We start from the raw sequence: 72,089 nt of genomic DNA on the forward strand, positions 1-72,089 counted from the left end.
TCGGGTAGGTGTGGCTTTCAGACGTTGTTGCGGTTCACTATGTTGGGATCATCAGAATGATTTATTTATTGGTCTCCTTTGTGCTGTAGCCCATTAAACTGCGAGGAGATGTTCGGCTGAACGTAGAGGAGAAAAAGACCCGCTCGGCTCGTGAAGGTGATAGGCGGGACATCCGCCCCAGAGGCCCTGGGGGGCCGCGGGACAGGGTAGGAGGGTCAAGGGGACCGCCTGCTCGTGGAGGCATGGCTCAGAAACCCAGTTTTGGAGCCGGTCGAGGCACGGGACCCAGCGAGGGCCGCTACGCAGGACCACGTCAGTGAGGCAGCTCCCACGTCATTCACTGCTGATGCAAGTCACCCTGGATATAACACAGATGGCTTCCCTGTTCCCTGTCTCCATCCCTCACTCCAGGACCGGGAGTGCGATTGTTCTTCTTTATCTGGACTCTTCCTTTTATTTCTGAGATTGAACTTGAATTTGTTGTAGAAAAAAAAAAAACTACTTGAATTGGGGAAAGGAGAAACCTAGCATTTGGTTTTAGCGTTCTCTCCCTGTTTCTTAAAGGAACGTGTTTTTACTGCTTGGGCAATCCTGTGTATTGCTAGCACCCGCTTTCAGGTCAAGTGCAAGTATGGTTTTATTTGGATTTGTTGCCAAGTCAAATCATGGTTGTGTGTGAGTGACTATCTAGCATGTAAAGAATCCTGTTTGCCTTCTACTGTTGCACTTCATCAAGAATGACAACATATTTTAACAACTCCACTGTTGAGAGAACAAAATAAACTCTATGTACTATTTTGAAGCATGGGTGTGTCTTGTCTGGGGGAAGGAGTATGGACAGGGTTTCCTATAGCTGATGGAAAATGTGGAAACACAAGAATTGGACTTCCGGGCTTGGAGCTACAAATTGTGTTCTTGTAGACAATGGAAGATGCTTTCTGATCATTTTAAATCAATTAAATTAAGAAAATGAATACCAGACTTACAGTTTTATTAGAGAACGACAGATCAAATAAAAGAACTGTAGAGTTGTTAGAATCCCCTTAAAATAGATTGTAAAGTGTGTGGGTTTTTTTTTTTTTTTTTTTATTAATTTAAACCATTTTAAAGGCAACCAGTATGGAAAATGTTAATCAGTGGGTGAGGTATTTCAAATGTAGAAGAATTTTCAATTCTGGCAGGTTCAAATCTGATTTTTATCTTTCTGATTTAAGTAAAATTGACAAGATCTTTAATAATTATTGAACATTACTAGACAGGAATTCTAAAAACTAAACAGAAATGCTGAATTTTTTTAATTTTTTAAGGGCAATTAAAGTATTCTTTCCCACCCCCTTCATATCCAGACAATGTTTTTTATAAACTGCAGGATTTAATGAAAAAAATCATGGAAATTAAAGGTGCCTTTTTAATATTTCAGTATGAAAGTTTTACACAATTAGGGAAACCAATTTAATATTGAAATCGGGTTACCAACGTGGTTTAATTGAATGTCAGAAAGAATCCTTGCACTCATTGGCTTATGTTTCTAAAGAAATGAATAAATTGCTGATTCATTATCTTAAACAATGGGAGAATCAAGAACCTGTACAGTTGAAGGAGAAGAAAAGGTCTAGCCAGAAGACTGGAAGACATAAAAATTTCAATGGAAGATTTGATGGAGAAAGTAAGATGTGATGCCAAAGTGGCTTATTTTGGACCGGTATGGGAATTAATTGTAAAAACTGCTCTTTAAACCTTAATTTTAATTTACAGAGCTGGGTAGATTTTACAAATTAAAGTCTATTGGTTGATTACAGATTACGTGATGAGACCACTGGTTAGTGTGGAAGCGTATGGGTAGCATAATTGATTTTGAAATGCAAAATGGCAATGCAATGTAAAATTGCAATGTTCTTCCGTCTTTAATTAAATTTACTTTTGTTAATAATGCTAGTTTCCCAAACTGGTTTAAATATAAGAATTGCAGTGGATTTTAATTTAAATCTAACAAACAATTTTACTAATAATTTTTTTTTTACTGCATGCCAAAGTGACCGCTGATTAAATCAGAGAACTTGAAAATGTTAAATACATATTAACGTATTTTTAACAAGCATGGCCTCTTTTTTACATGAACAAACTTTATTAACATGCATCAGAGCTATACATCGCCGGTATTTAGTCATTCGCATAATTATTCGTTTCATACGCGGTCTAATTGCTTGAGAGGTTAAGAATTAGGGAGAATTAAAAAAATAGGATTAGTTTACTGCCATTATGTAAATAAAATCAGTAAATCCATATTTTGAAATGTAATATACTGTAATTACAAGCGCTTAATTTGGGAATCTGACTACGTAATCCAGACAGAATATTTAATTGGTTACTATCCGGCACAAGTTTTGATGTAATTTACATAAAACAAGTGCTATGCTGGTTGACGTTGAAAGGCACTTAAATGCTATCTTAAGTTACTGAATGCATCTTTAATTGATCAAAATTTATGAGATAAATAGTGTGTGTGTGTATATATATATATTATATATACACATAATGTGTGTGTGCGTGTGTATGAGAATATATGCTAATCTAATTTCTAAAGGCTCCTCATAGCATCGGCTCAATCTTTCTTCCATTACTGCCGGGTAGTGCTGGTCATAACAGAAAAGTCAATTTTGCACCTATAGACATCCATCACCCAGCCACCAAAATGATGAGATTTTGCAATATTGTGCTGCCACTCTCAACAAATATCAATATGTTATATTGCCCCGGCAGTGTTCTTTACAGATACCTTATCCCGAGGCCCACGCCGGCCAATCACACTCCTATTTTCTCAGTGCGATTGCATTACTGAGATTACCGGGGCCTAATTATGAATTCATGTGCTTGCGTCACACCAAAATTCGCCAGTGTGGCACCTACTAAACTGGATTAAGAGAGAGTATGATTAGCGGTGATGTAGGGTGTGTTGACCAGCAGGTGGCCAGGCATTAGTATTCATGAGAGGGAAAGTGCAGCTTCTCTACGCCCCCCCCCATGACCCACACAAGCTCAAGATGTCCTCCTACAGCTGGCCGGACCCACTAAACATACGGCCCCCCAGCTGGGCCCTCAGAAAGCCTTGGGCCCCGCAGCACAACACACACACGGCAAGCTATTTTTGGGTTAGTTCACCTATAATAAAAAACTCACCCTCTTTGTTTACTCACCCTCATGTTGGTCCAAATTGCTTGGCTTAAAACGACGTTTCGAAGAATTGTGTTGGTTGCTTTCGTCCTTTTCTCCTTTGCAATTAGAAAATTAAGTTTATACACTTATACAACACTGCACAGGAAACGTTTGCGTGAGGAGGAGACAGAAACGAGCATTTCTATCCCGTTCCAGGCCCTTCCGGCTGTTTGGGCTTTCCGCCGTTTAAGTTAATAGTTCATTTCATTTCAAAAATGCAACTTTCTGAAAACGTACCCGCCTTCAGGGCGACGCAGGATTATCCGAGACGAGGATGTGTTTGTTTCCTCCTCAGAGCGGATTTGGAGAAATTTAGCGTCACGTCACGCGGTTTGAATTTTAGCGCGGGAATTATTAACGGTAACTTCTCAACCGCTTATAACGTGGTGAAATCTCACGGATGATAGTCGACGGAATGTATCGACCGCGCGTGGTTTAAATCCTGATTCATTTAACAAATTAAACCCTCATTTGACTTTAAACCACTTATAAGCGAGACGCGCGAGACGGTAATCGCGCGCTCACGCCGAACGCGCGCGCTGTGACAGATCGGAGTCGCGTTTTGGACCTTATTAAACCACAATTGTCAAAATCTCTGTCTTGATTCAGGTAAACACATTTGGTTTATATAAACGCAGCCCATGCACGTGATATTACGTAACTGTAAACCGCTGAAAAACAAAACTCGTGCGTAATACAGATCGCGCGAGGTCTTAAAGAGACAGCATCCTAAACAAACCTATTGCTGTCGCTGACATTTATACAGTGAAGTGCCTGCGCAGTGACTATCAACTGATATCATACAGTTGCATAGGTTATTCAATTTCGGTAATAATTCTGTATCTTAATTTTAGCCTAATTGAATAACTTGAAACACCATTAATTTCATTTGTATATTATTGTATGCATTTGAGCTGTTGCTTGTAATTAATATGATATATTAGTTCTCATTTAAACTGTTTACTTGCCTTTTTTAATTAAAAAAATAATAATTTTCAACAAAGCTAGCCCATAGCACTATGTAGAGTTTGCACACGTACGTTTTTTAAATCTTCCTAACAATGTAAATATGAATATAATTCACATTGTTGATGTTTTTTATATGCCGTTTGGTGTCTCGTTATGACGGTACCCATTCACTGCAGAGGTACATTTTCAGCAAATTTTCATTAAGTCCTTCATTCAATTAAACTCCGACATTCACTGTCTTACAAAACGGTCGTGCTGGGTACTTTATTATATTTGCACGGAAATATTCTTATATATCCACATTCTTCACGCAAACGTGGATCAACACGATGGCAGGTAAATGACAACAGATTTCGTTCCATTTTTGAGTGACCTACGCCGTTCAAAACACTTCCCCTCCACAGTTTTTATTTTGTTGCGAAGTTGTTAATAAAAGAAAACGCTCGAAATACCCAGCTCAGACGGAAAATATTCATTTCTCTTATATTGAGGGGAAAAAAACATTCTGTCAAAGCCTTCATGTTTGGCTGGCTCCAGGCCCCACGGCGGTTTTCAGTGTCAGCTGTAATGTAATTCCAGTCCCACTGTAAAGCGCGAGCCGGGCAGTCAGGAGGGCCGGGTGGTCTGGAGATGGGGGAGGAGACTCCTCCAAACTACTCAAGCGAGGGGAAAAATTGACTGAGCCTTTGTGGTTCATAATCCACTTGCATAATTTAAAAGCCTAAGCGAGGATGGCCATAAGGCCGAGTATGGATGTATTCAAATGCGGCCATACGGGGCCTTTGGGAAATTTGTGCAAAGTGTACTTTCCAGTGCCTGAATCTGCTTAATTGAGTTTCCTCTAGAAACTGGTTGGGGTGTATAGAGCGCCAAACAAACAAATGCTTTAAAATAAGAATATTAAAACAATTTCAACATTCAGCATGACTTTGAAAGAGGGAGAATTGTAGCTAAACAAGAGTTTTTCATGCTCAACAATATTACCAAGACATTGCATCCTCTCAATATCATATATATATATATATATATATATATATATATATATATATATATATATATATATATATATATGCAGTCAGTTACTGAAACTCAAGACATAGATCACATGATATATTTCAAATATTGTCCAGTTTTTGTACTTAAATCGACATTTTATGGGCTTGACATTTCATCCCAAATCTGAAATGCTTTACCTGACTTCAAAATGTTAGACAAGAAAACACAACTTCATTATTTATTAGGAGAAAAACAAGATTGTATCTTATTAGCGTCAAGACACACTGATGCCCGTCACAAAAAGCGCGTGTGAATTAGAGTATCTCTCAAAATGTGGGAAGTCTATATTTATTATGTATATATAAATACACACATGCATTTTCTCTATATAAAATATATTTATAGAAAATATACATTTTATATTAATGTATATAATGATATAAATATTATTCATAGAAATACAGAGATGTAAATATTCTCAAAATGTATACCCTGTGTGCATTTATATATACACAAGAAATAACATTATTTAAGCAAATATCTATTTTGGATGCTATTAATCACTTGATAGCACTATATGTATTTTTTTATGACTTTGACATGAACCATAGCTTCTTGCATGTTATATATGACAAAAAAAAAGGTCAGTATGATATACATATGAGTAACAGTAAAAGAAATTCACCACACTTTTTCGTCATTACAGCAATGCTGTCATTTTAAAAACGCTTTCCCCACAAAAGCATAAAAAAAATATCTATATTCATCACAGAAGAGGTGTATTCAGGTCACTGTTGGCATGGAAAGTTTTTCTAGGAATAAATGCAATTCAAGAAACACACACACACACACACACACACAACACGTCGTTTACCCACAGGTCATGATGATTCACACCAACATCACAATCCTCACAAACCCGTCGGATGTTTTAGTTCAGAAAACCTTTAATAGTAGAATTAGATTTTAGCATTATGACATATTTCAATAAATATTGTGTTATATACAGATATAGCAGAAATGGTACATTCCTTTTTTCTTCAAATTGCTCACATTTCTGTACAAGCCAAAAATATCTGCCATTTAATTTTCTATTCATGCAAAATTCCACGTTTTAGTACTGGAACATAAAAATAAGGATTTGCTGTTGTTTTCACTGCTCGGAAGTGCGCTCGGGTTATGGCGAGAAGCGAATGGAGAGACGCACTTTGTGCCAATACACAGCAGAAGCAAACGAACCCCGAAATTAAGGCCATACCAACTTGTGCAAAAATAACAATTCACCCACAGTTTTGCGTACAAGTTACATATGATCGCCGCGTCCATCGAGATCAGCATTTCCTGGGCAGCTGCTGTAAAAATCATTAAATCAAACGAACAAAGTGAATGAAAAAAAAAAAAAGAAATCGTGCCTCAAATTAAGATTCCAAAACCGTCAGGACATTAAATTGATATTTCCATGATTTTGAAGCCGAAAGAACAAATTGTATTTGCGTACAGCACATATTTCGCATCACATTGTCCTTGCGTGTTCCCGAGCCGGGGGTTATTATTTGTATATTGCATTTAGCATGTGGAGCGTGTGAGGGCCCCGGGGACAGTCCGGCGACGTCGTGGGCAGCCTCAATAAAGAAATCGGTCGTTAACAGCAACACGAAGCTGAACGCTGTTTCTACAAATGCTCTCTAAATGCGTTTGCGACTACATATTCGAGCGGGGAATGAGCACATCGAGTGTATGAAGCGACTTTATCACTTTCCACGCTGTACACCGCGATGTATATATATATATATATCATACATCGTGCGCCTCCATCAGTCTCACAGAAGAACGGCCAGCCCGTTTGAAACAACAATGATTGATATGGTTCGCAGTGTTACAGACCCGCTCCCCTCGGCACGAATCGTCACGTCTGAACATTCAAATGATGTGTGAAATGCGTTCTTTGCTACATTGTGCTGCCCGTGGAGGTAAGCGTGCGGGGATGGCGTTTCACGTTAAGATGTCGCTCCTCCTCGGATCTCTGTAGAACCCGGCTTCCGCTTAAGCGAGGTCTAACAGGCCGCGCGATCCAGTGTCTCCGTCGGCGAGGTGCGAAGCGGTTTTCATGGCAAGCCAAGCGTTTGAGGGAGAAGATTTGACATTAATGATCAAAAATAGCCCTTCGAATTCACCACGGTGCCTTTAAACTATTAAACCAATAAACTGTTTATTTTCAAAAATAACTTTTTTTAAATATATAGTTTTTAAATGCCAAAAAACGAACTGATAAACGACTGTTAAATAAATAAAACGTGCCATTGATGATATAGCAATAATTAACTTTTTACCCATATGATACGCGCAAAATGGAGCGAAATGGAAGTTCGTCATTTTCCGGTAATATTTTGCCGTCGAGAAACGTCTAACTAGCTGCAGGGTTTTCTTGAACGCGCGCGTGAAAAACAGAACGCTTTACAAACGTTACAGGCCTTACAAAGTCGGTCAGTGTCACATCAAACGGGATGAAATGAGGACGAAAAAAACAAAAGGAAGTCAAATTTGAAAAACCTGAAAGGCAATGACAACAGAGTAACAAAACTGCTCTTTGGTTTTAAACAAACAAAGTGTCACACGCACGCACACACACACACACACACACACACAAAGTATGTTGCGCATGGCAAAATCTTGCATATCCTGCACAGAGCATCTATCACACAGCTTGACACGTGCTCACTTTATATAATGGTGTTTCTCTTCAGTTCGGCAGTCAAACAAAACATTACAAAAGTGAAAAATGACATCTATATCATCTGCGCCACAAAATAAAGAAATAAATAAAATCCTAGCCATGCATAGACAGCAAATGAGCATGACTGGAAGAGAAAATTGTTCATGTATGAAATAGCATTTTTTTTTTGGGTGGGGGCCTTCAGAATAAAATGGCCGTATTCAACACGATGAACACTGAAAATAATTGCATATCCGATTATTGCATAGAGAAGCCAGATGAAGATGCATCCTAAATATCATAAACTAAACCTTTGTGCACTGTTTATTCTGTTGCACAATGCAGTGTTTATACATATAGACTGAAAAATCACCGTAATATACATTTGGTTGGAAATATAGATCTATTATCATGGCACTGGCTGTACGGCTAAACCACGTTTAGAAAAATAACACTGTATGAGTTATGAAAGATCCCTTTGCCTTTCTTTCTGCCCGTTTCTGACATATTCTCGATCGATGAAAATGCCAAAACCAGTGAATGCAAATAGTTAAATATATTTAATCATTACTATTTTTTTTTCATTTTAGCGTTAGTTCATTTATCTTATATATATCCAAGGACGAACACGTGACTGAAAAGAAACTGTAGACTGAATTTTTTTTTTTTTGGTCAACCTAAAGATGGAAGACGTTTGGCACGTGAGCAGAACGTAATCTGACGTCTCAAACAAAACAAACCTGAAAATGAGCACAGATAGAGGAACACATTGATCATAGCTTGAATAAATATATATGTTTTTTCACTGGCACTCATCAAGATCCATTAATAATCGATATCAGAATGAAACATCGTGAGACCCCCAAGACACGTGTACCAAAGCAAACCTCGGTCTCTGGGACCTGCGACATTTTCATTGTGTATTCATGGAAGCCCCAGACTGCCTCGAGACGCCCAGAAATGTTTCATTTTCGATGACTGAAGTATTATCATTTAAATATACGATATATTACAGCGGTAGTGTTTTTCCGTATTCTCGCAATGCAGTACGTCTTCAAGTTGCAAAAAAAGGTTTTACAAGTTTTCCTCTTGGATTCCCAGTCGTCAGTTCAGAAGTTCTTAAGTTGAATATTTACTTTTAGTCATTTCCATTTTTTTAGTAAATATATTGCCACATTCATATATCATGCATTTTACTGCATTGCTATTGCACAGGTCCGGATTATTCAGGAGGACAGGAGAGAGAGAGAGAGACCAAAAAAAAAAAAAAAAAAAAAAAAAAAAAAGGAATAAATACCTCTGCCAGGGACTCGTCATCACCGTAAGCGAGTGAGAGCGCTGCAGTGAGAGGAAGGCGGGCATGGTGGGACGTGAGGGGAGGGGGTGGGTTCGGGGGCGGCTGGATACGCATCTCTTTACTGCTTGTGAATATCCTCGCTGCGGATGATCTTGTAAATGATCCAGTAGAAAATGTTAAAAATGAGGAAGACCAGCGGAAAGGCCACGCGCGACACCGTGTCGATCCGTTTGGCGCGGCTGATGAAGAGCTTGCGCATCTCCTCCACGCTCTTCTCAGGGGGGTTGGCGGAGGTGGGTGCGTTGTTGTTGTTGCCCTTGATGGCCATGCCGTCTTTGGCCTGGAGGCACGCCGGACCCATGCCGTAGGCGGCGAAGCTGAACCGGCCGTCTCCCGCCTCGTCCTCCTGTCGATCGGTCGACAAACCCATTAGTCAAACACTAACCCTTAATGGGTTAATTCACCCCAAAACGACAATTCCGCCATGGACGTGAATTATGAATTCCATTCACTTAACTGTAGCGAGTCACAAAAATACATACAGTGGCCTTAAAGGGATACCATTCACCCTCATGTCATCCCAGATATACGTGGCTTTATTTCCTCAGATAAACGCAAATTAACATTTTTAGAAAAACAAATGGATGAAACCCTCACCTTTAAAGCCTCAAAGCTCTAAAGTTAAAAGTAGCTCTCCGGTTGAGGCCAGGTTTGGGCTTCAGTTTAAAGCTTGTTCAGACCTCTAGCTCCAACACACAGGCCTGGAAGTCTCTCACGAGTCTGAAGACCTTGATAACTTTAGCTCATGCGTGTTTATTTGCGATTGGCTCTAAACTCTGCAGGACAGTGGCCCTTTCACAAATACTGCTTTCATACGTGCCGTCTTCGAGGCATCGCACTGCAAAAAAATAATCTGCCAGTGGGGTAAGCAAAATAATCTTATTTCAAGCAGAAAACAAGATTATGCTGCTTACCCCATTGGCAGATTATTTAGCTTGTTTTGAGCAAAAACTTGCTTAATTTTGACTACAATTTTTACTTGGCTAGAAAATCCTTTTTGATTTAAGGACTGTTTAGATATTTTGGCTGAAAACGAGACAAAAAAAAAAAACCTAAGCTAGAAAAGCGTTTTTTTTGCAGTGCAACTTTTGGGTTACTTTCCCTGGCAAAAATCTGCATTTGTGTCCATCTGAAGAAAGAAACTGAAGAAAGAGAATTCCTTATCCCTTTAAAACCTCCAGTCCTCTTGGGTGGATTGCATGTTTTTTATGAGTATTAAATATTGACATGTGTCAGCTAGGGTGTATTCAGAGGCCACAATACCTCCCGCAAGTTAATGGGCTGACCTTGCCCTGCTCTCCACCTCCACACGCTCTTATTTGAGATTCAGCAGATGGACTCCGTCGTACGCGTTAATGAAAACAGAACCAAAATAACCACCCCGGTTAATTACATTTCAGCGTGCATAGATATTTCACAGTGATTGCGTCCATTTAAACACAAAGCGCGGATGCGAAATAGGATCATTATGTCCGTAATGCATGTTTTCAATTTGCAGGTGCAAACATCTAGCGCTGGGGAGCCATCCCGCCGTTTACTTTTACTGAAAGATCAGCCATTTTCTAGGCAGGACTCCATTTTTAGACACTTTGTCCTCCTTCTGTCCTTGTCTTTCAGCCATCCCATTTATAACTGTTAATGTGTGCCGGGGTAAACGGAAGATCGGGATGTGTGTGTGTGTGTGTGTGTGTGTGTGTGAGTGTGAGAGGTGATGTTATTCCACTGCCCCTTTGTTTTTGTATACGGCGCTATCTTTGATGCCGGGGTGCTACGACCTTTCTCTGTCCTTCAGTTGCACCGGCTCACCATTTGTAAGTATTACGGATGCTCGGCTTTATTTCTGCTGCCATATGATTAATGTGGTGGCTCCGAGACGTGACGTGGAGCTGTAAAGAGGAGCCGGGCTGCAGCACCGCTGCGTCCTGCGTCACTTTCCCTCCCGGCCCGGCCCCTGCCAGATTCATTACCCTCCCTTCCTAATTAAAACTCCGCCATTACTGCATTAGGCGTGCCAGCCGCGTTCCCAGTCCGACTGTTAAGAGGGGAGGGAAAAAAACAATAAGCAGAACGCTCGCCCGCATCCTGGAGGCTTACAGGAGTGTTGTATATTACGGCCGTGCGTCAGGATGCAGCTCACGCCGGCGTTTGCAAATCAGGGGTGTGGCTATATACAAGACCTCTCGGCTCCTTCATCAATCAAAGCCCGTAGATGTGACTGATGTTTAGATGTCTTTCACTGGGATGTTGTGATAAACCACAGAACCCGAAATAGCTGTATTATATATATATATTCGAAATATTCAGCATCAGATATCCTGGACAGTGATGATTTTATATAAAGCATACATTGAAGTGAAAGTCACCTCTGAGAGCGTGATGATGTACTGCATTTATCTGTGTAGGACATTTCAATGCATTGCATTTACATATGTCTGTTGTTTTATCACCTATAGGCGAGTTGAAATGAATATTTTACGAGCTGCGCGCGAAACAGATCCAGGCATTATGCTGATGTGCCCAATGGTTACGAGCCTTGAATGATGCGTATACAAAAATGCGATTTTTCTCCAATAAACATCTGTGCCCTCGTAAACGCCGGGAATCTGAACGAGAAGCCGACAAATAGCACTCGCTCGGTGTACATCATGCGAGCGTATTACGCCTTTCAGGTTTCTTTAATGGCCAGAATCATTTTCGAGCTTGTTTTTGGAACAGTCGCCGACATTAGCTGCATCGGTCCAAGCAGGTCTGAAAATCTCGATTGGCGTCGCCCTGTGCACTGACCTCCAGAGTATAATGAGAACTGCTGGCTCAAGAGCGACATTTCAGGCCAAGCATTGATTCTAAATATGCTTACTAAATGAACGCTTCCCTTTCGTATTAACAGAGCTATGCGTTTAGCCTCATCACAAAGCATCTGCCCTCCTCTTAAAAAAAAAAAAATGCTTGCCCGTGCAAAAGTTACTGCCCAATCAGAGGCTGCTACAGAAATGGCTCCCAAAAAAATCCCAAATCGATGGATTTTATCGAATAGGTTGTTGGTTAAATGGACGAAATGAGAGGTTAACGCAAGCTCGAAATATTGTAATGTTTTATTCTACCACGTGAAATACATCAATGATATCCCACACTATTTTTTTTTACGTGTCTTGAATAAGATGGTTGATTAAACGGGACCGCAGAGGTTGTAGGAGACTTTAAACGTCGCTTTTAGGCTCTTCTGAGTGCTTGCTTTCTGACAAGTCAAAAGATGTCGCCCCAAAAAGTGCTATTTTTGTCTCTATAAATGATTCAGGTCTCTTCTTCAGTGTAACTATGTGATTTTTTTCAACCCGTTTTAGAAAAGTAATCCTCTCCTTGAACAGCCCACATGATTCGAGATGTCACTCATGTCTGCAGCACAATCGGTGCAGGACATGCTAGGCTGAATTTTAATACCGTTGCAAGGCCAAACATCAGTATTACTATACATAAACATGAAATATTGATTAATTATATTCATTATTGCATTTGTAGACTGTGGAGAGAGAACAAAAGCACAGCTACTGTTTTTAGTAGCAAACGGTGTCAGATAGTTACCATTTACATCTATTCTGGATTACGTATTCAGATTTAAAAAATGTAGCACTTGTTACATTTAAAAAAATGATCATAATTAGATGACCTTTATTATGGATTACAATACATCATTACAAATTATTCACAAAATGGAATTTAAATTTAAATTCTACTTCGTGTCATATTTAGCTTTGAATATTCACAAATTAGAAAGGCTACGTAATTGTAATATAAATTAATTTTTTGCGATCCGTGCTCCTGAATTTGGGAACGAAAGCACCTCCGAGTCAACTGTACCTTGTGCACAGCAAAAAAAATGCTTTTAAAGCCAAGATTTTTTGTCTAGTTTCTAGACAAAATATCTAAAAATCTTAAATCAAGAAGGATTTTCAAGACGAGCGAAATGATATGCTAAGCAAAATAAATAAATGAATTTATTTAGTCAAAATTAAGCAAGCTTTTACTTCAAAACAAGCTAAATAATCTGTCAATCGGGAAAGAAAAATAATCTTCTTTTATGTTTTTAAATACGATTATTTTGCTTACCCCACTGACAGATTATTTGGCTTGTTCTAAGCAAAAAGTCACTTAATTTTGACTTGTTTTTCCTGATCTTAATTTAAGACTTTTTAGATGAGACAAACACTGCCCCGATCGCACTGACATGCAGGTAAAGTAATAAACTATTTCCATCACCTCATAAACCCCTACAGCTCTTTCATTTAGCCCGGTTTGGGAAACCCTGGAGTAATGCAATGTTACAAACCACGAAGTACTCGAATATATAAAATATTCGAAAGTAGCCGATATTAATCTTAAAAGATTAAATTCCACAATCTTCATCACACGATTTGCGATCAGTAACGGCCAACAATTTATAAGCACAGTAATCTACCCAACGCCGTTAGCAAACAGATACGAGCTATCGGTTCTACAAAAAGCATTCTTCAAAAAAGCCCAACTTCGAATTTTCTGACCAACGGGAATCAAGCGTTCCAGAGAATGGCGTAATAATCCACGACAAAAGACTGCAGAACTTTGCAGCACACTACAGTCCAGTGCCAAGTCCACTCAACACCTCTGGCTCTGTTAAACGCTCCAGCGCACTGAGGCTGCACCAAACCCAATAACACAAGACAAATCAGCCTCACTCCGCACCTTTAACATCCCAGCTCAAGATGGCCAGCCAGACGAGTGACAGATAAGCTCGTTCTTATTTGCGTAGCCGATCTCCTCCCGTATGAACAGCAGCTGCAGCGCTCAGAGTTCCCTATGAGTGATCCACCCTGCATCGCAATCAGCCCTAACGAGGTGATTACTCTCCATCAATAGGCTGCGCACTAATACGCTCTTGTCATTGTTAGGCAAAGCTAAGACATCTGCAGTCCAGAGGTCGCATTGCTTCGTCCGGTTATTAACACAGCCCTGCCAGGCCATGCGGTCCGGTGCAGTCTGCTGCTAAACCCACGCCGTGAAGCAATAAACCGGACAAGTTCCAGCAAATAATCCAACTATTAGTCAAACAGTATACGAATGCGAGCTAAATTACAGTCTGTTTATGCAAATGAACTTGTAATATTAAACGCTGGGAATGCTTTTTCATTTCAACTTGAAAGGTTCTGTCTATGCAATAATAATAAATTATATTAGCATATTATTGGCTTTGTTCACTCACTGATGCCTTTTGCGCTTAAAACGGTGTATATTCGTAACAGCACAAACGACTTCTATTTCTGTCATTTCTTTATGTGCTACTATGATATTATGCTGAATTATTTATTCTTGATCTAGCATCTTCGCTCTGATTGGCCGAGGTGAAAGCTGATTAGATGACTTCTGGGAGTAAGAGCACCCAGGGTTTATTTTCCAGTCACACTAATGCTCTGTACAATTATATAGACTTCTCTTCTGTACAGGAGATAGGGAGGTGAATGAGTAGGTGAAAAAAGTCATAATTTCGAACTCACATAAAGCATTAGGGTGACCTTCTAGTCTTAGAAAGTGCACATCCAAAAACATAACAAAAAAAAAAAATCCCAAAACTTTTTCAGTGATTTGTTGATTTGTTTTTACATAAGGATTTAAAAATGATATATATTATAAGCCATGAATCAACAAAATAGCTACAAAGTGAAACAGTAATCATGCAAAAAGACAATAAGGAAAGGAACTGCAGTCCCATGAATCACTGTGAACACTGCAAAAAATGCTTTTCAAGACTAGATTTTTTGTCTCGTTTCCAGCCAAAATATCCAAAAATTCAAGCAAAATAATCTGCCAATTGGGTAAGAAAAATCATCTTGTTTTCTGTTTGAAATAAGGTTATTTTGCTCACCCCATTGGCAGCGAAATTTTGATTCACTTAATTTTGACTTGTTTTTTCATAAAACAAGAAATTTTTTTCCTGTCTAGAAAAATGTCTTTATTTAAAACAATGGATGAATATAAAAATATATTTTTAAATTGATTTTGAGACGTTGGTTATGTATAAAGAAACAATATATTTCACATTTATTGCAAAATATGCATGAACACAAATATTTTTGAAAGCCAAAAGTGGGCAGGCGTTTCTTTTTTTTTTGGACCTGATTCGCTTGTTCTGCTATTTTCCGTTTAGTGAAAGTACCACAAATAATCTTTTTTTTTCTCTACCAGAAATTCAACGGTCGAACAGATCGAACATGCCATTGATTGCCAACCTCGTAACTCACAACAGACCCGTCTTTAATGGTTTACAAGTTATCGTTAAAATCAATTCCGCTATAGAGAAAATGAATGGGATTTTATTACATCCAGAATCCAACCTAGGGACACTTTGCTATCCCACGGGGCCTTGGGAGAGGATTTTGCGAATGCATACGGATACAAGCCTTCATACAATACAGAACACATTTTTATATAATTTGCAAAACCCTTTACAATTTTTTTTTTAAATCACGTTTTTTATTGCGCTTTCCAATTAATATCAATCAAACTGCAGTTGGGTTATCATGATTGAGTAATATTATTAATGTATATGGTTTGTTTTTTTTGATGAAACGTACAATAAAGCAATTTCTTTTAACGCAGCGCTTAATGTACTCTTCTAAGGTTCAGGTATGTTCCGCTCAGCTTCCTCTGGGGTCGGTCCCTTCACTGCTGAGCAGACATCTCTGTGCTGTCCAGCAGGGGGAATCCTCTTTCTGCACCGGACCCCCGGCACACGCAGGAGGAGGAGGTCGATAAACTCCTGTGGTAACGCCGGGAGTTGTTTTATTGTGTAGTGCAGGGAGGTGACAGCTCCGGGCTGCAGTGCAGAGAGCAGGCACTGACTGATAGCCCCAGTGAGGCAGAATGAAGGGCTGAACCCCAGCCGTGGATCACAGCGGCCGGGGAGTTTCATTAACCAGGGGGGTGATAATGATAATGCAGCAAACCTACTGCTGCGCCGCGCCTGCTCAAATGAGAACACCACATAACGCTCGCTAATATTTAAGCGCACAGTCGCGGTCATGTGAGCTTTGCGAGAGCCTCCTGAAAGCATTCCCTTTAGCGGCTATCCAAAGCCACGACGTCAAAAACACAAAAATGGAGAAAAAGAAAAAGAAATGGATGCTTTTAATCAGCAAGGACGCATTAATCAAAAACACAGTAAAGACTTAACGCTGCTACAAAAAAATTTAACAAATGCTGTTCTTTCGAGCTTACTTTTTTCTCCTAAGAAATATTTTGAAGCACCACAACTGTTTACAGCATTAACCATTTTTTTTGAGCATTCATTCAGTTATCAGAATGATTTCTGAAGGATCATGTGACTCTGAAGATGTGTAATGTTGATAAAAAATCTGTAATATATTACATTTTATTTACAATTTTTTTTAAATGGTAATAATTGCACAATTTCACAGTTTGTTCTGTATTTTTCTTAAACCATCAATAAGTCATTTTGACCCCAAACCTTTTATTACTAGTGTATGCAATTTAGAAATGATATTTTTCTGAATGATCTCAATACACAAAGACGATTTTTGTCCCCAGAATGGTATAGTTATCTATAAGCGGTAGCCATCCAATCACTAGCCGCTTGGTTTGGGCATCTATTGGAACAGTTGGATTTGCAGTTTGCACCATTTGCCCTTGGCGATGGTGGAAGGACTGCTATCAGCGAGGGCTGTGTAGACTGTCTCTGTGGATTTACCTGTATGGGGCTAAGAGAACCAGAGACTAATCTCACTGCACCTATTACAAGCAGCCCAGAGGCAAACTGAGGATTACAACAGTGGGATTCGGGATTTATTCGGAGCTTTCTCAGCCACTTGAAAGATTTCACCATGCCAACTCACATTACTCTATGAATGGAAGGAGCATTGATGTTTCATCTTTAACTCCCATTACTGGTTTTCGGTCTTCGCATGCTCAAGTCAGGAGAGAAGATCAAACCAGGTCCTCCAAATATGATGATCCAGTATTGGAAGAGCGCTTCATTAAAACATAATGGCTATACGGTACCATTCAAAAGCTTGGGGTCAGTAAGATTCTGTTTTAAATAAATAAAAATCAAGGACGCATAAATCGATCAAGTGATAGTAAATGCATTTAACGTTACAAATAATCCTGAAGTTTTTTTCAGCATTAATAAAAAATTATTCCTGATGGATCATTTCACACTGATAAGTGGAGTTAACATTGAAAGTCAGATTTGCAAACAGTAATGATATTGACCGCAGACTTTTAAAATACACCAATAAAAGAAAACATTTGCTTTAAAATGTAATCATATTTTACAATATTACCATGTTTATTGGATTTTTTTCTTTCAAGAAACATACTCAAATCTTATAAGCGGTATATATATATATATATATATATATATATATATATATTTTTTTTTGTTGTGCATAATACCCTCCAATATGTGAAAAATATTAAGCATGAGTTAAGCAAGGAAAAGATAATGTTTTTCTAAAAATAATAGTACTTTATATTATTTTGATGCAAATTATTAAACAAAACATTTATTATCATACTTATATCACATTTATTAAATGTTTTAAAAATGTAATGAATATGTTAGAAAAAATGATCTGTCTTTTTTTTTTCAAACTTTTCCGCACACCCCTTTAGCATCCCTCCTGAGGATACTAGTTTGGCTAATATACTAGTAAATCTACGCTGTGATTATTTTAATCTGCAATAATGCACTGTAGAAGGCCGAGTTTTGAAAGCCCTGAATGTGGCACCATGCTATTTTTCGTCAGACTCTGCTCTTCGAAGACCTGATGAAATATTTACCGTATCTCCGAATGCAACCATGAAAAACACTGAAGGTTTGAATCCCCAACACAGTGAATATTCATCACAGTGGGTCAGGGTTTATAGATCCAGTGTGTTTGGACTGTAGGGCTCACCTTAAGATGCCTTCTCCTCCTCTGGAAGCGCAGCAGCTCCTTGTGTTGGCGTGCGATGAAGTTGACGGCCGCATACTCCAGCAGAGCAGAGAAGACAAAGAGAAGGCACACTGCCATCCAAATGTCAATGGCTTTCACATACGAGACCTGCAGCGATACGAAACCAACAGGATTGGCAACGAAAAACGAAGAGCAACTCTGAGTCACCGCCTGGCTGAAAGTTCACTCACTGAGTCACTCGCTTAGCTCAAGTGCTCAAAACTTTCCAGTCGAGAAAATCGCAAAATATGCCCATTATAAGGAAGAATACCTTTCATCTGAAATCCAGAGAGCTAAAAGGACTATTCTACCCAGTCTGAAATAGGGGATCAAAGTGTTAATGAATAAAATATGTCAATTTTAAGAATTTAGGCTCGGCGGCACAGCACCCGAGTCTTTATGCAGGGTTTTTTTTTTTTTGTGTGAGTGTGATCAGCGTCAGAAAGAAAGTGGCCCGATTGAAGCGCGCGCTGAGAGCTGCTGCTTTGGCCTGGAAAAGAGCTCGGCAGCCGGCCCGAACGCTTGGCTGAGACTCACTTTATTTGACAAGCCAGTGACCAAAGTGGTCGTGGAGTTTAGGTGGCATTACAGAGCGCGCGGTTCACAAAGCTTTGTTGAAATGACGGGGAGCGCTGGGCCGAGACAGCGCTGATGAAATACTCCACTCTGATCTTCACTGCTAATCTCAGATGCTCTCGCTGAAACGTTTCTCATGCCTTAATTGAAACCTTTGGAATTATTCTCATCAATAACGCCTACTATCAAAACCTAATAGTATTTTGAGTCTTAGCCAAAAGACTATAGGGGAGGTACAGAAATCTAATGACACGGGTTAAGTGTTGACATTAAAACATGCGTGATCATTATTGCAGCGTAGGGTGGGCAATCTGCCCAAAATATCATATCGCAGCCTTAATACACAAAATCTGAATCACGAGCCGTTTGTTAATTTGCTGACAGTCGCTGCTGGCTCTAATGTCTCTGTAGTGGTTAAAATTAGTTTTTGGTTATATCTAAAAGGCAAAATTTTGGATTAATGAATCTATTATTACTTCCAGCTCATATTGTTTTGGCTGATCGCAGAGTTATGGTTTATTAATTATTTGTTTATTAATCATAGGAACATGACTTTGTTACATATACGTCTTTGTCTTTATTTTATTTACATATGTCTCTTTTACAATGTCTATTTTTGTTCATTAAAACTGATATTTAACAAAATATTTATTTTATTACAATGAAGACGCACACATTATCTAAACCACATAATAGCCTTATGTTTTTAAAAATGAAAGCGAAAAGAGGGTTGTTTTTTATATTTTGAAGAAAACTAAAAGGCATTGGTGTTTGATATAATTTCATTTTATTGTAATGCAAATGAACCACATTTTTGTGGCTATTAATATTTTAAATGTAACAGAAAAGATGCAATGCTGTTTGATATAATATAAAATTTTTGGCGCAATTAATATGTTTAAACGGAAAACAGGGGTAGTGGTGTTCGATATCATATTTTGTTGTATAGTAATTGTGTAGATAGCTGGAGTAAGGCAAGCCGACTTATATTATCAAGTACGCTGCTCTTCCATTTGCAAAATGACCAGACTTTTGTCCTCCAAGGAGTTTGTACTCCTGAGTCAAACTTGCAAAGTCTGAACAACCAAGGACGCAAGTCCGAACTTGGTTTTGAGAAACGGCCACAATCGTCCCAATTTTGAGATCCAGATAGGTTGGAACAAGTCTATGGATGTATCTGTTTGCTCAGAACACAGTATTGCGTTAAACAATAAGTGGTCAAAATGGTAATTAAAACCAAAATATTTCAAAAACCCTGGTAGTAAATAGGGACACATAAGATTAGATAGGGGTTTTCAACATACAAATATCCAAAAATATTCCAAGAGGAACTACATTGACGTTCTATGTCATCCACCATCCAACAACTCTGTATGTGCTGCATACATGGGTTGCATTGGTCTGAAAAACAGCAGAAGTGCTTACTGAAAATAATTATCTAGGTGCAGCTTTTGGAGGAGCAGAAATATAGCAGTTTCTCCCGTAATGGCTGTACACAAATCAGTGCTGCGATCATAAACGCTGTTAAACCATAAATAAAGCGTAAGCATAAATGTGCTTAAAATAACAGTCACGTTTTAAATGAAAGGAACGGGATGCATTAAATTGTTTTATCAAAATTGAAACTGAACCTAAAATCTGATTCATAGCACAGCCCTAATGCTAGCTTGTGTTAAATTGATTTTCAGATGAGTCACCATGTGTAAAAGACACATGACAGAAGAAGAATTATTTAAATTGGGCGGTCACAGTCATTTTGAGAGGCAGTCATTGCTGTATTTTTAACATTACTGAAGGATATAAAAGATCACGATTTTCACAAGTTGCTTGAAAATTGCATCTTAAAGATTGGATTGATCACAGTGAAAAAATCGTCAGCTTGCCCACCCTACTGCAACAAGAAGCATGCCTGACTCAAAAAAATACCTTGCTAAATATATTTATTTTATTCAAGATATTATGTGAGGCACGGCGACCCATTTGAACCTGAACAGTGTGTGCCAAATCACAATGCTTGTAAACGATCAAACTACAGCACTGTCCGGTCTCGTCCATAACGGTAGGATCTGAAACTACGACAGGCTGAAGAAGTGCGTTTAAGATCACAAAGAGAGATTTGGAAATGATGGACACAGTTTCTATTCTGTTAGAAAGTAATTAATTCTCTACAGCCACGACACTCACAGCACCCTTTCGAAATTGCGTCATGAAATACGTTGTATATAAATAAATAAATGGCCAATAATAGCAGGTCATTGAAAAATCATTAACGCAAACAGCTATCAGTGCAAAGCATTAATGAATGAACAATCAGCTGTACAGCCATATGCTGGCCATCCCAGAGCCGCAGGCTAAATAGGTATAAAATGGACTTGATTATTCTTCGAGAATGGCAAGGATTTTGTATTTTTCAGAAGCATGGTTTTGACCTTTGGTACATCTTGTACGAAACATTATTTACAACGAATTCAATCGTACAGTGGGAATTTAGCAGTAGCCTTGTAAAAAAAAAACATTATATTTTTATAAATTATAAAATAAATGTCTCTCAAAACCAAGTTCACCTTGATGTCATGTTTTGGCTTAAAACGCCAGTTTTAACACCAGTTTTTGGCTTAAAACGCCAGTTTTAACACCAGTTTTTGGCTTAAAACGCCAGTTTTAACACCAGTTTTTGGCTTAAAACGCTTAAAATGCCAGTTTTTTTAAAACTAGATTTTCTAGATTTCTTTTTATTATTATTATTACTACAAAATATAAGAATATTACTATTATAATTTCACTTTAAAAGAAAAATATTAATATTTAAGAAATATTAGCTATTTAAAAAGTAATAATAATAATAATAATCAACTAAAATTTGCAAAAACCAGACGCCGCAGTGCATATATTTATTCAACTGGCCTCTGTGATAATGATAATCATGCTAAGCCATGTTCGGTTTTATTTCAATGAACAGTGCAGCCCTACTTATTTATCTAGCTCAGTGTGGGAAGATACAATGATGCTCGTGACACTTCCACTTCGTTGTACGTGTTAACAAATCCGCTGCAAATCAAGAACATCTAGCGTCTTAAAACCGAGGTTCTAGCACGGTCAGGATGATGTTCACATAGACAGCGACCGAGTCTCGTACAGCGTGACGTACTGCAGTGATGCAATCAATAATATGCCTCTGAACTGAGTGATTTTGTTGAGACGGGCGTGACAGAGACGCAACTGACCTTAGGAAGAGAAGCTCTAGATCCTGAGCTCTGGGTGGTCATGGTCAGCACAGTAGTAATGCCCAAGCCCACGCGGGCAGGGGCAGCATCCATGTTGATCCAGAAGGACACCCAAGACAAAATCACAATCAGGAGACTGGGGATGTACATCTGGATCAGATAATAGCCCATCTGTCTCTCCAGGTGGAATCGAGCCTCTATGCAGGTGAACTTCCCTGAAACACAAATAGCACACAGCTTTCTTTGTAAACCCATGTTTCATTTGATTCTCTAGTGATTTCTCGTTGCAGGTTTAAAACAGGCTTTAAATAGGACTGGGAAGAGAGAACTGATTCTGGGTTAAGAGATGATTCCCAAATACCAGAATAAAGCTAAAATACAGATACTGAATCTAAAAAGCTAATCAGAGAGTAGTACAGTCCAATTACAGAACAAATTAATCTCACGAGTCGGTACATTTTAGAGAATTTTAGAAAATGCATACTTTGCAACAAGTCTGATTCCTAAACCAATGACTCTTGCGAATCAATTATTTTGTAAATCAAATATATCCAGCTTACAGACTTGGCTCAGTGTAGTTATCGACCGGTTCTCCCACGTGGCGAGTAGTTAAAGATACATGTTATGTGCTTGTCAATAGTACTTCATAAAAATAAATTAAATGTTTTTACATTTTGGATTGGTATTGCTCGCCTAGAATTTACGCCACGTTGCCATCTCAATCAATCAATAAATCAATATCTGAAAAAAGTCTTTAAAAGCCTGTGTAAACACATTTCGTATTACTACAATTATCTAATTACTCGGCAATAGAATTGCATTTCTTTCTTAAAAACACACAAAAGGGAACGATTAAAAACCGGGGGAAAAATTGGAAACAAAAATACATTTTTTTATATTGCCTATTTAGAATTTATGCCACCTCACCTCAAAAATAAACCAATAAATATATAATCAGTAGAAAGTGTATGCAAATAAATTTCGGAAGAACTGTTATGAAGAAATGTATTTATTATTGCAATTATCTAATCATGCAGCAATAGAACTGATATTTCATTAAGGAACTGCTAACCAAGAATCGGAAGTGAGACCAGTATTGTCAAATCTCATTAGTAGACTTAAAGTGACTATCTATTAAGGATCCAGAACTGCTATGAGGAAAAGGAACTGTAACCCGAATTGTCAAATCCCGTGATGCTTCCATGTTCCCACGCTATAACTAGACAGCTGAGCTGAAAATGTCAGGGCCAAGGTTCATTTAACTTCCAGCATTTACTCAGCTGAACTGGGATTGTCAAGTTTTTGCTTCAGTTATTGAGCTGATGCAGCATAAACCTCTAGATTATTCCCTCGCCCTCGGGAATATTTTCGTATTGACCACATTGTTGCATTTATGAATATAAATAAAAGACAAAGAAATATGGTAGTCTAAAAAGCAAACGGAGCTATTGACTCAAACCGAAGACGGAACACAGAGAGCAAACGCTTTCTTTGGACCGAGGCCTTTGTTGATCGTAAAGAGCCAAGTGAGAAACGGGAGAGATGCAACTGACCGGCTCTAAAATTAAAAGCACATCAGTATCTGTTTCTCCCAAGGGACTTGGAGGATGCAATCGGATGAGGAAGACAAATTGAGAGGAGGCTGGACTGCGGAGCTTAGGTCTGCTCTGCAAATCAAAATAGATTGCCACTAATAAATCTGAGAAAAACGACACTTTAATTTCCGGTTAATGCTTGACTGGGGAGCAGCAGAGCGCATGCACAGCGCAGGCCGACTGTCCAGAGCTCGATAGGAAGACAGAGAGAGAGAGAGAGATGGAGAGAGAGAGAGAGAGAGAGAGAGAGAGAGAGAGATGGAGACAGTGAGGGATGGTCAGAGCATAAGGGCATCTTCAGGGTCTTCCGTCGACTTTGATGAGCACAAACACCAAGGTGATAGGTGAAGTGCAAAGCAAGCAAACATAAGAAATATGACCTGTTCCTGCATATGAGATGCTCCTCAGACAGGAGTGAGAGAGAGAGAGAGTGAGAGAGAGGAAGTTGCGCAAATATTGAGCCTTATTAAAGTAATGAATTCTGACTGGTATTACTTTTGGATTACCGTATGGTCACATACACAAATTCGGGCAGGAGTAAAGTTATGCAAAATGAAAACGATGAGTCTGCATGAGAAGAAACTTATAGTACAGAAACAAATAGTTTTTAAACGTGATTTTTTAAGCTTTATTGTTTATTAGGAAGAACCTCAAATGATTTTAAATAATTGGTTTTTAAATTTAATTTTTTTTTAAGTTAACTTCAGGGTAACGCTTTACAATAAGGTCCTAATAATAAACTAACATTAAATGCATAAATATTTTTTATGTATTAGTATTTTAATAATGTATTAGCTGTTAATGGTTTAAAGTAGTTTTAATTGATAGTTCATGTTAACTAATTTAGTTACCTATCATCAACATTTATCATTGTAATGTCTATTAAAAATAGTCAATTTATTAAAAATGATAAAAAAAAATCATTAGGAAGTGCCTATTCAAATAAGTTCATCTAGATGCAGGTCTATGAAAGGATAAATCATATTTAAATTTATTCCATACATATTTTTTAAAAATTAAATACACATACCAACCAAAAATAGGGAGATATAACATAAATTAACATATATTTTCTTCTATTATGAAATAACTTTCATAAATTATTTAATATCTATGGTCATCTGTAATTGCTTACCTTACACAGCGTAATAATTTAATTAAAAATGTAATTAATTTGTTCTTATGTAAATCCAATTTAAAAGTAGTAATGTATATTTTAAGATTTATTCTGCTTGTGTTTCATGATCATGAATCATGAATTTGTGGGATATTAAATTATTATTATTTTTTTAATTTGTACATATTCAATTGACATGAAAGTAAATTATAATCTGCATTTTACTAAATGCAACATCAATCTGATAATTCTTAATATAATTGTAAAACGATACAGTAACCTTTACAAGTTTGGTGGCTTCTTAAGCCTGTTTATTATGATTTCAGATAAATGTGACCTACTTTTATTCTGAAAAACATCCTAATGTTAAAGTAAAAATCAAAGAAAGTATATCTAATAAAACTTTGCCGAACAAAGCCAAAACACAAACTCTCATTATCTCAATGATAATAATTCAAGAAAAGAGGCAGGCAATCTGCTCCGACTGTCCCTGCTGTTTTGGCTTGCTTCTATTTTCGATCTGAACTAGTCTGGCCTTCAGCAATTTTCCAGTTTATCTGGAGTGTAACAAATCCTGACTGTCAACGCTGGCTGAACAGATGGTATTTAACCCAATCGAAAGTTCACAAAGAAGATTCAAAGCAGAGCTGCGGTCCGCAACCTTTCATTGAACCCGTTTGGGTACCGAGCGCTTCGTAACAAAGCATCCAACAACAGCGATTAGCGTTCGTGTCCGGCCACATTTAGCGTTCGTGTCGGCTCTGAACAAACCCTGGAGCTTCACATGCAGATGAAAGGCTCTCACCTGTGTTGTAGTGCTTGGTGCAGTAGCGCAGATCCTTCTCTTCCTTTAATATAAACTGAGGTAAAGTCAGCCCGTCTGCCACCTGCACGGCTCCCTTCTCGTCCCACTCGAATATAAGGTCGTTCATCGTGTAGCCAACTAGTGGAGGAACAAAATAATAATAGATAAGAGAAAACAAGAGCTTCTTTATTTGTGCTTCTCAAAATGGATTTCGACTTTAAATCCTTTGTTACCCCACTGACTTAAAATCTTTAGGTTTAGTCAACTAAAATATACAGGGTGTTACTTAAATTAACATTAAGTAACTTCAAATTTTTAGTTTAGTCAACTTGAAATATTAAGTCAGCGGGGTAACTTTTTTACAGTGTACAAATTAGTAGACTGTATTCTATAGTAATCTATTACTGATTACAGATTACATTATGGGTTAGTAGTTCATCTGGGTTAGCCATTTTAAGCACTGTGTTCTGACTACATTTTTGATTACTCATGTAACTTGTTATAAATGTATCACTAAGCCTAGCATATAGATATTAATAAACAAAGAGAAAGACAATATGTTCTATTTTTTGGTATAAAATAGTGTTCTCAATGATTAATCGCAAATTTTAAAATAAAATAAAATAAATAAATATATATATATATATATATATATATATATATATATATATATATATATATATATACACACACACACATATACATTTATAAATTATATTATATATAAATATATACATATACAATTATACATACATTTATATATGCATTTATATATACATAATACACATATATTATATAAACAAAAACGTACTTTGAATGAGATTAATCGAGATTAATAATTTGACAGCACTAGTTTAAACATCACAAAATGTAATAAACATTAGTGAATTGACTTTGAAAGTTAATAATTGAAAATAAATAAAAATCATTTTAAAAATGTGGACACTAAAAACCATTAATATTTTAATTGTTTACATGCATGTTAATATGACCATTAAACGACATCAAGAACTGTCGATTTATTTAATAATTTAATAATTATTCAATTATTTCAGTATATGACTTTCTATTTCAAGTAAATATTTCATTTTTTAAGGGGCTGACAAAAACATTTGGGAACCCCTGCATTATATGAACAAACACGACATGCCCAAGTTCTATACAAAGGTCTAACTAAAACCAGTGTTTAGTAACTTAGACTTGTTTCTTGTAACTTGTTACAAACATGGCCTAACTGCCTAAGTGGTGCTTTTCCTCTCCAATTTACGATTTATCTACATAACATCTGTAAATGCAGTCAAAACTAAATGAGATGACAGCAAAAGATTTTTAAAACCGAGCAAACAGGAATTGCGTAGAATCCATAAATGAGCAATAATTTAAATGTAATATACTCTAATTATAAGTAGTTTGTTTCTGGGATCCTGATTACCTAATCAATGAATTATCACCCAGCACTAATAAAAAAATCAATATCTTACTGAGAAATGTGGAAATAAAATGCACAGACCATAACTGAGGCTAGAGCGTTGGCTTGACGCGCAGAAAACTGATTTGAAAGGGAGAAATTTTTAACTCAAATATTACATAACCCCCTCCATTACCAATTCTTAAAAGCCTGCCACATCCGTCATGTCACTCCTGGTAATCATCATTTTCAAAAAGCCTCAATCAAACAAAGTTTCCCCTGCAGAAACACGCTATAATTTGGCAAATCTGAGAATCAATAGTAAATAACGGAGAAGTGTAATGGCAGGAAGGGCCAGCGCTGGCTTGCGCTCCAAGCGTCTCTCTGCTGACTGCTGAATCTACTTGAAGGCGGCCTTAAATCACTACGCTCTTCATCTGCTGGTGCCAGCCGGTACAACATCCATCTCTGCACCGCTGAATAAATCCTCTCCATCTGGCTGAAAGGATCAGGGCATACTTACAGCTCTCCAGCTGCATTATACAGGTCTGCACATCCATAGGGAAATTCTTCAGGTCCATGGGGCAGGCCAGAACCAGTGTTATTCTGAGAACAACGACAGACGCCACAACAGATCAAATTAGACAGCTCTTACTTCACTGGTCAAACCATGCAAATTGAAAACACAATTTTACCATTAACCATTAACTAAGCTTCTTTTTTTGAATTTTAGTAATTGCATTTGTAATTTGTATTAACACCAGTGCTGTCAAACGATTAATTGCATCCAAAATAAATGTTTTTGTCTACATTGTATATGCACGTGTACTGTGCATATTTATTACGCACATATAAATACACACACACGCAGTATATATTTTGAAATGATTTGCATATGCATATATTTATATTCATAACTTATAAATAAACGTAATAAATATATTTACATTTTAGTTAAATATATACATGCATGCGTGTATATTTCTATAAACATAATACATATGTACAATACACACATGTATATTACATAAACAAAAACTTATTTTGGACGAGATTAATCGCGATGAACCGTTTGACAGGACTAAGTAACATTATTAATTGTTTTAGTGCATTAAATGCTTTCCTCGCCAGCCAACAAAAGCATTTTTGATCATTTTCCCAAACTGTTAATAGCCTCCAGATTATTTGTTGTACTGTATTAATAAAAATGTAAAAAAATCTGCTTTCAAATGAACAAATGAACCTGTTTTATTCATTTATGTGTATGGGAGGGAACTCTTCGCAAGCAGTCCGAACTCGCAACGAAGCGTGCATAATCTAATTCTGAAATATCGACCCATTTAAAAATGATTAAAAACACGCACTAAGCGTTTTTTGTCATGGGAAACATTTGTTGAGTTCACAGTTTAAAACGTTTGCATTTCCTTTCATTTATTGTCAAGATCTGAGTTATCCGTTGTTGCTTTCAGTATGACTATAAAGGAACGTTTCACTATTTTAACATTAAACAAGCCCATAATCAGAACCTGAGATTATTACGATCAGAGTGTGTGTGTTGTTGTTCCTGTCGTGATATTGAAATCGTTTCTAAAACAGAATCAGCGATCGCCCGTCACGGCTAGTTAGGACAAAAACTCTGATCGACAAGGAAAGAATACCATTTACCGCTACATCTGGTTAGGATGATTTTCGATTTTATTAGATTTGATCTTTACTTCAAACGACGCCAGCATTTTTAATGGTTTTAGTTTTGATTAACAATATCAACCCTGCACCGATAATAGCAATCCAGTCATCGTCTGCTCACCGGTTGTTTTTCTCTGATAATTTCCACCTCCGCTGCAGCTCTCAAATCAAATATGGCGGAAGCCGTTTTGGTTTTATGAGACACCTGGTTATGAGACACTGGAGAACCAATAATGTTTGGTGTTATTGATGTCCGACCTGGAACATAGATGCCAAATTTGATTTGAGAGCTGCAGAGGAGGAGAGGATTATTAGTGAATAACTTAAACATCGTTCTGTTCTAAAAATAAAAGTTATACAGATTTCTGCTGAGCCTTTTGTCAGCTCGCGGTTATTATCGTGAAAATAACGGGGCTCGGGCAACGCCAAGATGTGCAAATATTTTTTATATTTAGGTGGCTGTACCTTTAAGAAATGCAACCAAACTGTATTAAATCTACGCTTATTAACTCTGTCTCCAACGATTCAAAATCTAGATAACGAAACTCTGATTTGAAACTCACTCAAGGCTGTAATCGCTAGCGCTGGATAGTGGTTATTTACCTGCAGTGTTCAATTTAGCTGTGTGCTGTGGCTGGTGCAATTTAGAGGGAGTTCACAGCTAAGACCAAACTGATCTGAAAGGTTCATTTGATAGTGTCAAGTTAAGAGATGAGGCTTCCCAATCCACACGGCTATCATCCCCAGTCCTCTTTAATGATACAACGATAAGGCATAATGTGAATTTAGAAATTGGAAACATGCTTAGAAGCATAGTCGTACATTTTAAGCCATTTTATTTTTAATATACGCTGCACAATTAAGCGAACATGCTTAATATTCAGTTTCAAGATACATAAGTTTGGGGTTAGTGACCAAGTCCCACTTTAAATTTAGTAGTCATAACTATTACGTGCTATTACATAAAAAAAAATTGTTTATATTGTATTGCAAAACACTTTTGCTGCTATTGATGTGTATACAGGTCAGGTTAAGGACAGGTTTTGTGGTATGGATTGGTTTAAGGGTGGGTTAAGGTGTAAGGGATGTGTAATTATATATTAATTACGCATGTAACTACACTGAGGTATGTTTAAAATATAAGTGTAATGTAAAAACATGTATTAACACGTGCATTGTAATAAATTATTAATTTAAAATGTAAGTAAACAGTCAAGGCCACTTAATATATAGTGTGACTTTGCTTTATTTGAACAAAAATACAGTAAAAAGTTGTGAAATAATATTGCAAATAACTGTTTTTTTGTTTAAATGTATAAATGTACTTTTTTATGTGGCACAAAGCTGAATTTTCAGCATAATTACTCCAGTCTTCAGTGTCACGTGGTCTTTCAGAAATCATTTTAAAATGCCGATTTGCTGCTTGAAGCATTTTTCTCATTATGCAACCTGCTTATTAATTCAATGAATGAACGCATCCTTGCTGAAACTATTTCTTTCAAAATAGTAGCATATAATGTACTTCCATGCTAACAGTCTGTTCCATTAAAAGAGACACGTTTTATAGTTTTATATAGTTCTTAACTACAATATTTGTTAGCTTTTGAATGCTGTCTTTTACATTTTTGAGGATTTTAATGATTTTTTTAAATTTTATTATTTATTTATTTTTCGCTGGAAATTCTATAATATGTGTTTAATGGGAGGCTCCGCTGCGACAACTTACACCATATAGTCTGACAACATGACCCTCTACTAAGCCATGTTATCCAAAAGGTCAACGTGTGTTTAATGAACTGTATGTCATTTTTCCAAAGGGCACACAGAAATAAACCCACCCTGAGAAACACAGACAGCAGTAAACACTGCTGTGACAACAAGCCCCGGTCTCCCTTACAAGTGTGCGAGCACGCCGTATAATGCATTATTGACAGAATTAGATTACATATTGTCCTCTCACCTTATACTGTACAAAACGTTCCCGTTTTTGGAGATCCTCAAAAGCTTGTTGTCGGTAGTAACCTCGTGGAAATTGGCTCCCTTTTCATTGGCAAAGAACAGATCGGGTTTCCAAATGGAGTCCAACATAGATGGATCAAGGTCAAGGGAGTCATCGGGATACTCGCTGTAGGCCAGCCGGGGGTCATTCCACTGCTGTCTCAGGAAAATGTTCACTCTGTAATCCTGTTGGGCGCACAAAGACAGCCATGTCAACAGATCAGAGGTGAGAATGCGAGACCGGCACATTTTATCAGCTTTTTTTTGGCGTCTAATCTCAATTCGGGTAAATTGAGTGTCATCTCGGTATATATTTTGCCTGAGATAATTGTTATCCTTGCCGGCAGACTGGTGATATGTCCAGTGCGTGAAAGCAGACGACGTAAAGCAGTGGCATTTGGCCCCAACACACCGCCATAATTGTCAATTCTTCTCCAAAACAGGCATGAGGCTATATCATTTCAGGGAGACCATTAAACTGTCTGGGCACTAATGTACCTTGGGATGATCGGCACGGCACAGAATATAGTGGATGACCTTTGCAATGGCAATCAGCTTCAACATGCAAGGACATTTCAGGGCAATTATCCTAATGTAAGGTGACCGGTTCATCCCAAGGATTGCGAAATATTTTGATGGAGGAGAATCATCTGTCTCAGGTTATTAGATTTGCCTCTCGGAGAGCGCAGCCACCATAGCACGGGGAAAAGAACAAGTCCCATCGATTTTACTTTGTCAATATTTCTCCTTTATGATAAACAGCCCACGGACGCGAAATGAACCCTGCAAAAACAACAGAGCGATACTTCATTACGGGTGGCATTATCTCAGGCGTTATGTAAACTCATCTGTTCTCCTCAGCAAATGCATATAACAGGTATATATAGTGTTACGAATATACGGCCACAAAACCAGTCATAAGTGTCCGTTTTTAAGATAGAGGACAATATTTGGCCAAGAGAGATCGATTAGAAACATATTGAGAAAACGGTCTTTAAAGTCCTTAGCGTTGCATGCTACTAATTGAAAATTAAGTTTTGATATGTTTACAATATTGCTCTTTACTTAATGATTACCTAATGATTTTTAGCATAAAAGAAAGATTAATAAGTGTAACCCATGCAATGTATTTTTGGCTACTGCTACAAATATACCCCAGTCCGGGGTCACATATGTCTGTAGCAAAAGGACTAAAATCTTTTGCTCTGCTGCGGTTAACCGACATCCTTTACTACAACCGAACAGTCAAACGTACAGCTAGTTTCCGACAGAATGATTTTGCAAACAAGCAAGGAGTGGGCGAACATTCATCAGCTTTTTTTTTCCCTGATTTGATTTCTCTAGGCTAAGGAGAGTGATTTATGGCAACAACCCACTCATAATGCGATTCAAGCCCAAGGCCAGATCCTATCCTGACGGTGACATATTAGAAAAAGTTTGCGCGACTCTCAACTCCGCTAACAAATGACGGACGTTGAAATTCACGCGCTCCAGCTTCCTCAAGAAAACGAAAGAGCCGGAGAGCTAATTAAATAGCCGCTCGCCTCTCCCGTGGGCCCCTATGCCTTACAAAAAGGGTAAACAATTAGGACAGTGAAAGGCCGGGGGGAACGGCGGTCTCGGTAGTGGCCGGAGTCGGCCGGATCATTACTGGATGAAACATTGTTCTCGGCTGCCCTATAAGCACTAAAGATTTATCGATACGGCTGGCGTTACCTGCTCCTGCCCCGCCACCTCGCCGCCGCTTGCTCAGTGTGAACACGAGCATGAGCAACTCGGATCAATTCCGCTGGTTATGGAGGAAAGAGAGAGTGGAAAGCGCTGCATTTGTTCTGCTTGAGGGGCTTCTGCAAGCCGCTGAAGTTTCGGAGCTGCTCAGCTGGTGCCAAACAGGAAATCTTGGCATTACTTTATTTTGTGCTCATAGAGGCTCGAGAAAAAGTATGACCTTCACCGGATCAATGTATGGGGCGGAAAATAAACCTCATCTAGAAATGCACGGATATTGAAAGCACTTTAAAAATAACATGGCCCGAGATGTACTTATGGGCACATAATCAATATGAAATCAATGGGTTCACCTTTTCAGTTCACCGTCTTTCACCAAGAATGATATTTTTATTAGCCTCCACAGTATCAGAAGATAGCGGTCTGTTTGTTAGAAGCTTGTGCTGCTGTTTTGTCGTCTACTGCTTTAAATGCTCGAGCTCAGTTAAAAAAAAAACTATTCCAACAATATCATTCCTCTGCATCTTTATCATTCCAGTCACCCTAGTAAAAAACCTTATATGCAACAATTTATATATATATATATATATAATACATTAATACAAAGCATACTTTCACTGATTCCATTGACATATCACTTAAGACTAATATGACAGGTTTTTTTAATTGGAGTTTAATTGCGCAATGCACATTTGTTAATATTATGCCTAAAATGTGTTTTAATGTCACTATTGATGACAACTGTATGTGATCTTTGAATAATATCAGTCAAGACATTTAAAGAGTACTTGCAATAGTTCCACTTTAGCACAATTATATATACTTATATATCTTATTTGCACTACTTTTGCATAAAAGTGCATAAAATTTAGCAGGCTTTAAGTATACACATTTTTATATAGCAAAAGAACAATTTCAGAGGTTTTTTAATAAGCACATAAACACGTAAATGAATTTGTAGCATACTTAGCATGAAATGTATGTCAAATGTATATTTATTTAAGTATATTTATTTTCACTAGGGACGCCATGGAAAGGAATTAGCCGTTCAATTGAAATAAATAGAAGAGATGAAAAAAATGTAGGCATACATAAATGTATATACATTTTTTAGTTCAACTTCTCATTCACAATTATTTGCACTGACAAAGAAAAAAAATGCACAATTGAAAAATATTTCTCATCGATTTGAAGCCCATTTTTCATGTGCATCGCTTTAATTCATATACTCACCATTGTTGTTTCAGCAATGGATCCAAAACTGTTAATAAAAATGTTGCATGTTACGTTCACAGGTGGACCTGTGGGAAAAGAAAAAAAGAAAAGCAACAAAAAAAAAAAACGACAGCAAGTAAGTTAACAGATACTGATAAAATTAAGCAAGGTATCCTTTCAATTTTACTCTTACCAAAACATAATCTTTATTAAGAAAAAACTACCAACGCTAAGCAAAACTTACCTTCTGTCTGCTAAATAAGCACATCGTCGCTGACAAAGCATGTAAATACGATTTTAAGATATGCATCGTCTTACAAAACAAAGATACTGTAAACACATGGAGTAAAATTATTATTAAAGGATGTTGAGGTGAGTCTTCTTTAAAGACGAGGACCGGTGGTTTTATTATCAGGACGAAACAAACCCTCAAAAGGCAAGCCATTTCCGTTTTAGAAATATCACGTGTAAATCTCTTATGCTTGTGCACAAACGAAAAACCTGCAGTCATAGAGATGCTGAACAGAAACCACGCTTCTGCTGGTAAAAGAACCAAGCGATCCATCACGTATGGCTCTGTAAACACAGAAAGGGGGATATTCTGAGTGACACGGCGCTCATGGCCTCGTAAAGACCCTGTCAGGCTTCTCCAGACTTCTGATTTAGTTAGATACAGAGCTGCAGAACAGCATGGAGAAACCCTGAACCCCATTTCTCTGCCTGCTGACGAGCCACACGCAGCATCCCAAGGTGCTGAACGAGTACATTACTGCAAAGAAACATATTGCAATCTGCAAAGTCTAGCAAAATTTATTAGTCGTTCTATAAAGGCTGCAATTTCCTCCTGAAGTGTAATCCTAGAAAACTATTACCTGGAAATAAATCCGCCTTACACGTACGGTTTGATACAACGTATAGAGTTGTGCAATGTTTTAAATCGAGGAACAGTCCTTAGTCAGGGTGGCGGCATACTGAATGAATGAAAATGAGGCTGTGTAGTGATTTCGATGGATTGTATGGGTGTTTGTAGATTGTTGCTAATGAAACGTCGTGCTGAAGAACAACTTTATAAAACAGCTTGGAAAACTAGTTGTGAAAGCTACACGATCTAAGACAGCGCGTGAAATTGTGAAGACTGTAATCCGACCCTTCACAGCATCATTTGTCTGAGTTAAATTCAACATGGCGCATAGCCTGAACAACAGTTCTATATCCTTTACAAAAATTAGCCATGGTTTTATTATAGTCAGATTGAGTACCAAGTGCATGGCCACAGTTTTACTACAGAAACCATTACTGTGTAATGTTTACAACAGCTTCATTGCTTACTAACCTTCCAAAGGAGCACCCTATCCATAATCAAACCGATTTGTAACAATCCAAGTAGCTAACAACACAATCGTCTAACAAATTAATGCAATAATCCACTTATTTATTTTTCAGTACTGAATGAAATAAAGCAATGTTTATACATACTGCTTTGTCAGCCAACTTGCATTTACTTTTTCACTCATTGTAGTGCGTTAACGTTGAAGGTAACATGAGATGGTAAGGGTAGGGTCTGTGATTTTGGAGAGGCTGCAATAGCAAGCTATCTTTGGGAGCGTAATCACTCTCCGAACCACGTCTCCTCCAAACTATCATCCACACGACGAGAGACGACGTCAGCGCTGATAGATAACCTCACGTCACACTCACGTCAGAGAAAACATTACAGTACAAAGCACGTAATATTACAATAATAATGCCTTCTATTCTCAGAGCGTGCTGATGACGTACTGTACGCACAGAGGTATGCAAACACATACCTCTATGGGATATGATTGGGCAAAGATTTTACGGTCCCAGACACATACGTATATACATATATATATGCACACACACATACATTAAAACCATTTAAATTAGTGATTGCTATCAAGATCTCCTACCCTGCTTTCATACCAGAATTCAACTACCTATGTTTCTTGAGGGGAAAGTTCACTCAAAAATGAAAACTCTGTCATTAATTCCTCACCCTCGTGTTGTTTCATACCCTTGAGACCTCGCTCATCTTCGGAGCACAAATGAAGATATTTCTGATTAAATCTGAGAACGTTTAGACAAGGGCTGCGTGATGAATCGAAATGAAGCCAAAATCGTGATTAAACGATTTCAGTGAAGCACATCCGAAGGCCAGAGGGAGCTCTTGCGCAGAAACTCCAAATGCGTCGCTGCAGCCGAATAAACAGAAGATTTAACAGCTTTCACTGATAAACACAACTAAAGGAAATATATGGTTTATCTGAGTTCCTATAATAATTACCTTCTTAATAAAGTATCTATAACGAAATGCTTTATTATCGCTGCTTAGAATATTATGAAATATGTTGCGTGCCTTATTCTGCGGACGAAGCCAGATCATCTCACAGCATTTGTTTCAAACTACGTCTCTGTGTAGTAAATGCTGCTCCATCTAAAAGCATGTGATGGAGATTTACTACTAATCACACAACCGGTTTTACTGGTAAAATCTGCAGACAATAGCGTTCGATTAATCGCGCTGGCCTATCCCAAACCATAGATGGCAACACAACTGCAATGGTCCCAGGTCCAGAAACGTAGCAAGGACATTTGAAAAATAGTCTACGTGACATGAGTGGTTCAACAGTAATTTTACAATGCTATGAAAATGCTTTTTGTGTGCAAAGAAAACAAAAATAATGACTCTATGATTCTCTACAGTGGTGGCATACTGCTAGACGGATGGAGGAGAAGAATTGTTGAATAAAGTAATTTTTTTCTTTGTGCACAATTTCTAGGGGCTTCATAAAATTACGATTTACTGATGTCCTGGCAACATTGCAGTTGTGTTGCTGTCTATGAGAGGGCCAAACATTTCTGAATAATTCCAATCTTTAATTATTGTTCTGAAGATGAACGAAGGTCATGACATGAGGGCAAGTAAGTTTTAGGGTGAACTAAACCTTCAAAATAATATAAAAAATGCTTTAGGAGAACACTTTTAGGGTTTCCCCCGAAGACCATTTCAGTAACCAGTTCTTAAAAGAGCTTTTTTAATTATGAAGATCCAGGAAAAGATTCTATGGGTGTTAAAAGGTTCTTCACGGAACCATAGATTCAGAAAAAAACATTATTTTTAAGAGAGCGCCTATTGAACCAGCCTTCGCAGGAAACTAACTAGGTTTGGAACTGGCTCAAATTGTAGCACATTATCGGGAAGTTCCTTTTTGAGCCTCTATGCAGTGTCAGGCCCCATAGTTTCTTGCTCTTGGCTTATTTCTTCCACTGGGTATTACACCGGCTGTAATCATTTGTCTGTTCTTGGCTTTCCTTGCCGTATGTGACGCAGCGCAGAGGAAATCTAATGTCCTCACCCCCACTGCAGTTCATTTGTGAGCCCAGCCTCCAATAAGGAGAGAAGAGAGAGAAAGACAGAGCTCATTAACTGTCAGGAAAGGGTGAGTCATCGCCAAGAATGATTTGCTTTGCCATGTTTTTGCCAAACAATCTGCGCCCCGCTCTCCTAAGAGCCGCTCGCTGCAGAGGGAAGCAACCGCCAGCGAAGGGACGTTTGGGTTATTTATACATTTTTTTACTCAGCTGTCTTTCCCAGCGAATCAGACCTTAATTTCTGAGCCGTGCCTCCACCCTCATCTCGTAGAGGTGACGGTAGTTTAGAAGCCTCACACGTTTCACTGCGCTTCTCTTTATTACACAGACACAAACAGGACGCGCGAGCCGCAAAGCTCAGCCTCGTCTTTCGCAGACTAGCCTTTTCGTTACCGTATTGACGCTGAACAATTAAGTATTCACGAAGAAAAGAGAGACATTCAGTAAGTCATTACTGTGATGAATTTTGTGCATAAACAGAACGATCGTTAATCAAAAGTCCCTCGGGCGAGTATAACCTCTTTAGAACACCCATAAATTACACAAAAAAACAGAGAGCCGAGAGACCAATTACTTCTTCATAAACCAACAACCACAACTCACTTTTACAGTTACCGGTTTATAGTCATTCATTAACAAGGTCCATGTCTGAACTGATCAATAGCAGAGTCCATCTCTCTACCTAGCGGCGAGTGGAGAACGATACGGCCTCAAATGCCATTAGTCTGTTTTACGCCGGTCAGCTGGTGGGAAAATGGCGTACGAGATGTTGTACCCCGAGGACACTCTCGATGCAAGAGCAAAACAGATTTATTACAAACAACGGGCACTTAAGATGCCTCCCAGGTAAGTGGACCACCACAAATGAAAGTGTCTGATATAAATAAAGAAAGCTTAATGATATTGCTCATGTTAAAAATCGAGCTGGTCTCAGCAGAAATACAATGGCAGCGAGGCATTAAATATTTATATGGCTTCGGCAGTACCTATAAGGTCTTGGCAAGTCAGCTCGGGATCGGAGTGAGATCTACTGGTAACAAAGGGACAGCAAAAAGCCCTGACGGCTTTTCCATGTTAGCACACCATTTTCATCACGCCTCACTGAATCAACGTCGGGGCAAATGTCAAGGGCTTCCTCTTACTCCTCATGCGCTGACATACAGGCTGATGCTGAGTAAATCTATTGGCATGGGGCAATTTTCAATTTGCGCTGCTCTAGTTACACTGACGTGTTAAAAAAAGGTGTTAAGCTTCAGTGAAGGAGCGGAGCTTCTTTAGAAAGAGTGAAACGGGGGGAAAACAAATACATCATGTAGCTGCGTAATCCAAAATCCATTTCTGTTGAGATTGTTGTTTGACGTGATGGTGGTATCGGAGGTTTATATCTCCAAGTGTAAAGAGATTTACCTACAACAAAAATAACACACGCAAAACATTTATAAGATATAGAATGTATTAGAGGATATTTACAGTGAGCGGAAACTAAAATAGAGGATGTTACAATAATAGAATATATGACAAAATTGACAGAATTAATAGAATACTACAAAACTATAGAATATTAAACAATTCATGGAATACACAACAGAAAAAAAAATAGAACAATAGAACAATATACAACAATATAGAATAGAATAATATACTGGACTGCTATTAAAAAGGAATAGAAAAAAATACATAAAAAACATAATATAGCATAATAAAACAGAATACTACACTTTAATAGTGTAATAATATACTATTACACTATTATAAATAAAACAACATAGCACAAAATATTAGAAAACCAAATACTATTTTAGAATACTACAAAAAAACTGAACTACACTAGACTAATATTAACTGAAAAACAAATATTAAAAAAACTGTACTTGTACGAAATGTGCTAGAAAAGACATTAAATGAAGAAAACAACAATTAATAGCCTGGCTCATGAATATACAGAGCATCTATATGGATCCCGGCCTGAAACATCATTCTCTATTCCATGCGTTTTCTACTTAAAACAACCCATTCCAACAAAACCAAATCCAGATTGAGCAGGAGTCACAGCCATCCATCACTCCAGGTTCGGTTCAGCTAGAGGCGACCCTAACCATTAAGGGGATTGTATTAAAATTCATAAGAGCCGGACAGCGGCAGCTCAGACGGGGGAGAGATGCCCGTGCAGTGACAGCTAGTTTCAGAGAGAGTGTCTGAGTTAGCATTGTCACATGCCTATAAGTAATGACACACTGCTAAATTACCAGGATCTCTTCCTGCCCCCGAGGCTAGCATCACTGATAGGGGAAACATGACAGCCTTGGAGGAGGGAGTCTAGAGAGAGACATAAATCAATAGGATGGCTGAGGCTCCGAGTCCAGAATGGAGAATGAGTCGACTACAGTTTGATTACACTGGATTACCTGCTAGCTGTGGCCGCGGAAAGTTGAAGATAAAATGGTCAATATCGCAGTAAAATTGATTCACACCGAGGTTAACCGATGGTTCTAACGATATGAGAGACTGTGTCAATGGTTTCATTATACAGAGCGGCTATGCGTATGAAATAATAAGATTAGAGATAACAAGAAAATTTGATTAATGCGGCAAGTCTCTATTAAACCGACCAAAATCTCGTCTGGGCCGGCGGTGGCACTGAACTTCTTCATCCAATTCAGATTTCATCGGTCATTCTATTGAAACGCTCTTGGGGTTATTTACATATTTCAGATATGTGGTAATCTTTCTGTATAGATTTATTATATAGCTCTCATCATGTAGTAGTCGCACTACAGTCCTGCCAGCGTTACGAATAACTGTCCAGAAGTACTAATTTGAGCACATTTTTTTTTTACAAAAGCACCAACAAGGCCGTATTAAAACCGTCTAGCTCACAAAATGCTACATATGTCTGTTTTTATGAACAGAGGTAATAATAAAACGTACGCCGCTGGAAATATATTTTGCTTTTAAATACAGTTAAATCTTTTTAGCAAGTCTGTTTGAACTATTTATTTTAATAAACCTGGTAAATAAACGGTTTAATGCGATCATCATTCATTTTCCTGGCATTTTATATTCTATTTGTAGCTAAATATTTTCTGTAAGCGTTTTAGTTTATGTGTGTATTGTTTATATGATCAGCTTTATAGTCTGATACAGTTTAACTATTTCCGTTCGCATCTTCTTCCAAAAGAGCGGCTCGATTTTAACATTAAACTGATTATCTTATTAAAACCATCTTGTTATTAGCTAAAAATAGCTGCATGGTTATTATGAAAAAAGACCAAACAAACCGTACGGATATTCATACTGCCTGCGCGAATGACTTCGAAATAAAATGTGTGCAATAAAAACAAACAGAACCATTGCATCCCGACAAATTAAAAATCATATTCAAAGACGTTTACAGCCCGCTGCTTCGAGCAGCAGAGTTTACATGGTCATGCCTAATTATGTTTAAGGTACAAACAAAAGAACATGACTAATAACTAACATTATGAACGTGGCTCTTAGCGCTCCGTTAATATGCATACAATACACATTAAACACTGCAGACACGTTTTACAGCACACCGACAGCTAGAAGTAATCTCAGCTGGGATGAACGATGATTAAACATTGTGCGATAAATGCAATATAATACTGTAATAATATGATTTGTGGGTACTGCTAGTATGATCATTCATTTGAGAACACAGGAGAGCCGTGACAAATATCCAGAAGACTTCACATTAGTCTACATAAAGGGAGGGGGCCGTGTATATAATGCCTTTAATAAAGCTAAATAACAGGGATGTAATAAGAATCCAGCAGCAGCGTGCGGCCCACAGGACTAAAACTGCATCTGTGCAGCTTCGATACTCACAAAAACAACATTACATGCAGTGGTTTGGAATCAAATGTGATTTTTATTTTTTTAAATGCAATATCTGAAAGCGTGGCTTGTTATCTAAAGCAGCACAATTTGATTAGCTTAGACGTGTCAACAGTTTTTTTGTTCAGTCAGGTGTAGAAATTCATTTGCTCTCCCAATTTAATTATAATTTAAGCCAAGATCAGAGGAAAAAATGGTGCACAGATAAAAAGCATGCCTGGCAACACGAAGGGATACACTGGCACTAAATAGCGGCAGTCAACAAGCTCCAACGCTAAACCAACAACTGGAGGCTACATCCGAAATTAAATAAATACTCATTTCCGCGCTGAAAGCAAAAAGAATCTAATTAATAATTAAATGCATGCTATTCTGCAAATGTCCCGCCTGAAGCCCAATTACTCTGATCCTCCCACCGGTAAATAAAGGTCAAGCAATGATATCCAATTACACCACAAAGTAAACTAAAACCACCGCCGATAGAAATATTTGCCGTGATCAGTTAGCATGCCATTTAGAAAAAAACCCAGATGCATGACTGAGGCCATTTGCATTAGTTAGGTTACTCTCAGTTATTAACAGAACACACACACATCTTTAACTCATTATATCATTTAGCCGTTTCTCAGAAGAGAAATCGTCCCCCGGATTGCATGAATCAATAAGCTTGCATAATCCCGGATAAATAAAAAGAAAGTACCTTTCTTGTGAGTACCATCCGATTTGGAGCCTTGTGGGTCTAATGAAAAAAAGATCAGGATTAATAACATGATATTCTAACAGCAAGATGTTTAGCTTTTATTTTTTTCTCTGCGGAACCAACAACAGAAGGAAAAACAAAAACAAAAAAAAAAAACAGAAGCAGCATGGCTCACTTATTCTACTTTACACTTGCCAACACTTTGTGCGTTGAAGTGTGTGGCAGGGAATATTGGGTGCTAAGGGCATACTAAGGGCAAGAGCGGGTAAGGAGGGATGCACTTATTCGTCCAAAACGTCAGAGCGGGCAGGACAAGAGGCAAAGCACTGAAATGAAAGAAAAGGATGGGGGTTGCAATGCATATCTGGTCACGGGAGGCAAAATGCACTAATAGATGCAATACACTAGAGAGAGGGAAAATGCAAAGACTACATGTCAAACTGGCTTCACTTTGAGTTTTGCACAAACTGTAAAAACATTTGTTTGTTTTTTTTGGTAATTTTGTAGATCGAATTGATTTGCCTGGCATTGGGTTGCAGGATTGTGCAATACAAAAGGAATGGGAACTTACTTTGGGAACCACAAAAAAAAGCTCCCGCTTTTACAAAGAGAACCAATTTGGGGCATTTTCCCTAAATGCTGAATCTAGAAAACACACGGCAGGTCACGGTGCGCTATATTCCGGTCGGGTTTTCTCTTGTGATGTTCATCAGAACCATACGGAAGCTGCGACAACAGTGCATCTCTTGCGCAGTTCTGTGTGGTAATCACAAGGATGAAGATGCTCCTTATAAATCGCTACCATGCACGTTTGTGACCACAGATATCGTGTACAGTAATGCATTTCAGTCTATTCCGATGAGGCAACGGCACCGCGGGTGTTCGTCATTTGTGCGTTCCCCTAAACAGAAATCACTCATCCGATGGATCCCAATTAACATACACACATGAGAGTAGACGAGTGATTTAGAAACTTCAAAATCGGGCCGTTCTTCTTGAGCCCCGACTGCGTGTTCACCAATAACGCAGACGCCGGCATAATCCAGGACTTCCCGAGAGACTTATCCTTCGTGGAAAAAGCTACGTTAACCATTCAGTCCCCGGTCCCCATGACCCGACATTGATTATCCCATCTAAAGCTCTTAGATAAATGACATTAGCGGCAAATATTTTAGAGGAGCACACTTCTGTCGGTGCATTTCCATCACCGATCATACAGGGCTAATATTGAGAGAGCTCAGAGAAGAAAAAGGGCATATTAAATGGCTTTAAAAAAACCCACACAATTTAAACTTTATTGAAATCCAATCTGAAAATGAAACAAATTGATTAAGTGCACTGATAACTAAATATGATCAATTATCTAAAGTCAATCTCAATTGAACCGTAAAACTGTAAATAAAAAATAGATTATTGGAGTATGTTTTTAAAAGAAAATACAATTTCTCACTTTTAATTGAAAACACATCTGGAAATGAAACGAATCGATTCAGTGCGCTGATAACTAAACGTTAAGAACTACCTCAAGCTAATATCGACTGAATGCTGTGAATATTGTATATAAAACAAAGATTATTGGAGTACGTTTTATGAGAAAGCGCCATTTAACATTTCTATGCATACTTTTAATTTAAAACCGATTTGGAAATGGAACAGATCAATTAAAGGCACCGACAGCTAAATATTAAGCCAATCTCAATCGAATCCTGCTAAAGTCGTATCTAAAACAAAACGGTATGCTATTTGAGTAAGCGTTTTCCCATAAAACAATATGCCAGGCTTCAAAATTCCACGTTTAAAACTACTGTGCCACTCGCTGTTTCTTTGTAATTATTTGTGAAATTTATAAGCAATTTTTATGTGAATGCATTTTTTATTTTATTTTTTTTTCCCCCAGTGCGCAGACAGTGATAAATCGCTCCGGAGTCGCACGCCCTCAAGTTCCAATGCGAATAACAGAAGTTTTAAAATTAAATTTCCATGGATGATCGTCTCCGCGGCCCTGTGAGGATTGGAAACAATTTGTAGGCGATGAGCTAAAACGTGTATGAAAAATTAAAATCACATCTAACCTTGCTCCGTCTCGGTGTCATTTGATTGTTCTGTTGTGATGTTTCTCCAGGCTCACATCGACGCGTTGCCTTCTCTCTCTACCCATGAGATAAAAACGCAATTATCTAGCGCGATCCTGCGACGCTTCGTTACCCCCATGGTGGAAACACAGTTCATAGCATCTCCGAAAGCTTACGAAATCGTTTATAGCGGCCTCTTAAAGCAGATCGTGGCAGGAGCGTGCATTCCGCCGCTCTCTGAAGACGTTGGCACGAGAAACACTCCTGATCAGGACTTCAGTCGTCCGTCATCATTTAAACCCAGTGAAAAGCATCAGTAGGTTCACCATTGCCGTTTGTATGTGAACGCTGCACCCCGACTCATTAGAGAATTCCCATTAATCCTATTAAAGTCCCATTAAGCATGTGCTGATAGCACCGAATTAACATCAAGCTCCACCAGCTAATAAGGCTTCGCTTCTGCACTCTACATGAATGAGGAGGAGATGCAAAGAGGTAACAGAGACATACAGGACATCCAAAAAGAAAATTAAAAAAAAAGCGATCAGTAAATATACCGCAGCAGATTGTATATTTACGAATGTACACTTGTCTCATCGAACCCATTCAGAAGCAAAGTGACACAGTAATCAGAAAGCATTACACTGATCATGACTATAATGCGCGGTGGCAGCTCATTGGAGATGGGGAGGGAGGGAGACGAGAAACCGCGAGCAGCCCATGATTGTGCGATTTGGGCCGAATGTGTAGCACCTCGTGGCTGTCGGTCTCTCTGTGACTGATGAGAAGGGACAAGGTTAACGTGGGTACGGGAGACGCAGCTGCGCTCCGAACCATTCATCACCGGCGGACGCAGATTACAGCTCAAGCTAGCGGCCTGTCTGCGGACGAACAGTCCCGCTCCTCACAGGTTCACGCGTCCTCGATTTGTTTAACGCGGCACTTTGATCTGTCAGCGAGCGCTACCGAACGGTCCGTTCGAGCGAAGACGATTTTAAAAACTAAAATGTGTAATGTCTGTGGTGCCGAAGAGGGTTTGAAGAAATAAATCTGTTTTCAGACAGGTTTCCCTCCGGTTCGCTATCGGTCAAACACTAAATCACAGCCATAGGTTGAGCTGGATAGGATGCATATATAGAGATTTATATATATATATATATATATATATATATATATGGGTCAAAGACGTCAAGATTTCTGAATCAAAGGAAACATACATATGCCCATAGAAAGCACATTAAATATAAGTGTCTACTTTTAAGGTTTTAGATACGTTTTTGAAGCATAAACAATGTAACAATAGTTACGTAAAAACTCAAACAACTTGCACATATTAAAATATGTAAGTAAATTAGTAAAAAAAATTATAATAATAATCTTACTGACAAATAGGCAAAAAGTAGGATAGTGGGAGATTTTAAAAAGTTAAATTACAACTAATTAGTATTTGAGGTGAAAGTAATTGGTCTTTTAATGTGTTATAAATCGATTTTTGTAAATAGGCCTCAAAGCTGTTACACTAAATTATATTTCAGTGGGTGTTCTCAGTAAATCAGGGAAAAATTTGTCTTTTTTTTTTCAGCGAGGTTAAATTGGTTAACATTAGGTAATGCATCGTAAAATAACAATAGCAATAGCAAGTTTAAAAAAAAACATTTTAAAATTACTATTTTAAAGTCTGGGTTCAATAAGATTTATTATTATTAGCTAGCATTAATTAGTACTTATAAAAAAAAAAAAAAAACTTCTATTTAACAAGGGCATGTTCAATTTATAAAAAATAATAGTAAACCCAATATTTTTCCTGACCATTTCCATTTCCAAATTCAGTTTTGATCACAGAAATAACTTAATTATAATTATATTTCACACTATTATGTTTTGAGGCGGCCTTGTTAAGCATAACACGAACCACTTTTAACAAGTTTTATGTTAAATATACTATACCATTTATTCTTAATAATGTTCATTTATACAATTTTGGAAACATTTATGTACAAATCAACAAATTAATTAATCCTGTACTGTTCATTGTTAGTTCATAAATTAACGAATGTGAATAAATTAAACCAGTAACACTTCACAATAAGGTGCTGTTTGTTAATAGCAGTAAATGCCTATAGCTAGTAACAACGTTTTTAGTTTTGATTTATTAATTCTTGTTAATGTTAGTTCGTGTCAATGCAGTTATTCATGTTAGTTCGCGGTACATTAATGTTAACTGTGAAAACCTTTGATTTTAGTAATGTATTAGTAAATACTATTATTTAGTTCATTTCAGCTATTGTACTGAACCTTACCGTAAAGTGTTACCATTAAACCCTGTTACAAATTACACATTTTGGCCTTAAAATGCAATCTTGCATAATTCATCGAGTCCGAAGACACGCGTGAAAGATGTGAAAATCTCTCTCTCCCGGTTTTTGCTGCATGGGGTGCCCCGAATACGCCAGGCTACGAGCTTTCCGTTTCAAACGGTCCCAACTAAATCAGTCGGAAGGATTTCCCACAGTGAGCCCCAGTCGTGATCAGTGTAATTTCTTCTCATGCCAGCACATTCGTTGCTTCGGGCAATTCTTATCTTTTTCACTCCCTTTTTTCACTGTACGACCGAATTCGCAGGAGAGGCCAGAGAGCAATCAGAGGAGGTGAACTCCTCCTCCTCCTCCTCCTCCTCCTCACCGCGAGCTGGAGCCTCGGACCCTTTAAATGTTCTCTCCCTGCTTTTTCTTCCCAGGTTTATGGAGAGATGCTGCGTGATTTTTAGCCGGGAAAGCTGGCCGAGGACGCATGGGCTTCCGGCTCAGAGTGCAGTTACACGCTTGACCTGACAGCCGTGACGGACCTTTGTATTTCGTAATGTCTTGTCTGGTCATGTGACCACAGGGCCCATGCGCCCTCACGAAACAAACTGAATGAATTACGTAATGAGCTGACGAAAGAGGGCCAGTGCTTATTCAGACAGCGGATATCGATCACGTTTTTTTTATATATATATATATATATATGTGTGTGTGTGTGTGTGTGTGTGTGTTAATATAAGAATTCGTGATTTTGATTTCTCCCGACTAGGGTTTAAATTGCACTTGGAAAGCATGAAGGCGATGCGGAGTTCGCGACGTCGAAATATCTGCCACTTCAGGGTGAATTTAAGCGAGAAAACAATCAGCCAACTCCGCAATATGACGCCGTTCGCCATGAACAAGGTTGCAGCAAAAACTCAGCAAACAGCAAAATTTAAGACGTCAGGATTCATTCACCGTATCACAGCACAGGCTGTCAACAGAAATAAATAAAGAAATGAAAGAAATAAATCCGCTGCCACGAGCAAGGTTAAGATGCAAGGCCTCGAAATCAGACTGGGGCCCTCTGCCATTTAAGCGTTCAAGCAGGTTTAAGAGTCTGGACGAAGTCTCCGAACACATTACTGTAATATTTCTATCATTCAGTAATGCTTTTACCTACCTATAGTTTGAAAGGAAGAGTGAAACTGTATATAAACTGTACACATTTCCATATTCGTGCGTAAGTGTCTGCATTACATTAAACATATCTTGGTCAAAGGGAACACTTTATAATAATTTTCACGAATCAATCGTTCAAACTTTATATAAGGCTTAACAAATCAGCGGTTCGTATTTCAATGCACAATGATCATTTGTCAAGCGTTATATGATATGATATGATATTAAGCTGCTGGCTGAATTTATTATAAAGCGTTACTGGCAAACATGCAAAATATCAAACATCTAATACATTCGGCACTCGTAAAGAATAAAGAATTGAAATGAATATATGCAATATGCACAAAGTTAATACATTAGTAGTAAATGGAGAAAAAAAAAATCATTAATGTACATGTAATAATATTATTATAATATACACTTTTTATTTTAGTGTTTTGGATTAGTTACATTGTGACTGTTCTATGCATTAAAAGAAAATGTGTTGCAGTTTTTACACTTTAAAAAAAAAAAAAAAAATTCCAAGAATAGCTAAGGAACAGGCAGACTGTAATTTGCAATGATTGACATTAATGTATTGTTGAATATAAGGAAACCTCTGACATGTATCTTGCAGTGGCTATTTCTAACATTGCCAGAACACGTCACACACTATAATATATAGGATACCGAGTACCACCGCAGACATTCACTCAGGATAATGATTCGAGATCATGGACCTTAAACAGGAATGTAGCCAGCTTGGGAACGGGTTTCTCGATATGACCGCTGTACAAGTTATCCTTAGCAAATCAGAAAATAAATTACACATGATATTATTTATTATGCACCGAGGTATCTGGCAGGCTGCTGTTCTTCGATAACTAAAACCTCTGGAGTGAATAATTACATTTTCGGAGAGTTCTGAATTGCATGTAACAATATATCGCTTGTTTCTATTTACTGACAAGTCGTCAGTCATCCGCGTGCGCTCGTTTGAAACCGCTTTCGGCGCTCGACTACATTCCTGTGATATCCAGCGGTGTCTTGGCGGATGCACCTACCTTTGAAATTAGGTCTGATTCTTGCGTCATAACCGGACACTTTTCCCATAAGCTTGTCCAGGAATTCTGATGGAGGCATTGGGGAGGCAGCTTTCCGAGCCGCCGCTTGTTGGGACGCTGCCAAGCTGTGGATTGGGACGAAGACGGGTGCGTTAAAGAACAAGCGTTATGCATTATGAGATTTTTTCTATTTTTTTTTTTTTGTAATTATTACATCCGTTGCTCTGAGGCAGAGGGATATCTGTTTTATTTCAGGCTGACGTGATACGCTCATCATGGTTCCTCAACTGTCTGCTGCCGGTGGAATGACCTGAACTCAATCCAGCCACATTGGAATTACACGCTTCTAATGGAATTATTCACACATTCTTATTCTGTGACTTAATTACCTATTGTACGATTTGGGATTTTTTTTTTTTTATTATTTAGAAAGCAAAAATTAAGCATATGGAATTCAAAACCTCTTAAACTCTATATCTCAAAACAGCTTGGAAAGCAGGACCTTGTAATTCTAAAGTTGACCTATTTCTATTTCTATCTACTTTCCTTCTCATTAAAAGAACTTGACGCTCTAACACAGGCAGTCTCGCACTCTCAATTCTATTTTATTTTTTTCTTTATTAAAAACATGACCCTCTAACACAGCCACTCTATTTTATTTCCATAGTTTCGACTTGTTTTTTTTATTGTATATAAATGCTTGGCTCTCTAACACTCGCACTCTATTCTATTTCTATTCTATCTACTTTCCTTCTCATTAAAAGAACTTGACGCTCTAACACAGGCAGTCTATTCTATTTCTATTCTATCTACATTTTTTCTTATTATATATTAAACAAACTTGAATATTTAATACTCGCACTCGCAATTCTATTTTATTTTTTATTCCTTTCTTTATTAAAAGCATGACCCTCTAACACAGCCACTCTATTTTATTTCCATAGTTTCTACTTGTTTTTTTTTATTGTATATAAAAGCTTGTCTCTCTATAACTTGCACTCTATTCTATTTCTATTCTATCTGCTTTTCCTTTCATTAAAAGAACATGACCCTGTTTCTGTTCTATATACTTGTTTTCTTTTTATTTACTAAACAAACCTTGAACATCTAACACTCGCACTCTGAATTCTATTTCTATTCAATCTACGTTTTCTTTATTATAAAAAATTACCCTCTAAAACATGCACTCTATTCTATTTCTATTCTATCTGCTTTTCTTTTCATTAAAAGAACTTGACCCTCTAACAGCGGCTGTTTATTTACTTGTTTCCTTTTTATTTATAAAAAAAATTTCCGATACCTACACTCTCAATTCTATTTCTATTCAGTGTACTCGCCTTATAAAAATGACTCTCTGTCGCTTGCACTCTATTTTTTGTTATGATACATTTAAAAATCTTGACCCCCTAACACTTGCACTCAGGGTGCATCACGACTTCTCCCTAGCTCTATTCTTTTTCTATTCTATCTGCTTTTCATTCATAGGAACTTGCTACACGTACTGCCTTATACTAACCTGGACTTGTCGCAGCACTTACATATCACTGCTCTTTTGTGGTTTAGATCGTTTCGATCGTCCTCATCTGCTGCATCTGCTGCTTGTTTAAACGAAATGCAATGTAAATATAAGCTGTCGTTTTAAAAGTTCGTTCGCGAGAGAGCTCCGTGAACAGGGAAATTAGTCGAGACCTCATCATACATGAGTATCTGTGTCTTCATTAGCACTGGAAGCCGTTAGAACTTAATTAGTGATAATAGGGTGCATGCCTGTCGCTTTTACACCTCACCTGACTTTACACTAAACGTCAGGTCACTAACCGGCCTGCGGATCACATGATAACGCCTCCCCTGGGCTTTTTAGCCTATGCGCACTTATAGTGCTGATTAGTTGCATTTTTAAGTGCTTCCATAGGGCTCTTTATCTGCCCTACATGATGGACTTTAATATGTATCGACTCGTTCAGGTCCTCCCGCACGCAGCTGAAGACTCACAGGAACAATGGACATTTTTTGTAATCTACAGCATCAGTGCGTCTGACAAAAATGGAGGATAATAATCATAAAATAGCCTGTGGTATATTGATTTCATCTAAGTCCTTGAGACATGGTCCTCTTCTTGCCAATTTCATGGGTCTTTCTTTGTGGGGAATTGCTCTATTTTCTTAACCAGCCACTGAATCCCGTCTAACTGTTTTGGCAGCATATCCATTATTCTTTCATAGCCATCGACTTTCTGCGTCACCGGCTATCCTTTGTTTTCGAAGTAACCAATAGTCAGGCCTTTTCTGTTCTTGCACATCATTATTCTTTCTGCTCATTAACATTTACTGGTGTTGGGCAACTATTAAATTGGAGAAGTGTTTGGCATTTAAATGCGGACACATCATAGGAAAAACCTCTCTTGGAAGTGCTGCTCTCTCTCTCATATAGAGGTAAAAATGTGTGATTTGTCCTAAAAATGCCTTAACAATATACACATTACTCAAAATTGCAATCAAACTCTTCGTTTTTTTTTTGCTCTCTATTTTTATGCTACATGGCAATAAAGCAATGATATTTTAGTATCATTGAGATACCATTACGGTTTTTATTCTTTTAAAATATATTTTTTATGTATTTTTTGCATTCATGTTAATTTAAGATAACTATTCAGTAATGTTTCGTGTTTTTGTCATTTGTATTAGTTTTTGTTCATTTATTTATTTTTAGTTTTTTTAGCACATTTAGTTGCGAAAACTAGAAATGTCTAGCTGCAATGATGTTTTATTATTATTATTTTTAATTGTATTTTATTTTAAGTGATTATTTATTATTTTTTTAATGGTTTTAGTTTTAGTTAACTATAATAATAATAATAATGATAATAATAATAATAATAATAATAATAATAATAATAATAATAAATAATAATAATAATAATAATAATAATAATAATAAATAAAAATCCAACAGCTCAACTGGGATGTAAAAGAAATATTTAAAAAGATTTTAATTCCATTTAATCAAAACATCCTGGAAAATCAATGCAAAAACAATGCAAGCAAGCAGCACAATTGTTTTCAATATTAGTAATAATAATAAAAGATTCTTTAGCAGCAAATCAGCATTATTTCCGAAGGATCATGTGACATTGAACACTGGACTAAAGGCTTTGTATCATACGATTAAATTACATTTCAAATACAGAAAAGTTATTTTAAACTATACTATTTCTGTTTTTATAATGCAAAGCTATTTTACCCAAAACAAAAAAAGGAGACAGCACGCCCGATTTATTTTTTTTCAACCGAAGTCAAATGCTTACATATGTATAATATAAAGAAGACTGTGAGAAAAACATCCCTTTGTGTTTACTGTAAAATGTTGCAATGCAAACATAATAAGATTAGTCACAGCGTGCCAGATTATCGAGTCTCTTCCAGAGCCATTCTCTGTCACTATAGACTCTTTACATGACCGCGTCCATTGAAAAAATCTTAGTGACACTGTGAAATCTGAGGATACAGTCTCTATTAGTGTTGCTTCCCTGCATACCCATCTCATCGCAACTCCAGCTGACAAAGGACGGAGTAAGCCGGATGCGTAATGTGGGTTTTAGACTGCGTCTTTAGTAATTAATGGTTTCACTAATCAAGGCGGCGCTGAACAAATGAACCTTGATCGATGCTGGTCATGGCAGTGGAGAGGGCCCGGTCCTTCTGCTGATGCAGCAGGAAGCAGAGTACAGCGTCCTGCCAGAAAATATATGCAAACAACCCAAAGACCTGCATACTGTAACGCGAGCATCCAATCATTAGCCCTAAGTGTAGCTCATTATGTTCTTAGGACCACTGATGAACACAATCCCTATTGATCTCGTAACACTCAAGAAATCAAAGGCCTCTTTGGCACCAAAATGCCATTTCTTCAAGCAGCCCTTAATTCGTCGGTGTAGTTACAGAACTGAAGGAGAAAAGAGAACATATCGGCCCAAAAGCACTGATCTTTGCGCATATAGAAATTAAAATCCAAAACCACGATGCATTAGGGGTTAAGATACTGTTTACGGAGGCTTTATCTTCAGATATTAATGGGAAGCAATCAGTAAAGAGCTGTGAAGTCTGCATCTGCTGGTTTTATTGCCGTCGCTACCTGAGCATGTATAATTACCAGAGAGACAGAAACTAAACACTGATGCTAATCTCTATTAGCAGATATTAACCCTTGAGGCAGAAAAACGGAAGGGGATTACGCAGTAACGTCCCAAAACAATGCAAATCATCTTTCAAAGTGAGTCATCTGGGTCTTCAAACCAGACGAGATGACGTTGTGAAAATAAATAAATAAATAAAAAAAGACAAATCTGGCACAGCACTACAAAGACAAATCCTCGCTTGGGTACACTTTATATTATTATTATTATTATTATTATTTAGCACTGAAATTACAGTTTCTTTAGTCATTTTAGTATAATAAATATTATATATTTTTATTTTAAATAATTATATTTTTGTATATTTTAATATTTCTTTTTGTATATATATTATTATATTTTTAGAGAATTTTCTATTATTAGGACGTTTCCTCAAATCTTCTTATATCGTGTAATACTTTCAGTAGCTATCTGGGAATATGTACGATTATTTAGTCGTGCTGAATGATATTTTTGTCTTAAACCAATTAATATAGATTCGAGCAAGTTTTTTTCAGTGCATGTAAACTGCACACACGCTTCTGCCGTTAACCGGATTAGCCATTCGTGGCTTTACCTGCATGTTTTAGCACGGTGACGTAACATCCGTATTTTAATAGCTACGCCTCAGCGACACGCACGACCTCGGCCTCTCACGTGACAATCGGCGCACTGAAAATTTGCAGGCTAATATGGAAATCAATTAGAGAAATGCAATTCATAGAGCAAATTATGTTTGTGTACAATTTGTATTCGTCAGTGGCATTAGCATTGACAGGGTGATCAATGTCTAGTAATAAGTCTGCATGTGAAATGAGGTTGGGGTGCCGGCCGAGACGGGAAAGAGATATCAATTAACAGCTCTGCAAAGTTCAGCAGCAAGAGCTGAGCCTGCAATATTCTGATTCTACTTCATTAACTAAAAACTGGCTATAGAATGCAAAATAATTACTGCAAACCACCGGATAAGGTGAATCCTTCGGTGATAGTTTTTTTTTTTTTATAAAGCATTCTTACATTTGAGATAATCAGCATTATGATAGAATAACCCATATGTGGACCTAAAGCGTGCTATTGCGTCTATCAAATTAAGCATTCATTTTTTAATTAAAAGGAATAAATCTGCATAAACATGCAAGATGGCCTACACTTTCTTATCATACAGCTGTGCACTTTAATGCACCACTTCTTGACTGAATAAACCGATGAGAATGATAAATAGAATTTGCTTAGAAATAGAAATGGATATAGAGCGGGTGTTAAATGGATAAACAGACAAAGAAATGTGCATGTATAAATAAATAAATACAATTTAAGCGTTAATAAATACATACAATATATATAAAACGACTTTAAGTATTTAATTTTAATGTTTTAACCACAACACATTCGCCATAATATCCCCATTTACAGTGCGAATTATTAAGGATTAAAAAATTCTGGCCTGCTAATTAGGGCCCCCAAAGAAAAAGGTAGGTACTGTTTTAACAGTTATTTTAACGCCGTTTTCAAATAATATCTCCTCAACAACAAAAAGCTAGCAACTCGCGCTAAACGCTCAAAACCGCCGTTGCTTTATGACGTAACCATAGCAACAGCCACCCGGTCTTTTTCTACCTCCGACGAAACATATTTTTTTATATAGATAAGTCTTTATTTATCGTCTTTTATTACTACAATAGATTTACACGTCAAATAAAATAACACAATTGTTTCGTCTGAGTCGCTAACTGCGATACGGCGTCGACGAAAAGACCGTTTGAGCAGCGCAAGGCGAATCCCAACCGGTTACGATTTTTAACAGAAAGTGCTATTTGTTAAAAAAATAATAAATCCGCTGAAACAAACTTTTAATAACACTGGCCCCTTCCTTATAGACAGAGTTGCCTTCACGTGCCTGTTGATAACTTCCTATTCGCCGAGTCGCCGCTAGTGTTCGCTGTTTAGCTCGTTTTAAAGGGAATCCTTGCCGTTTCTGACTCGGATAGCTGAACGACACGGAATTATGACTTACTTTGTTTTTAATTAGCAGACGTGAGATTACGGTAGACGCATCGGAAGGCCAACGGCTCGATAATTACCGCAGCTTGAAACGATCGTACCTATTTAATAACATTCTCAGCAAAAGTAAAGTGGCCACCTATATGCACAGGAAACAAGAGAGCGAATAGCACGCTAGAGTAAAAAATAATAATAATAAAGAAACGCTCGGTAGCGCGATACGTACCTGAAAAATACGATAGTTTCCCACAAATAAATCCCGAGTGCGAACATTGTGTCAGGAGATGAGTGGATGTAGTTAGCTACAGCTCAGTGCACCCCACAATTCCTTCTTCCGTCACTTCTGAGGTGATCGATTCGTCCTTTGCTCGTTTCGGGTTCCTAAAAAAAAAAAAAGGGCCGAGGAAATCTCAAGAGCGCGCGGGCGAGCCGGTCATTTTCCCCGACGGAGGCTGTGTGGGTGAAGCGGGCGCTCCGGGATGCGGAACCGCAGGTGGAAGAAACGGCGCGTTGGGGGGAGAAAGAAAAAACTCGATGAGGCGAATTCAGATGTTCATTCCGGACGATCCATAGCAGCGTCAGACGCGCGGGTATTCAGAGGCGCTCCATCGCGAACATTTAAAACAGCCGAAACTATGCGCTGTATCTCCTCGGAGAGCCGGGATGTCTCCAAAGTCATTGGGAAAACGCACGCGCGCGTCTGCTCTTTTCCCGCACGCTCCTTTCAACGCGCATCCCAGTGAAGAAACGTGCCGCTTTAACGAGCCCCGCGTTAGTTTTAGCTACCTCTGGCTGAGGTAGTCTGATTCGGTACGTACTTGTTTCCCAGGGGTGAATTGTTAGTGCTGCATTCCATTGTCTGGTCCAGTTAGGAGACGCCGCTCGTTTTTTTTTTTTTTTTTTTTTTTTTTTTTTTTGGAGGGGGGGGTTTGAACGTTTCGCCTCGAATCCTCGTCAGAAAAGCCGAAACGCTGATTTTTCGGCGCGCGGAGCCTCTTCCATCGCTCGCGAGCCCCTCAGCCGCGCGGTATTTCTTGCTGCAGTCATTTACTAAACTCAAAAAGCACCTCACACACTCTCTACACACGCCCACATGCCGCTGTCATTGGTCTGAATGGCACTCCAGACAAATGCCTCCTCCTCGGATTGGAGACGGCCATATGTCGGACTTCGAGGGCTACGCTGTTTTGAGGGAAGTATGTGTATTTACGTACGGTAGTTTTCAGAAACGTACCAGAAAAAGGCATTGGATGGCAGAAAGCTGCAGTGCCTATAACTCTTTTCGCGTCAGACCTGCCAGTGATGTTCATTGCATTGCTGAAGAGATGGACTTTTCATTTAACGCTAACATTTTGGCAACAAAAGCTAATTTTAAACCGCTTTTGTTTATTTTTGTGGCAATGAAATCAGTCATATAGCCAACAAATCTGAAACGAAAACAAGCAATAACAAACTTTAGTGTTTACGTTGACTGAAAGCAGTATAATAACGTTGATGGAACGTTATTTTAACATTGCCGTGATGTTCTTTCCACCTAATTCTAACATTCCAAAAACGTTAGAAAGCCCAGGTTATGAATTCTGAAACAATTAAAGTTTAGTGTTTAATTTAGTTTCTAATAGAGCGCTTTAAGGTTAGCATATGTTCTTACGATGTAGCAACGCAGCATTTACAAACTACTAATGCAAAGTAGTGCATTAAACAGCAAATATTCAATAAAACGAAGACTAGTGGCGTATATCGCGTTAAAAGCGCGCTGAGAGAGAGAGAACACAGATCCTTCACGATTACGATGAATTATACCTCGACAAACGAAACGTGCAAAAACATGCTTCGGAAGACGCAATCGAATCGAATTTCGAACTAGACGTGCGAAGTCAAAACAGCCCTCCGCTAGAGAAAGCGCGCAGTTGTGTAACCGGACTTGTGAGTCAAAATTGCGGCTATTGAGCTGTATCCCATGTGACAACTAGCCCCGGCCTCCCCCGAGCACGCGTCAGGAGTGGAGTTCACCGCAGCTCAATGTCACTTCACTGCAGGCGTAATAACAAGCGAGATGTTTGCCAGCGCAAAGCTGCTGTAAAAACAAACATGACATAATCATAACAAACATGTGTTTCGAATAAACACTGTCACGGCGTAACACAGTCAGCATCATTGTCTTTCTACTAATGAGTACGATGGCTGAGCACAGGCATAGCCTCTCATCGGCTTATTAAGTGTTGAATATCATATATCTGTTATGCATCGTATCTAAAAGCACACAGGCATTCGTAGGGTTCATTTTGGATCTGTGATCAATTACAGGCTCGTATTTTGTTTTTACAGAAGTGTGACTCATACACGCTCCGTGTATCTCTGTCAAACTCTATAACACCTTGACAGCTCTAATATTTTACGACGAATGAGGAGTTTCGGTTAAATTTTGTTATCCGTGACAACGCAAACGGAACGGAAAGAAGTGATTAAAGACATCGGCGGCTCTGGAGGTAGATTCGCCCGTTCTGCATCGTTCCCGCCGCCGTTGTTGCAAGTGGGCCAAAACACAGACGGAATTGAATAACGTCGGTTCGGGCTGCTTTGAATGCGCCGTATTAAAAAGCATCCGAATAGGAGGTTAAGATTAAAAAGTTATTTACCATGTAAAACTGCTAACGCAAGCGTTACATGCCGAACGAGCTGACAGAATGACAGGACTAATCCAAAGAAACACAGCTTTAAATGTTGCTTTTCCGTTCGCGTGCGGCACCGCAGAGGCAGATCATTTTATTATCTATGAGAAAATAACAGATCCGTGCGCTTTTTTTTACCATTGATATAAACGCAAACCTGATTGTACGTCACCTGCATCTCAATATAGATGTATCTTCATCGTCGCCCACGTCGCCGGATGAAGGGTCTTATCGAATTTTTGTATTTCTGTATGCACTTATCAATGCAGATGTTGCGCTGTTTAGTATCTGCTATTACCGCTGTGTTGGGAACATCGTTAAGGCATTTCCGTAAGCCCTAAAGAAATCATTAGTCGGAGACCAGTGACTAAATGTCCAAAATATGCTGTATCTAAGTGATAATTAACATATCTAATTGTTCTCTAATGAGAAAATGCTCCTCGATGAATCCAGTTGGTTTCATATGATCGGCGTGGCGAATGTCGATTTTCGATGGCGCTATGCGAACGCCGTATCGTTCAGGCACAGAAAGTTCTTCTTTTTCGGTGGGAGGTGAATGAGCTGACTGAATTATCTAGATCAGTATTTCCCAATCCACGGGCCACGGAGTACCCCGACACGTAATGCATTTCTTTTGAATGTCTCTTACGCAATGCAACCTGGCATGCATACTGTATGAGGATGCATTAGAAATGAACTTTCAGCGGAGATTGCTGTCACTGGCGATCATTAACCTGTACAGTTTTTAAAAACACAAACGTATGCGTGTATGCAAATGCCTGAACATATAAATACATCGGAATATAGAGAAGTCTGAATATGAGTGCGAATCTTTAAATATAAATGTGAAACCTGAATAAAACATGCAAGTATAAGGCTGAGTATGAGTTTCAATTGAAAAAACAGATAACTCAATTTTTTGTAATTCTCGAAAACCATGCATTTTCATTGTGCATGCCAATAAAACCAAGCAGTTGGGTTATTTTGATTATGTTAAAAATAACAAATGTCAGACACAATTCTGATCTGTTTTTGCAAATAAAGTGGATATATTGTTAGAACTAATAAGTCCAAGTAGTATAGTGAGACATATATACTCAGTAAATAATAAATGAGCATGTATAACTATTGGAATATAATTTTATACAGAATATATAGATACAAAATGTAATACACAAACCCATCCCTTACACCTCAAACCTGAATATATAGATGCAAAATTAAATAAATGAATGCATATTTATAATCTAAATATATACCTCAAATCAGAATGTATAGTCATAAGTCAGAATATATAGAAGCAAATCCAAAAATATAGTTATAATTTTAAATATGTGAATGTAAATTGTGAATATATTCTGCCTAAACAAGATCGAATTTGTATCTTTTAATTACGAATATGTCCTATAATATGTCCTATATTAGTTATATATATATATAAATGCAATTGTCATTATCAGCCATGTCAATAGATAGATGGTCTTATTGATTTTTTTTGTTCTTGTTGTTTTGTTAATGAAAACACAATGCCTATAAATTCTGCACACAAGTATCAATGCAGATATTGTGCTATTTACTATCGACTATTATCAATGAATTAGTCAGGCCGCTGTGTTGTGAATATTGTTAAGGCATTTCCATAAGCCCAAGCCCACCTCTTTACCGAAATGAAAAGTAGGCCTCTGTAACAGCTGTCACATCACTATGACTTAATCAAAATGACTTATGACGGTCCTGAGCCCTACACGGCCCAATACGGTTTTACGCATCAAACATGGGGAATATTCTCAGTGTAATCAAGGATGCGTTTCCTCTGGAAAAGGCTATGAAATGAAAAGATGAAAATGTGTTGTATGCTTCATCATAAACGAGAAGCTTTTTTAGTAGGAGACACAAAGGCTGCACAAACTCATAAGTTCAATGTAGCGTGCTCGTATTATCTCTCTCTTGATGAAACAGCTTGCTGGTAATCATCTCTATACATGTGGTTCAGCAGCAATAGAAATGCACAATAAAACATCTTCTGCTTGCATTTACAGCTGATAAATTAAACTGGTAAATAATGTGGAGAGGTATGTGACTTGCTGACCTTACTGGTGGTACGATATTCTTCACAGCCGGTGTCAGACTGTCCTACACTCTTAAGGGATTAGTTAACCCAATAAATGTTTGCTGAACATACTCTCGCGATGTTTCTTTATCAGAACAGATTGGAAAAATGTAGCATTGCATCACTCGTTCACCAGTGGCTCGTGTGCAGTGAATGGGTGCCGTCGGAATCCAAACAGTTGATAAAAACACCACAATAATCCACACCACTCCACGCCATTAATAAATGTCTAATATTTATGAGAAACCATTTAACCGTGAAAGCGTTTTAACTTGTAAACGTCGCCAAAATACGAGCCCGTAATCCATAATAATGCTTCTTCCAGTAAAAAAAGCCCGTTTCCTGCTGTCTTCTAACATCAGGATCCACAGACATATTTGTTTAGAAATGGTTTGGACACGTTTCTCTCCTGATTCAGCCTTTTGTCCTGAAGAGTAATAGTAATAGAAAGTGGGTTAATAGTGGATTATTGTAATGGTTTTCATCACCCATTGGTCAACGAAAAAATGAAATGCTAAATTTCACCAAATCTTCATCTCGAATGTCAGCAGATGTTAATATGTGTGAATAATAAAGTAAAACAACCTTCCACTATAAGAACCTGGTCCCACTTTATATTAAGTGCTCTTAACTACTATGTACATTTAAATTAATGAAACCTGTCCCTAACCATAACCGTATCCCACCTCAATAGCAGCAAAAGTGTTTTGATATACATTAAGTGTGAAGGCCTACTATGAAGAACCTTTTATTCAGTGGAGAGGTTCCACAGATGTTAAATGTTCTTCCTGGGCAACCTTTATTTTTAACTGTACGTATCTATATCCACTGAAAAAGAGCAGGAAACATCTATCCATCGTTGGAACTGATGTCATTTTGCTCAAGCGTGACAAGCGTTCCCCCGCTTTCTGTCCATCCCGATCATATTAAAAGCAACCGGGAAGCGCGTATACCGTCTCTGCATACAACAGCATGGCACATAACGTCGATCATTCATGCTGAATGGGCACACCTGTGCTCCGGGAGCAAGGACACGCAGGAGAGCCAATGCTCGCAGGTCACACACGCCAATTCTGAAAACCATCAGCCATTTTCCAACGGCACGGAACGCCTTGCTGCGGAAACAGAGCCGAGTCGATTTGCTAGTTATGATTCCTTCCTCCATTTGGCTTCAGTTTTAGGGGAATTATGTGTCTAGCATTTGTTATGGGGATGATAAATCCACCTGTCTCTGGAGTGAAAGAGCACATCCTCTGCTTCTCATCCAGGCTCAAAATGATCAGAGGGAGCGCGTGTCGCTGATGCCGTGTGACAAATCGGCAGAAGCCGATGCGAGATTATTTGTCTGTTCTGACAAATTCGTTTATGTGTTAACCGAGTGGCTTATGAATGATTCTACCAACTTGCCAGAGTAAATTACCGCATGCTGTATCGGACGGGAAAGCGTGCGTCTTGTAATCCGACGCGGCGGTGCCGTCGCGTCTTCGGAGGTATCTCATGCATACGAAGGGAGGAGAGCGGGCTCATTAATTTTAACAGGTGCTATTTCAAAGCATCCACATGTACTGTTGTCGCACGCTTAAGACGGCTATGAAACCACTCCCTGACCGCAACAGGCCCTAACCTTGACTGATGGCACAACCGCCTCCGGCAATCACATTAAAAGCCGCATTTGTTCATATTCGCACAGGGAACCACATTTTGCAATCTCCTTAATTTAGCCAGACTGATAAATCGCAGGGCTGGTGCTTTACTGCCACAGCGTGTTACGTCCCAGCATCGACTGCCCTTGAAGTGAGCACTGTCCTATTTCAAAAATAATACAAGTCACGCGTGTTTCGAGGTCGCGAAGACCTCTGAATATGACCGCTGGGATTGTGGACGGCTTTATCTTGGGGTCCCATCGCACGTCCTGGTTTTGCTGAGTTCGATGCGTGCCTAGGTCAACATTTTTTGTTCACCCTGGAACAATATTTTAAACCAAAATTTTCCTCTTGACCATATCTCTACACCTAAACCTAATCTTACATGAAACCTTACATAAAATCAGAAAATCAGTGACACTTATGTACAAGCATCGAACACTGATTGTAAGCCTAAACCTCACAAAAAAACTACAAACCGGTTCTTCAAATCTGATTGGCTGGTCACGATGTTGTTCCAGGGTCAACAAAGACAGCTAAAATATTAAGTGTGATATTAAATTGACAACAAAATTAAATGATTATTAGCTAATTTAAATAATTGGCACAGCACCAAATTAAATAATAATATATTATTATTTCCTGATAATATATTATCAGGAAATATCTGTTATTATGTTAATAGATAATGCAAAATGAATGAAGGAATAAAATACATTTTAAAACAGAAAAAGTCACTTTAAATATTCAAATTAATAATATTTCACACTATTACAGTTTTGTGATTCTGATCAAATAAATGTAGCCTTGGGAAGCAAAAAAAAGCCTTTCATAAATGTTTAAAATATTTTAGTCTTGACCCTAAAATTTTGACCACTGGTGTGGATATGTATATAATAATATTGCTTGCATTCCTTTAGTTTCTCTAAATGATAAAAATCAGGTTATATATATATATATATATATATATATATATATATATATATATATATATATTTTATATCAGGCTTCTATGTGTAGGTTTAGTAGTTTAACAATAAGGCAATGTATAGGTGCTTTTCTATACAGGTGTTTTTCTATGCAGCATAAATAATAAATAACACACATCTGCGCTTTTGCATGTGAACTCTGAATATATTTATATACATACATATACACCGAAAGGGCCGGAAACCACACTTCTTCCCGGTGCATTTGTGGATAACCCAACAGATACGTAATTCCCGCTATCTGTTTGTACTGATAATATCCCCGCTTCCACTACCCAACGTATGAATGTCAATGATCAATTTTATTCTAGAGAAGAGAAATGAGAGTGTCTCCGTCGTTAATTGCGCTCTTAAAGTGTTAGGGTGAGCCTGCTGAGTTATTGAGCACTCCACCGCTTCAGCAGAATCAATGATTAGGGAGAGTTCCTGCAGTGTGTCAAGGTGGGGAGATTATGACAGGTAAGCCAGAGAAAGAGAGAGAGAGAGAGAGAGAGAGAGAGAGCTGGACAGAAAACACCTTGTAAGGTACTTAAAACACGTGGTGAATACAATGAAAGTTTTATGGTTCTCCTTCCCACCACAGTAGGAGTTTATTTCCAGTGGGCTGGTGTAATATCACCCCGTCCACTGCTAGACGTTGACCTCTAATTTGAACTACAGCAAAGGGAACGCAGATGAATAATGCATAAGTCTTGTCTGCTTTTACTGTTGGTCTGAGACGAATGTAATTACACGTCCCTCGGGAGCTAAACTAAAGTTATAGTGTAAAGGCAGGATTCGTGCGCGAGGGGCGAAGTGGTCCTGAGTGAAAAAAGATAAGATCAGATAGTTGTTTTAAAATAATAGCGCACAAATCCAAAACTGATGAAAGCGTGATTGTAAATGACCGGCTTATGTTGCTCTCAAGGTTTCCTAGCATTTAGACGGCCTTTACATTGCTAGCATCACAGTCTACTGTATTTAGGTATTAGTTACATCATGGCAAAACAGAGAAACACTAACTAGTATATAACCATTGTTATTTAAATTTCAGGCACATGTGAAACAGGTCATATCCCTAATATTACATGAGAAGTAAATTTTTAAAGACAAACATTTAATACATGTGGAGTAGTAACCTCTAAGTGTTAAAAACATACGTGAGTGATTTAAAATTTATGTCGTTTTGCTGTTCTGTGACCATAACTTCATTTATTTTACATTGGATTTATTTGGAGTTATCGAACATTTATTATAATATATGATAAATTGAACATTCACTCGTATGAGATGACCGGATGCTTTCAACTTATTTCTTGTTCGACTGTCATCAATTGAATTGCTGTGGTCAAACTATAAATACAGTGCATTTACAAATTATCATAATGTACAATGTTTCTGTCTGACCTGCTTTTCAACACTAGTGAGTGTTTCACTAGTTAGCAGGTTAGCTAGTTAGCCGGCTACCTCACCTAAATATGTTCATAGATGTGTGTCTTTGGAACGGAAATATGGATATTTACATTTTATAGCCTAAATATCATACTTATTTCAGTTAATGTCATAAAACCCACGAGCTAAGCCAATAGCAGTACCGACAGTGTTACACAAATCATTTGATTTCGATCGGGGATTCAGAGCATGAACCATTTGATCCGGGACCACTTTGGATCAGGACTTTTGGAATTGGACACTGTTTCAAGAAATTTAACGTGAAAAAGCTAAACACCGTCACCCAGCCCTACAGCTGTCTGATGTCTGTAAAAAGCATTTGTTTTGCGCTCAAGCTTGTCCGTCTTGTTAATCTGTGGTTGAGTTTACTTTGAATGCTGTGCAGACATGACTGTGCAGGAGATGGAGTGGAACGCTGGCCTGGAAGAAGCATGCTGTGCAAATACTGTGTGCACTTAACATAAGCGCACTATGCTAATACTCTAGCTTAAGCCTAAAAGCCAAATCAAACACTGTACCTCTGGTTTAACACGCCAAGCATGACCCCTTGCTGTTATATCCAGTAGAAAGACATTACGAGAGTTTGATCAACCAAAAATCAAGTGAAAACAGTATAGACTTGTAAAACATTAGCATGAATTGATTCTTAAGCTGTCATGCAAACTATTCATGTTGGCATCTACCTCATCTGACTTCAGATGACAGATACATATAGTTTGCTTTAAAGCCCGTAGTGTTTTCTATTCTCTTTTGTAAAAAGTTGATAAGGCTATTTATTTATATCCTAACTACAGTATGCATTTCAATTTGGTAAAACTGTATTTTATTATTACACCTATTAGTTGCTTATTACTAAATTATTTATTAGTAGTAATTAAGCACATATTAATGCTTTAGTCTACATGATCTTATTCTACATCCCTAATCCTACCAAATACCTAAACTCAAATAACTCAAAAAAGGTCATTTTTGGGTCGTGACCTATTAGCCGAAAGCCTATATCATACGGATAACCTCAAAGCAGACACGAACCAAAAGCCAGAAAAGTCTGGTTTTGATTTCACAGGCTCTCAATACTCCTCTCTCTCTCTCTACGTGAAGAGATTCAGTGATTCAGGACACCGGGCATGTGAGCGATCTCCCGATCGATGAACCTGACCGTCTGCTGAGATCAAGCATTGTGCATCTTCTGCATTAACATCATTGATCAGCAAACGCCCCTGTGCTGACCAATGCCAAAGAGGCTGTTGAAACCGGTCTCCCCGCTTCGAAGAAAGACAGTTTGCATAATCCAGTTGTCAGTCTGAAGAATCCATCCAAAACCGAGTCATTCATGCAACGAATACGGCCTTCTTTATCAGGTCTTCAGACATTGGAATACATGCAAATGTCTGCATAGATCAAAGGAGCGTAATGGCAGCTTTCAGGTTCCCCAGCAGGAGTGAATAGAAATGCTGTCATTAGCTTTCTGTTCGGGGTAATAATTGGCAAGGTCAGCAGCGGTTGACATCTGCTTGTCCCGCTAAATGCTATCAAACAGATCTGACTTGCCCGAGAGAGGAGAGTCAGCCAGCCGAGGGATCCGGGAGAGCCGAGACAACTCTGAATCATCGACTGTCTTGTCCACATCTTCCTGTGGAGAACGAATTTGCAGTGCATTCGGCATCCCAGGTGTCTCGTACGCAAGAAACAAATGAGCATTTCCAAGGGCGCTGATCACTCCGAGCCTCGCTTTACCTACCGAGTGCTGTTTACGAAAGCCCACCGATTACATGTCGTGCATGATTGGTGATTACGCAATTAGTCTAAATAGAATGGAAGCGGCGCGAGCTGCGACTGCCTGCACGGCTCCCGAAACAAACAGAAAGAACGCAGCTAGCCAGGCGTTTAGGATATTTCCTTGCTGCTTTTCATGGTATTGTTTCATGTAGGCCACAGCCCAGCTGTATTCCCAGAGGGCATCACGAGCAGATGCAGCACGCAGGAAGTCGGGATGAGCAAAAGCCGTGTGCCGCAAAATCAAGTCGGAAGCATCAAACAGCACTTGATGAGTCATATGGCGGGATGCATGTAGAGTTTTTCGTGCAAACGCAGCCCAAGACTCGAGCTTCTAATGAAAGGCATATATGTACAAGCGATTAGCGGCGCGTTTAGTTTGACAGAGGGATGAAGTACAACATTTTTTGTTTAACTTGAACCTGCTTAAATAGACTCGCTAATAGCATGGGGCACTGAAATTCCCTACCTGGTCTCGTGGCATAAACGTACCTTGGTGCCCTTTTTTTAGCGAGCCACGAAATACATACCAATAAGTACATCAGTGCATCAGTTTCCAAAAGGCACCTTTTGGAACACATTTACAGAGTTTCGATTATAATTTTCGCACAGTGCTTTAAGAATACCACGTTATGACTTCAGATCAATATTAATATGTTGGGAAGATGAAAACTGGTTTCTTTAGAACGTGTACAGCTTCATATTTATGGGTTTTCACAGACCGTAGGTTTACTCAGTTGATCACATGATACGGCCTTGCATTTAGGCGCTGAAAAGCTTCGTTTCGACAAAACGGCATGAAAGACAGCTAAAATGGCACGCTTGCATCAGCAAATGCCTTTTGATCAGTTTTGCATTTATTAACACTATCGGGCAGGTTTAAGGTTGGATTTGGTGTAGGGCATATTTCCAACACGACAGAGCATTAACTTTAGCAAAAGTCCATTTCAATATGTCACTGAAGCAGTTATAGGGTTCGTGTATTGAATCTGTATTTTAGCGCCACTCACAAACTGTGGTGAAACATGCAGTAAGGCACTTAAAAACACAAAACGTGCACAGAGGTACGTATTTTTATGACACCAGGTTGGATAAATCTGTAAGTGTCAATGGGATTGGCATGCAATACATCAACCTAAAAACCTAAATAATTTTGTTTAATAATATTTCAGCAATCAAGTCATGCATATTGACTATAAGCTGTTTAAAATCAGAGCTGGCAATGTCAGATTTACAAATCAATCACGCTTTCGATTCAGTCGGTCACAAGTGGGTTTGCAAAAGGACTGAAATTGTTTGTGATCAAAAATAAATGAATTAATAAATATATGTACACACACACAGAGACAAACACATACACATTAGTCAGTGATGATCACTGACCAAAATCGTCTCGCTTTTTTTGTATTTTAAAATGCTTACTTTGCTTAGCTGCAGCGTAAAGGACAATAAATGGCAGCAGGGAACATAAAATGACAAGTTTAAAAGCTACGCGGCAGACTTTGCCAACCAGTTGCTCTGGCAGCGAGTGAAAGCACAGGTGATAAATGGTTCAGCACTTGTACTAACATCCGCCTTTAAGGAAATCGGTTCGGGCGAATGTCACGTATCATTCGTGACCAAAGCTGTACCGGAGAGGAGCTGCTGTCAGGAAGAAAACTTCACACTTTTCAGATAGTTTGGCGTAACTGCACACTTCATTGTCATAATAATTAGCAGCCCCTTTTCAGATGGTTTTCTGTTTATTTTTAATTTCCAGAGGTCAATATTAATGCAAGATTCAGCAGCAAACACTTCATGCTGAATCCCAATCCTTTCAGGCTGATAGAAGCTAGTTTGAAATGTTAAGAGAGTATACATCACAAACTAGGCAATGGATTATGGGTAACTTTACAGTTAAATTTGTTAAGACTAGTTAATTAATTAACACAAGCTATATAATAACTCAAATTATCTTACCTGTATTTCGAACTTCACTGCATTGTGTTTTAGGGTTAATGGAAATGTCTGTAAAATTACTAAACAGAACAAAATTACAATTATAATTTTTAAAGTGATCTCATAACTATGACTTTATATAATTATAGCATTATATAAACATTATAAGCATTATATAAATGCTTGCACTGTGATTTCTTTCCCTTTTTGAAGTGAGACACCACAGGTTTCATATTTGATTGGTTTTTCAAAAGTTTTCCTAAATATTATGTTTGAATATGCAAAGGATGCATTAGATACGCGCTAATTATTTATGCATTTTCAAAACAGGAATCATAACACTGGATAAAGCCAAGTTCATTTGCTTTTTCATTTGCTGACATGTCTAATATAGGGTACTCTTGCCATCTTCTTTAATGTTTTTAGAATAAAATGCCATGTTAAATGGTATTTGAACAGATGCAAAGTGATAAGGGCAACATTTAACAAATGCGAAAAAAAAATTCAAACGCATGCATTTATATGTTGTAAAAATGTTATGTTTATATATTAAATATATTTATACATAAATATATGCATGTAAATATTTTCATAATATACACTGTAAGTGTGTCTTAATAAATATGCACAGCACACACGCATATATTGTGTTCACAAAAACTTTTATTTTGGATGCTATTAATTGTTGCCGAGCAAAATGTTTGTTCTTTTCCTGTCTTAAGCTTAATTAAAGGCAATTAGCTTTTTAATTTCATTCTCTCAGTATCGTTCCGTCTTAATAAGCAAAAAACACGGGCTGTGAAAATCAAACATGCTGCTACAATGCAAGCTAGCGAAAGCGGCCTCGTTTTCATTCAGATGAAATTACATATGGCATCCACTCTGACTAAGATCTATTGCTCCGCGTATATAAAAGAATAATGAAATTAGCGGACTTCAGTTGGAAAATAATCTTCCCAGATGGCCAACAGTAAACATCGCTAACAAGTTCCCTTGTTGAGATTACAACCCAGCTTGCGTTTGATCGGCGTTCGGACCGCTGTGCTATTACGACATGAAACGAATCTCAGCTCGGCCGTGCTTCAGATTCAGTGCACCGTCAGTCCTGGTTTCATCAGCGTGATTTCATAGGATGGAGGCAAGGGCCCTGCTGCTAATTACGCTGAGTGCTTTGTTGTGCGATCTGCAGTTCTGCTCTCCGTGATGGTCTCTCACGGTCTTGACGTTCGCATCAATAGCGGTTTGAGAATGATGGATTTTTCGCTGCCCGCGCTTGATTAGAAATTCTGCATGTCTCGTGGTCGCGAGGTGCATGTGGAAGGTCAGGCGGAAGAAGCATGACGCGCCGACTCGGTGTTACTCGCTCAGAAGGAATCAGTGGCATCCTGCGACATGCGGGCGGTAATACTCACAGGCGTGTAGTCATAATGAGTAATCCTGCATTAGTAGGATGATGTCCTAGTTCGTTTGGTGGAGGATTCCCTTTTTGAGGCGTCGTCGCGGTGGCAAACAAAAATGAGAATTTGCCAAAAGCGTGGCGTTTTAGCGGCAGGCAATTGTGTATTAAGCTATTTTAGCACGGTAAAATTATTAGGACATCAAAGGAACAAGCCACGATCTTTAGATTGTGTTTATATGAATCATATACACTACCGTTTACGTGTTTTTGATTTGTCGTTGATTTTCTCCTACGTTCACCAATGCTGCATTTATTTGATCAGGAATACAGTAAAACTGTAACACTGAGAAATATTATAAATTGCAACTTTTTTCTATTGTAATCTATTCTTAAACGTAATTTATATTCCTGTGATCAAAGCTGAATTTTCAGCATCATTACTCCAGTCTTTTGAGTTCAGAAACAGTCTAACATGCTGATTTGCTGCTTTTTGTGGAAACTGTGTTTTTCTCAGGATTTTTTTGACGTAGGGAAAAATCGATTGAGCAGTATTTGTATATGAAATATACAACATGTGACTCAGGACCACAAAAATACAGAAATATGTGACCCAGGACCACAAAACCAGTCATAAGGGGCGGTTTTTCGAAGGTAAAACAATATATTTATATAAATACACTTATTACAATATATTTGGCTGAACTATTGGAAAATCTGGAATCTGAGGGAGCCAAAAAATAAATAAAAAAAATATTGAGCAATTAAATTTTGCTATATTTGCGATAGGATAGGACTTAATATCATAATGATTTTTGGCATACAAAAAACTATAATTTTGCTATTGCTACAAATATACCTGTGCTACTTATAACTGGTTTTGTGCTCCAGGGTCACAGACTTTGTAACAATGTACAGTAAATATAAATGCTATTACTATCACATTGCGTCCCTGATCGCATACATTTCTTTAAAAATAAATATTGTACAACAAATAAATCCCCGTGAAGCTAAATTAAAATTACATTTCTGAATAAAAAGATTAAGTGACTAATTCAGTGACTCTCTGAAAAACCCATTGTTTCGTTGAGTTTTTGTTTTTTTTTGTTTCGAGATTGGTTTTAAACCAATCAGTTGATTCAACGAATCACTCACAAAAGACAATCAGCTGTCGCCACTTACTTGCATCACACAGTAAAATTCAGAATATATATCTCCATCACTTATTCACGCTTAGATCTGGAATTATCACGCAACTAATTGTTTCGTGTAAAGTACTGGATTAAAATAAAATAAAATAAAAAAATCTATCAAATGACGGAGAAAAGTGCTGTGACCCGCTTATAAATATGCACTTTTGGCATTTCAAACAGCTGATTCAGGTGTCTGGACTGTAGCGGAGCGATGCTGCACAGTGCGAGAAATGCAAGGCGGATCATGCAAGTCTACTGCATTCCTCACCTCCTACACCAGCACTCAGAACAGACCCAAAAGATGGAGAACTACGCCTTTCAAATTACATTCTGCACTAATTCTGCGTGCATGATTTGCATAATTCCTTTAGCGAATTGGGGGTTAAAACAACACACACACACACACACACACACACACACATAAAAACAAATAGTCATTTCGAGTAAATCCTCCCATGTATTTTTACATTTCTGGATGTATGACCATAACGTGAACTCATAAAAACCGTGCTGATAGGTCTCGCCGTGCTCTATTAAGAAAGGAAGGAGACCGAACGGGGGAGGAAAGAACGCGTTTCCTCACAAGACGGCGCTTCCAGGAAGAAAAAGAAAACGAGGAGGCGCTTCCTCAACACCGAGGTGTGTATTTTATGACTTCATTTGGTCCGGGACAGGCTTCAGTTGCGAGCCGTATCCCGCCTCGCATCATGATGAATTGTGGTACACTGCAGGCCAAGATGAATGCAATTCACCGAACAGCTTTTCTGGTGACCCTGTTATCGATACCAAGGACTCGCTCCAAATTATTCAACATCTTCGCTCGCATTAGTTCGCCGGCCAAGGCTGTCGGAGTGAGACGGCGGATTCTGAGCACTAACTACAGAGATGTTGTAAATAAAGGTCTGAGGACATATTGGAGAGCGAGCCCCGCCCGCCCCCATCCCTCCGCCCGATCGCTGCACTGCTGCATTCAATCTATGTAGGTCTGTACTGCAGCTAAATTTACATTCTATGTGCTGTGACTGTCACAGGCTCCTGCCTCCATTCAGGTTTATTGCCATCAGATTCTCTGCTGAACATGCCGCTGCGAATATACTTCATTTGGAAACTTTTTACTTGATGTCAATCTGTCAGCGTGTTCCCTATTCCCCAAATGCACATTCTGGAAATACTGCCTGAGTCGGCCACATTCAGCTCACCCATTCTGTGGGGCCAATTCACCGTTTGTGCTACTTTTTGCCCAGGACTAATAAGACTAGGGGGACATGCATAGCTCGTAACAATGTTTCTGCAACATTGTGAGAATACATATTTATCGAGTTAAAATAGCCAAGATATTTGTTGTATTAGGCGTCTAGGACAAACATAAATATCACAATTTCTTTTAAACGTCTCGAATGAATCGCTTTTTTATACCGTATAATTTGCAGAACATGCAATCACCCTCGTGCCGTTACGCCGCTTGCTCTGCAGTGAATGGGTGCCGTCACGGCGAGTGCGCAAACAAGCCGATAAGACATCACAATAATCCACGAGAAAATGACTCCAGTCCATCAGTCAACCTCTTGTGAGGCAAAAATCTGCATGTTTGCAATAAATACAATCAACCGTTTGCTTGTTTTTTTCCTTTAACCACGTTCTCTATCCATAAAATTGATTTCTCTAGTGATAAAGTCATCCGGTTTGAATCTGGAGATAAATTTGCACAGATCAAGCACGGTTTGCAAGTGAAAACAGTGCAAAAAAAATATGTGAAGGGATGATGATGAACTTTTTAACTGCAAGAAGAATTATTGTGGATTTATGGACTTAGAAGCAGTGATTTAGAGTTAAAATGCCTTAATGATGTAATGTTTTTGTCAGCTGTTTGGATTCTAATTCTGACGGCACCCATACGCTCCAGAGGTCCATTGGCGAGCAAATGCAGTAAGGCTGAAAATGTCATATTTGGGGCTAAAATGCTATTTCTGTTAATTATCGTAATCATTGCACATTTTTTTTTAATCCAATCACAAAACTGGTTTCATGAACATTGTACTGCAACCAAAATATTATGTTGGAAAAAATATTTAGTTTTAGCTAGACTGCTGGTAAACAGTTTTGCATGTAGTCAGCTTCGTTCAGAGCCAGTTTGTAAGCTGGGGAATTGCGTAACGTAAATTGCATTCAACACAGTTTTTTTTTTTTCGGGAAGGAATATTTTCACAGTTAGATTATTTGCATAATTCCTTTAGTGAATCGAGTGCTTAAGCAACACAGACAGGGCGTGCAAATAAGTGACAACTTACTTTTGGCGAATGCTGTGATTCATCTTGTTAATTATAGAAAATACCGTGAGGCTAGTTGATTTTTCAGTGATATTTAATTTTTTAAAGCAAAGCAAGTAAGCAAAGTGTTAGAACAGAACAGGAATAAAAAATTGCTTTAACTTTTACTGTTTGGATCTTGTTTGGGAACAAAGAACAGCCTCTGGAAAAGTCAACCTTTGCAAAAGCTGCTCTTTTGTTTCTAAGGCTTTGAAACCTGTAGTTACCAATGAACATACTTCTCGAATACTGATCAAGCAAGCCTCGCAGAAACAGGTAAAACATACTCGAATCTTCCCACCTGCAGCTCCGATAACTCCACGCAGACACGGGAAGATCGTTTGCTCAT

The 72,089-nt window shown here is 38.2% G+C and overlaps 2 protein-coding genes across 4 annotated transcripts in view; one reads left to right on the top strand and one right to left on the bottom strand.

Annotated features, from left to right (window-relative positions):
* Positions 1-802, top strand: part of g3bp1 (GTPase activating protein (SH3 domain) binding protein 1) — a 5,279-nt gene extending 4,477 nt beyond the window's left edge. For both annotated transcript variants that reach the window (XM_043257787.1, XM_043257788.1), the window contains exons 11-12: positions 1-4; positions 90-802. The exon at positions 1-4 is cut by the window's left edge and continues 106 nt beyond it. In XM_043257787.1, coding sequence (XP_043113722.1) covers positions 1-4; positions 90-320 — 235 coding nt within the window. In that variant the 3' untranslated portion in view covers positions 321-802. The remainder of the gene's footprint in view (positions 5-89) is intronic.
* Positions 803-9,164: 8,362 nt separating this feature from the next.
* On the bottom strand, positions 9,165-55,458 carry glra1 (glycine receptor, alpha 1). 2 transcript variants are annotated; one of them, XM_043258103.1, is made up of 10 exons: positions 54,513-55,458; positions 48,115-48,239; positions 41,536-41,574; positions 33,603-33,670; positions 30,604-30,827; positions 27,481-27,563; positions 25,550-25,687; positions 22,033-22,247; positions 18,194-18,340; positions 9,165-9,594 (listed from the first exon to the last, which is right to left on the bottom strand). In XM_043258103.1, exons 1-10 carry the CDS (start codon positions 54,557-54,559, stop codon positions 9,307-9,309), a joined length of 1,374 nt encoding a protein of 457 aa, XP_043114038.1. In that variant the 5' UTR covers positions 54,560-55,458; the 3' UTR covers positions 9,165-9,306. The 2 variants fall into 2 exon arrangements, with proteins under 2 accessions (XP_043114038.1, XP_043114039.1); XM_043258104.1 differs by lacking the exon at positions 41,536-41,574.
* Between the last annotated feature and the right edge of the window lie 16,631 nt (positions 55,459-72,089).

Source organism: Puntigrus tetrazona, chromosome 14, assembly GCF_018831695.1.
Source record: "Puntigrus tetrazona isolate hp1 chromosome 14, ASM1883169v1, whole genome shotgun sequence".
NCBI lineage: Eukaryota > Metazoa > Chordata > Actinopteri > Cypriniformes > Cyprinidae > Puntigrus > Puntigrus tetrazona.

What these genes read in the sequence shown, in the direction of transcription:
- glra1 (XM_043258103.1), bottom strand. Translation starts at nt 54,559, where the DNA reads ATGTTCGCACTCGGGATTTATTTGTGGGAAACTATCGTATTTTTCAG. An exon ending in CCATTGCTGAAACAACAATG is followed by an intron (nt 30,828 to 33,602) that starts GTGAGTATATGA and finishes TGCGCCCAACAG; the next exon opens with GATTACAGAGTGAACATTTT. An exon ending in AACGTTTTGTACAGTATAAG is followed by an intron (nt 27,564 to 30,603) that starts GTGAGAGGACAA and finishes CGTTGTTCTCAG; the next exon opens with AATAACACTGGTTCTGGCCT.